Genomic DNA, 63372 nt, shown 5'->3' with positions numbered 1-63372 from the left:
TATATATATATATATATATATATATATATATGTACATATACACATACACATGAGTGTATATGCTAAGTATAAAAATCAGTGTATAAATGTTATTAGTAATATACTGAGTGTTGCGTTTGGGGAACAAAAATAAAGGTTGACTGACTCAATTCTGCTGGAGCTGATGAATTGGGATTAAATGTTTGCAACAAGCCCAGAACCAAAATTCCCCCAGAAACTTTCAGATAAAATCCTTTGTCCCTCGCAGTTGGTCACCGTACTAATCTTTTGTGGAATTTCTCACATCTGTGCTAAAGCCTGCAGGGGGAATTTTTATGAGGATAATTCCCTCTTGTCGGCTTGAGAGTTGCAAGCTCCAAAGCTCACGTTATCGGCTAGTTTGCTGTGCGCAAGGATAGACGGCGTGTGTCTGTGTGGTGCGAGTCTAGACTTGTCTTTCCAGCAGTCACCTGGGAAAAGATTTCTTGCTGGGCTAATTAACTCGAATCGTGTCCTTCTCTTCCCAGTTTTGTGTTTTGACAGAAATTGGTCTGTTACAAAGGTTGGTCAGAACAAGTCTAGACTGAGACCCCTAGGCTGAACTTGGCGTGTGAGCAGACAGAGCCAGGGAAAAGGCAGCGTTGGGAGAAAAGGGAAGAGCGTGTTTCCAGTTCCCACAATTTATTCTCCCCTAACATTAGGTGGAGAATGCAACGAAGTGATTCAAGCCGAACGGAGCTTCTTGGGAGGGCTGGAGGCAAGCGTGTCACTATGCCGGGAGGGAATACGTGCAAGCTGGAGCGCGCGGCTGCTGTCACAGCATCATAATTTTGTTCCCCTTGATCACGCATCTGTAACTTTCATAAATGACGTGCCAATATGTTGCCGCTTTTATTAATACCAATTACTTACATAGTGGAAGTTTTACAGATAAGTGAATATCTCCCTCATTCTTGGAGTTCTGCCTGGGAAACTTGATAGTTCCTTTGGCCTTGTGCCATCCTTTTCTTGGACTTTTTTCGTATGCGAGAGGGGGAAATATCCCACATATCTTCATGCAACTTGCTGGTAAGAAGGCTGTCTTTCTTGAAGCAGATGGTCTTGGCATCTGTCTTGCTCAGAGTTTATAATTGTCCCCAGTAAGATGGGGCTGCTCAGTCTTTGCCCTCATTACGACGAACAAATATCTACATTACCGTACATCCAGAAAAGTCCAAGATTGTCTTGTAAAAAGCCAATTTTTAGCAGCAGGCAGATGTTTAATATACTGTTTAACACTGTGGTCTTTAAAGGCTGATTTAAACAGCCTTGGAGCTCTGACAGCCCAGTAACTCGTTGTACTTCCCTTCTTTCTACCAGCTGGTCATTACAAAATCCTGCTCCCATGTGCTTGGAAGACTCCATATGACGAGCAGCCTGCACGAGGGGGAACACGCGGAGAGCAGAGGAGGGAGGGGATTTTTGCTTGGAAGATTTTAAACAGTTGAACCTATACACCAGAAAAATCAGTTGCCAAGGAGGTTGTTCCTCTGGAGACTTGCTACTGTAGGTTGACTTCACTAGCATACACTCAACCTTTAAGTCATATCTTGCAATAAAATATGTCTTTTCTTCAGGCTTGATAAAAACAAAAAAAAAACAGACCATGGCTGTTTTGCATCACTCAGAGAAAACTGCTTGTGGCAGGGTTATGTTTACAGAAGCTCCTTGCAGAGTTTAAAGCTTTTAGAAACAAGTTGCAATGACTTTCAATGGGGCGTGGACCTCTAAATTCGCCAGGTACACTGGAAGTTTGACCTCAGACCTGTTTGCTTTCATGTTGTACGCCAGAACATTTAAAATGTGTTAAATGCTATAGCACTGAGCCTTTCTGAGTCTCCTTTTAACCTGCTGCACTTCATGCCACTGAGAGACTGCTAAAAGGGAACGTTACTGCGGGTGTGTTGGGTTTGTCGTTCAGCATAAGAGGTTCTCATTAGGCCTTGGGGTTTTTTGGTTAGTTTGAAAGGTGTCAAGAGTAACTAAGCCTGCTTCTCCTCTGATTTGGGAAAGGAAGACAAGACCACAAATCCTCTAGGGAGTAATTTCAGTAATAGGAACTTTATAGAGCTTCAAGACCACTGGCAGTTACCTGGACGTGGTTCTGGGAGCTGCAAATCTTTCCAGTTCTCCCAGCATAATTGCCCCACAGTTGGTGTCTTGCTCTAACTGCCCAGCTAATTCTTCAATTGTGAAATAAGTCTTTTTTTTCAGTGGAGTTTAAATTTGCAAAGCAAAAAAAAAAAAATGCAAAAATGCCCTGTCCTAGAAGAGCTGTAACAATTTCACTTGGTACCTCAGCTTGCACCAGGCTAATCTCCCCACGCAGCTGTGACTTTGCTCGCCCAGGCTACTTGATTATATTTTGCTTCCACATCCTTACACAGTCTTGCTCGTTCAGCTCCTCCATATATACTCTGTAAACTGTAATCCCTTCCAATATTCCTTGCTCAGGAGATGAAGAGGGAAGTCTGGCTCCGAATGAAGTCAGTTGTCAGGCTAGACATCTACAGGGAAAAGAAGTAAGGCCCATTTCACGGAGTTTTCAAAACCACATTCAGTGTTGTTAGAACAGCTTCTCTGCAGCAAGCTCCTCTTTCTCTGTCCTGGTGCTGACCCTTTGGGAGTACCTTGGGACAGGGGGGCGACTTGGTTTTGTTTGCTTTTAGTCATTATTTCTCCAATATTGAAAGAGTGGAATGACATTATGGAATATTTCTTCAGCTGCTGAATTCTCCTATTTCTTGGAGCAATTTTCCTTCCCTTCATGAAGAAGTTAGAAGACATTTCAGGGCCTTTCCTGCCTGGCAAGTCAGTTTGGGAGGTCAGCGTGGGGTTGTCTGGCAAAGTCTCAGCCCCTGCATTGCGGCTGCTCCTGGCTGGTGTCAGTGGGGAGACGCGGGTGCACAGCGGCTGCTGCTGCATTGGAGGCCTGACACCGGTTGGGTGGCCGTCCCCACCTCCCTGCGAGGGTGGTGACACCCAGGGTGGTGGCTCCACTCTAAATATCTGAAAGTGGATGCAAGGGTGGGAATCACATTGTTTGGGTTTGATTCAGAAATGGAGTTTCAAATAAAGGGGGGGAAAATCCAGCTGAGGCACAGGAGCATTTTAATTACTTGCAGAAGTTTTGTACTGTGTACACCACTGCACTTCTTTCAGGAAACTGCTGAAAACCGAGCACGTATGGTGGTAATCCACCAAGAAGAGCAAGGACATCGCATTGGTGTTCACATTTGAGTCATGGTTTCTAAGCAGCGCAGAGCGGGCTCCTCTTTTCCCCTTGTGTAAGGTCCTGCCCGTCAGTATAAAGATGTAGCATGGGCTATCTCTGCAAAGGTCTCTTTCTGAACCAGCTGAAACGCTTTACAACAGGCAGGTCAAACTGCACTGTGAACAGTGAGTTCTGTGTAAGGGCAGGGATCCATTCATTATTACAGGCAGTTCCCTTCAAGTGCCAGGCTTGCTCTGCAGATGCTGCCCCTGAAAGTCAGTGGAGGGAGGAAAGTATAAATATGTCTCTGAATGTGGGTCAGCTCTGAACTTCCACCAGCACTAAACCAGGTCTCTACTGACTGCAATTAAATGTCACACTGTGTTAATGAGCAGGAAGAAATCAAGAGTGATTTCCTACTGAATAGCCCTGAGGATCGTTCCAAGGACAAGGGAGCGGCTAATGAAGCTCATGAAATCAAAGTTTTTGAATGAACCAGATGGTCTCAGCTGTTGAATAATTCACCGGAGAGAATGACTGGTATTTCTTCAGGTGTGCTACTGAGTGATACGTCTTCTTGGCATCTGCCAAGAAAGGCCAGACATATGTTCCCTTTACGCTTTCTTTGATCTTTCACAGTTGAGAGGCACTCATGAAGAAGAACCCTTCACAAGTCACCGATGGGATCAAAGGCTGGGGCCAGAAGTGCATGTGATAAACATCAGGTTTTGGAGTGCAGCAGGAGGCCAGACCTTTCTTTGGTCGAATTTTGGAACCTCCAAGGAAGCCAGTGTGGCATTTAGAAAGGGACTGGTTTCCCTGAAGAATTGTGTTAGTGCCCTAACACACCCCCCTCTGTGCTGCCGTGGGCTCCCTGTGGAAAGCACGTTACAGTATTAACTGTGATAGTTTGGGGGATTCACATCTGTTGCTCCTCTTCATCTTCACCAGGTCATAGGCAGCACCTGTAAATTCTGATTCACAAATGTGTGTGATTTACAAATCACTGTGGGCCTCTCTGAAAGGGAAACACCCTCACCCCCCAAAAAAAACCCTGCCAGTACACACAGGTTATCTCTGCAAACATCTGTTTTAGACTGAGCTGAAGCATCTCCTGGTGGAAGTGTCCAACTAATGCAATAATGACTCCACTTCAGGCATGAGACCTTGTCATTATGTCCTTGTTAGTTGGGGTTGTCACTGGCAGTGGCCACCATGAATGACCTGAGGTGTGGGCAGTAAGGAGGCTCCTGGGCTGGATTTCACCTGGCGCCAGGCTGGGGGCCATGGGCTGGCTGCTCTGGAGAGCTGATGCAGGCGCCTTCAGGGAGTGTGGGGAGATGCCCAATGCACCTGGAGACTGAGGGCCAGAAGCCTGGGGGGAGAACAGAGCTGGGCAATACCTGTAACGGTGATGGCTGGGCAGATCTAGGGCAGCTGAAGGTGCTTGTAGATGTCATTTTATGGATATATGGCTTAGGAAAGGGGACGTGCCACTCTCTTGCCATCAACTCCTGTGCAAGTGCATTGCTGAGCATGTTGCCGGAAGGTCAGTCTGGAGACACACATTTGCCAGCTGCACCTCACCCGCTTTGCGATCTCTCCAACAGTCTGCCCTCCTCCTCTCCTCCAGAGCTGCTCCTGGGCAGTCCAGTGCTCCCCACAAGGAGCCATCCTGCAGGAGCAAGGCAGGTTCAAACACCGGTGCCAGGTATATGCAGATGTCCCTGAGGTAGCTGTTACAGTTGAGAGCCAGCACGCAGCAGTAAATCTGGAGGGGTGGCTGGTGGATCTTCAGCCCTGGCTGAAGCACCATGAGCCTGTGGATGCCAGCAGTCCCAGATCCCTGCCTTTCTCTCTCAGCACAGTTCCTAATGGGCTGGAGATACCGCCTGAGCAGGGTGTACGGCTCGGGCCCTGCAAGCAGGTAGGGGCCGATTGTGCCTGGGTATGGCAGTGGGTGGACACAGACTTATCCACGCAGCGTCCCTCAGTGCCAGCCTGTCCGCTGGGGCAGAGTCAGCCAGCGCTGGCTTGTGCACCTGTCCAGCAGCTCAGTCGTTAGGCAATGGGAACAAAATTAATTGAAGAGTCTCTGTTCTTTAGGTAAAACCGATCAATAAAAGAGAAGGAGTAAGGGCACAAAAGCAAGACCTCAGAAAGGAAGGCTGTAACTCTGCTTTAAGAGATGCGAAGTAGAAAGGCACACACAGTGCATAAAATAAGAGCTGTTTGTTTTCTCCCATAATACCACACAACTGCCTCCAGAATGATAAATGGCTTTTATCTATCCTGTATCTGAGATAAGGTTTCCTTAAAAATTACCATAGTTATTGGAATCTTTTCTTGCAGAAGATGTATTTGCTACAGCCTGAACTGCTCCTGACACTACCTGGCAATCCTGAGCAAGAGATTAGCTGAGGGTTTACTAAACTCTTAACCAAAGATGAACCAGGACGGACCTCGACTCCATCTCTGTAATTTGGATATCTCACCATTATTTTCTTCAGGGCAATGATGGAAGATGTGCACGCCTTTGGAATTTTAACATCTGAGAGGTGTCACATAATTTGTTTTTTAACCTCTATCTATTGGTTTCTTAAACAAACGATACTAAGTTACTAGGCTAGTTACTCTAATCAGGAAGAAAAACCTGCACAGTGCTGGAGCCCACATTTATATGCTTTATTAATAAATCAGGACTTGCAGCTGGGCTTTTGCCACCCCATTATTTGAAAAATGGGAGTTGAGCCATTCTGTGGTGCAGCAAGCATAATTGTTCCAACAAGCTAGATATGGGTTTAGGAAATCCTGGCAGCCTTCCACATTTTAATGAAGCTCTTCATGGCTCTACATTGTTAAACAACCTCAGTACTTAATGTACAAGGGTTGCCACAAGCATGGACATCACAGAGGAGGCATTTCGTACTCATTTTCAGAGGATGTGGATCTCTTGGGTTGTGTATTACCTGGTTCAGGGACAGCAATATGTAGCTTGGCCCTGAGGAAAGTGTTTTGCCCAGCGTCTTGGACACGAGGAATCCAACACATCTGCAACAGGTCATCTTGGTTTTGAGCACTGCACAGACAAGGACATGGTGCCCCACCCCCCCACACCCCCCGCAGCGCCCTGCCATTGGTGACTGCAAAGCCCCTTGCTCCCTGGTCCAGGTGGATGTGCAGGATCAGAAACGGGAGCTCCATTTATAAACTCATACAATATCTCAAGTTGGAAGGGATCCAATAAGGATCATCGAGTCCAACTCTCTGCTTCTCACAGGACTACCTAACACTAAGCCATATGACTAGGAGCATGGTCCAGATGCTCCCTGAACTCTGACAGGCTTGGTGCCATGACCTGAGGAGCCTGTTCCAGCGACTGACCACCCTTCTCAGTGAAGAACCTCTTCCTAATGTCCAAGCAGAACTTCTGACACAGCTTCATCCACTTCCCTTGTGTCCTGTCGTTGCTCACCAGAGAGAGATCAGCATCTCCTCCTCTGCTGCCCCCCTTGAGGAAGTTGCAGACCGCAACAAGGGACTTCAGCCACTCCTTGTAAGTCTTGTCCTCGAGACCTTGCACCATCTTGGTCACCCTCCTCTGCACACACTCTAATAGTTTGATGTCCACCTTATATTGAGGCACCCAAAACTGCACACAGCACACGAGGTGGGGCTGCACCGGTGCAGTGTAGAGTGGGACAATCACCTCCCTTGTCCAGCTAGCTATGCTGTGCTTGATGCACCCCAGGACACAGTTGACCCTTTTGGCTGCCAGGGCATGCTGTTGACTCATACTCAACTTGCCATCAACTCAAACCCCCACATATCTTTCTGCAGGGCTGCTCTCCAGCCTCTCATCCCCCAATTTGTATGTATAACCAGGATCACCCCGTCCCAGGCAGAGAATCTGACACTTGCTTGTGTTCAATTATATCAGAAAACAAAACGGTACCAGGAGGCATTCCCCAGCCTTGAGGCAACCTGGCAAAGATGGCCTGGCCATTTACTCTTTCAACTTCCCAAACAAGGTAGCTGCATCCAAGCTGTCCTCGGCTTGGGCTAACTCCACGGCTGTGCCTAGGAATCATCTGGGAGAGTCCTAGATGGCCTGAGCCAAAACTGTACCAGGGATCTCATTAGTTAACCAGACAGCCATTTCTGTGCATGCTGCCTGCCACTGCCTCATTTACTAGCACAGGCATAGCTGGGGTCATCACCTGGTCAGTAGCTGCAGTCCAGCTGCACTGTCCTTCTTCCCTAAATGAGGCGTTTGATGTGCAGAAGCCTGTGTTAAGTCCCCTTAGAATTAAAATGTACTTCAGCAAATCCTAGTGTAACTAAAAACGTAGATGGATTTCTATTTAAAAAGAATAAAAATGGGGAGGCAGTAAACCAGAGACTCCATACAATGCCAGGCACTGTCAGCGTGACTGAAAGGCAGCAGATTGAAAACCAGCGTGCGTGTGTTATAAAAGAAAGGGTTTGACATTTAGCCGCGAGTTAAAATTTCAAATGTGATTAGGAAGAGAGGGCACAGAGCTCGCTTTCACTGAAGAGATTAAAATCCCCTCCATTTCCACTAGCCATTCACCACCCTGGTCCTTCACCATTGAATCAGGAGGTGGTTTTTCTGCGTCTTCCAAAGCAACCCGAGGTCTGAGGCCTCTGTGACCAACACGGATGGTCAAAGTGGGATTTGCTGCAGCAGTTTCAAGCCCCATGATGGGCTCTGCAGGTCCAGGTGGGAGGCAGACGCTGGGGCCAGGGCAGGCTGCTCCCCACAGCCCCAGAGCAAGGGTGGTGGAGGAAGGCTGTCACCCTAGCAGGGTCACCCGCCTGTTCTGAGAGAAATGGAGCTGAGGGAGAGCAGTCCCTGCCCGCTCTGGGGCAGCAGAAGCCCTCAGAGAGGTGGAAGAGGAGGAAAGCAGATGCCTGGCTTGGGGCAAAGCCTGGGGAAGGCGAGGGGAATGGCTGGATCCACTGGTGAGGCAAAGCAGTGGCTCTGGGAGAAAGCTGACTCACCTGCCTGGAAGGAAGAGCTCCTACACCCACTTTCCCCACCTCTGGCTGCTTGCTGAGATCCTGTGGGCATGCTGGGTCCAGTGCAGAGCCCTGCTCTGGGAAGGAGGAGATGAAGGAGCTGAGGCAGTGGAGAGGGAGAAAAAGGAAAGGAGGGTAATAAAGGGAGAGAAGGAAATGCCAGGACTGTAACAGAAGGAACAACACGGGGACAGAGAAAGACAGACTTGTTAAAAACACAACACTGGGCTGAAACACATCAAGGGGAGGAACACTGAGCCCTGCAGGAGTCAGAAACCAAAGGCAGTTACAAAGGCCGTATATCAAAGACATGGAAGTGGTGTCACCTTATATTTTAATGCAAAGTTTAATGTCAAAATTCTTCTAAAGAAAAGAAAAAACCCAAGCTGCTATGTATTTTTTAGCCCTCCCCCCCCAACTCCATAGCTCCTCAGTGAACAGCCAAGGCTGGCTCCTGGGAGTACACTGCAGACAACCCACATGGCAGCCTGCAGAGCCCCAGCACAGCCGCAAACCGGGGCACCTGCCTGCACCACCACCTTTGCCAGCACCAGTGCAGACCCAGGGGTTGGCCTTCGTGTGTCAGGGAGAGGTGGCCGGGCCAGGTAGGTGGTGAGGAGGCAGCAGGCACCTAGGCGCAGTGCTGGGAAAGGCACACAGCTAAACAGTCAACTAAACCCCAAAACAAACAAATGAAAAGACCAGGTTTCACTTTCAGCTCTTTTAAATAAGTATCTCGCTAGACGAAAAACCATTTCAGGCACTACAAGAGTAATTTAAATAAGAGTAATTTAAAACAAGACATCCTTTGAGCAGATGAACTAGGGAAGCCCTGTCTTCTGTGGCTGAAGCTTCTGGAGGGTGAGGAGGGTGACCTCTGGCAGCAGCTTTTCCAGCAGCTGAGTCTCTCTGCCCCACCATCTCCTGTGTCAGAAGCGCTGAACTCCCTTCCTGCAGCCAGACTGCCTTGAGCCAAAGAGCCAAAGTCAGAGCACTCAAAAGCTGCTGAACGGAACAGGTAGGAATTTAGTTTGGTGGCGACTTTGCCTCTGACAAATTCAGCTGCAATCTGCCAGCGGGTTCAAGAACACACTGTTCTTGCCTAAAATTTGTTCACAGGAAACAAGGCCAAAGTAAAGAAGGTGCAAATCAAAGACGATTGCTTTACTTACAGAGAAGTAACACCTGACCCTTCCTGAGAAAGGCACCTCCTCACAAGCACTCCCCTGCCCGAGGGCCGGCACAGCTCAGCGAGCAGAGCCTCCCGGGGCAGCCCCAGAGGGATGCCCTCAGTGCCAGCACACTCAGGCATGGATCAGCCTGGGAAAGCCGTGCTTTTAGATCCTCCCCCCCACCCCCACCCCCACCCCCCCAAGACAAACCTTTACAGAAATTGTCCTCTGAGACAGTGTACCTGCTAGCAAATATACTGCTATACAAATTTGCACCATGTATTTTCTCCTAGTGCCAGTTCCTTTCACGACATAGAAAAATAAAAGCCAGTCCATTTTGTTAGCAGTCACTGCGTGCGTATTTAGCAACTTTAGCCAGTGACACCAAAGTCCTCTTCAATAACGCTATGGGGCCAGATGGCTCGCAGTCACACATCATAAATTCCTTTCTGCTATTTCCATCTTGTATTTACCCAGCTCAGTGTGTAACAGCTACTGGCGTTGAAGGCTTCCTTTTTCAGAAACATCTGTGGTTTTGATAAGTCTTTGTAGGTATGGAAAAGCCTGAAGTCCTTCAGCTCCAGCTCTCGGAGCAGACTGTACCAGTACCGCACCACGGTGCTGTCATTGCCGCTGACCTCAAACCCAGGCCAGTGGATGTGCACCTCAAACACCAGCTGTCCTATCTGCTCAACAACATCTTCCAGGATCAGGTTTTCCAAAATTTTCCACTCAGCGCTCTCCACGTCTGCCTTGAGGACATCGATCTGCAACAAAAACACCATTACTATGTGAAAATGAGAGGCTTTGCAATTATTGTCATAACATCTGAGGCCAGCCTTGTCCATTTTATAATATACATAATTGTTCTTATGTACAATTCCTGTTGTATTGAAAAAAAAATTTAAAAAGCTCTGAGCACCCTAGGGCTAACACAGGCAGTACGTGAACTTTCATACTTGCCTGTTCACCACCCTTCTCCTCCTGCCTCCATCTCCCAGTCTGAAAAGCTTTTCACCCCTAGGTGTCCGATGCAGCTCGTCCTACAACCATAGTGTGTTCCTGTTCCTTCACAAATCTTGTGGTGGCATCAAAGCTATGGAAAAAAGAAACCCACCTAACTAAACAAAGACACTAAGGCATTACTGTTCCTTATTTCTCCATCACACAATCCTGTGACAGAACAAAACACACTAACAGAGATTACATGCACCACAGTAGAGCGGGGTCTTCATGTGCCAGATGCTACAGGCACCACACAAGTGCAAGAGAAGGCCAAAGTGAAATGAACCCTATGAGCACCTCAGGTCACCAGCTCCCCATGGCCCAGCTGCTGTCTGAAGCTTTTGCAGGCATCACTATGGATGCTGAGTGAGGAGGACAAAATCAAAAGAGAATTATGCAAAGAGTCCACAGGGTTTTAAGTGCAGCTCCTCCAGAGAAAAAGGGATAGCTGGAAAGAAGCTGTGAAGCCGTCTGAAGGGGAAAATACCTCCAACAGAAAAGCACCCTGGTTTAGTTTTAGACCATTATTTAATTTTGTAGCAAGATATTCAGCAATCAAACTTCTCACAGCCCAACACAACTGTCGGTTGTCTTTGCTTGGAGATTAGCTGGGGGAGGGGAGTTGTATGCTTTAAGAAAAAGAGCATCTCATCACAGTTTCACACCTGGTAGAAAACGATGACTGTAGTAGTGGTCACAAGCTGCACAGCTCAAGGGCCTGTGTTTCACAGAGCCAAACAAGGGGAACCCCCCCACCTCATGAGAGCAGGGGTTTGCCTGTGCTGGTTCCACCTGAGCTGCTGCTTCTGCCCATCTGCTCATGCTCAAGATGTGTTCGAAGCTAAAAACTTCAGACTTCAATATTTAGAGTCCAGAATAGTAAAAAAAAAAACAAAAACCAAATCCCCAGATTCTCTCTGGAAGCCTACCCTCACTGTCACAGCCGTGTCAGAAAAGGCACCTGTGCAGGTATAGGACAGAAATTTGGGTGAGTGATGTAAAAGCATTGCCAAGGCAACCGCTTTCCTAAGCCACGCCACCCCAGGACACCTTGCTAGCATCAGGCCATGCCCTGACCATCCCCGGCTTGCAGACCCCTCTGCCCAGGGGCATGGGGCAGGGGTTGTGCTGTGAGCATCTCTCCCGTACAACCAGAGCTCTGCTTCACACAGGCCATCGCCAGAAACCACGGGGCCACAGCAAGAAGTGGCCACATCTCCCTTTCCTTGTTCTCTGGGTGGCTGACTGGAGGAACCAGGGCCTGATCTGCTGAGGTGCAGAGCGCTCACAACCACGCCAGCCCTCCTCAGGGGCTGTGCTCCAGCACTACAGATGGCCATGGGATGGCAAGAGTCAGTAGGTGTTAAACGCTTGCCCTTTCTGGTCTCCATCTGTAAAACGAGGGTATTAACTGCTGAACACCCTCTGCAGGGTGCAAGGGTTGTGCCCGTGAAGGGCTGCGAGACTTTTGTGGGACAAGCTGTAAAACAGCTGAAAACAAACCACTACGTTTTCAGAGCAGGACTTGGAGAGTGGGACTTGAATGAAGTCCACGGTCACAGACCAAAGAACAACAAGCCAAGCCACTGCTTGTCTGCTCATTAAGATGGCATTGTGCCTCCTCCACACTGAGGGAGGCAGGGGGCCAGCGGAAAATGACCTAGGGATTATGGAATTAAAGGCCGTATTGTGGCATGTTCACATGGGGAGCAGAGGAAGGTTGCACAGACAACCTTAGCTCTGGTATTTCCTAACTTGACTCTGCAACAAAGAGCCTGTCAGTCTGTCCATCCGTGGGTCAGTGAAACAGTTCAACATAGTGCTCCTTTGGGTTCAAAGGGAGGCTGAATGTAAATGATGCTACTTACGACATTTCAGCTGAGAACTACTTCATGGTTGAGCTCACTTGATCTCCTTTATACATTTAAATACGTTATTTTTCAGATACCAGCTCGCAGCTCTACCTATAATGCAATTTTGTAGGTAGTCGATTGCACCCACATGAGTGCAATTGCCATAGGACTGTGATGCTGCACTTCAGAAATCACTGATTTTTATCTTTGGAAGACTTCTGTAACTTTGAAAGGAGAAAAATTATTCAAAATCTCTTTTTTTTTTTTGAGGGGGTAGGGAGGATAAATGTTTCTGTTTGCTTTTGTTTTCCCATGATCTTGCTTTCTGCCAACAGTAGGACATCTTTTTCCCATCGTACTGTTTCCAGTCATCATCCAGGTTTGTTTGTTTTTCTCTTGTGACACTAACTGCTGCTCTGGCTGCTCAGCAGGCACTCTGCATGCTCAGCACTGCATTTGCAAAATTGATCTGAAAAGTATCTGCTAACCAATGCCTCAGTAGGATAAAACAAGTTAGCACAATAACTACTTAAACACATACTGAAATGATCAGAAAAGAAACATAAGATTAGTGGGGATATGCTGCACACACAAACCAGAGGTTCTTCTGCACTCCTCAGAGACCTGGAAAAAGGTACCTGTCTCTATCCACCAACTTTAGTGACTGTCTTCCAGGCAAGGCATCCATCTCAGCCCAGAGTATCCATTTTATGCTATGGATAGGGCAAAATAAACGGCAGAATAGCTTTGTGTCAGAGCATCTGAGCGAGTAACAAGCATCCTGCTAACACTGAACCCAAGTTTTGTGATGATTAGACCGCTCAGGAGATGTTTACCATCAGTGACAAGCAGTGCACTACTGATAAGAAATGCACTATCACCTCCCAGATGCCTTGATTCAAAGTACCAGTGAAAGGATTAGTGGACAAATCTGTAAATGCAGAGCTCTAATTCACCTGGGAGCACAGCTGGAGTCTGCCACTGGGAGTAAATCCTGGAGGGCAAAGATCTACAGCACCTCAAGGTAAAGGATGGCAGTTGATTACTCACCAGTTTCAAGCACTCACAACTGAGGCTGGTTCCTCTTATCTTCCACAAATCCTCTTATCTTCCACAAACTAACCAGGTTATCACAGAAAAGTAAAAAATGTGGATTTTTTTAATGTTTTCTCAGTTTAGCTCCCTTGAAAAAGCACTGCAGCATGGTACCAGTTACACTTGGAGGAAAAAAAAGGCCTTTCCTCATGCACAACCAAGCATATAAAACAGCTAAAAAAGAATGTTCTAGTTAGTGAAGGTTAACACATCTGTATGATGGCTCATTTCTTCTTTTTAGGGTAATGACTTGTTACAACTGTGCATCATTTCCTAAAGCAGAGATCAGAGCTCTGTTGCCTTGATCGTTTTTGAAATACCAGGGTTAACGGGGATTTCAGGCTCTGCGCTGCCTCGTGGGCACCATTTAAAGCTCCCTGTGGAGAAGAGTCAATTGAGAGTGAGTAGCTGCAGGAAGCAATTTAGCTGTATTACTTCCAGCACAAACTCAGCATGTGGAAGCGGCAGCCAGGGAAGGCAAAACCAGCACACAAGGCAGAGGCCAGGTAAGGAGGACCCCTCCCTTTCAGGGAGCAGCTCTGAGGCGTAAGCTGGGTGCAGGGAGGGGAGAGCTGGTTACGGCTTTCAAGCAGAAGAGCGGAGCTCAGAACCACCCTGCCCTCCTGAACCACGGTGCTGCACTTAGGATAGGAGGCTGTGAGAACTGACCCTCTGCACCGGCTTCCTGAGACCCGGTTACCATTTTGATGTCAGCTGTACAGCAAGATGAACTCTGCTTGCTTATGCATCAGCTTTTCCCCTCTCCGCCTAAGTACAATTCTCTATTTTCAGAAAACAAAACTCTAGGAAAAAAACCTGTTCATATTTTGATAGCACAGGACTTTGCAGGTAACACCTACAACCTTTCGGCGTGACACTTCCCTCGCTTTCTTTCCTTTCAAAATGCATCCACGGCCCCTCCTCACCAGCAGGCGATGGCTTGGATCTTAAGTCCCTTTCATTCCCTTTTATTCTGAGCCGAGGCTGTAATTGATGGCAGACAGGATGCCACGTAGTCCAATAGCAAATTACGCTCCCAGCAGCTTGCGACTGCCTCTCCCTGTGATCGGTGGGAGAGGGAACCATTCCGGCGCTCTCTGAGCCATCCGGCGGGGAGACTGGGACTGCTGTGGGCACAGTCTGAGCAACAAGAGTAAAGTCAATCACTACTGATCAGTGATGTACGGGTCCAAACAGCAGCACGTCTCCTTCAAATTACCTCCCTTCCTTCCTACTCATGTTTACACCCCCGTCTGTGATGGTCCGTATGGCCGACTTCAAAATGACTCTGGGACAAATGTGTCATTTGAGATTATTCGCTCCCAACGTGACAGATCGGGCACATCATCAAGTATCTGCTTCAGGCATCAAAGCCACAAAGCTGGTTTGTGCAGTTGGGTGCTTACATGGTCTTTGGTCCTTTTTTACAGTAAAGGGCAACTATCCAGTTGAAGTCACTCATACAATATACACACCACTAAACCAGAAAACCAGCAGTGCGTGCAGACGAGCTTTGTTCCTCTGCTCTCACTACTGATCCTCTGCAGCCTTGCAAGTGACAGAGAAGTCTTTTTTTTCTTCCAGTTTTGGTGATGTGCTTCCATGAAAGTGTTACACAGCAGGGGCACGATATTAAGTCATTTTATGTTTAACACAAGCTGGAGAAAATGTTTCAAAATCATATTAAGAAACCTTATTTAACTTTCTCTGACGGCCAACTATCAGTATAGCAACAGCTTGCCAGAAGTGGTAATGGCCCCAGACAGACAAACGTACCCATCCGGAAAGCCCACCCGGTGCATGCAGGAGGCATCAATCTCAGCTGAGTGCTCAGGAGCACTATGAGCACTTCACCCATATCGTCCCACAGGGGACTGCTCCCAGCAAGGACCCACATGGGCACCCCAAGTGACTCCCTCCCACAGCTGAAGAGCCCAGGCATGGGGCGACCTGGCACTTTTATTCCCCACTTCTTCCCTTGATCTCTGATGCCGGGACATTTCCCACATACTCTATCCGGAAGCAATTTCTCTCTGAAGACTCATTACAGAAAAAGAGACACCCTCCACCTCCTCCAGTTCAGCCCAGTTAAGCAACGCCACTTACGCCAGCGGACAGGCAGAGAAGAAGAGGCCTTTTAGCTGGCAGGAGGTTTTTTCCAATGCCGCTCTACCAGTGGACAAAATAATCTCTGGACAAACAACCAGCACTTGACCTAGGAGATCAGCATGGCCTAAAACCCTTTCTCCCTGGCTGCATTTCGTCAGGAAGCTGCAGGGTTTCACCTATGGCCTTCCTGTCATCACGAACATCCTTCTTCACCGTAGGATTAGTTCTTGGCATCTTCCCATCTTGACTCACGCTGGGCACTGGACCAGCCAGAGACGGCAGCTCACTCGTTAATCATCTTCTGATCATAAAACAATACATGTCCCCAAGCCTGAATTGATTTTCAGACAGGTTTGATGGGTTTAGCTAGCATCACGCTATAATGACCATAAAGCTAGGGGTATTGTGCTTAACTTCTTGACCAGCTTGCTACTCAGCAAGACCAAGATTCCTGTACAGCAATGCAGAGAACAGGATCTACAAGCCCTCAGCACGGGGCAGGCCAGGACTACATATCGACAATGCCGAGGGAGAGGACCTTCCCCTCACAAAAATCCTGAGCATCAAAGATCTTGGTTCCCCATCTCTTTAAATGGAGACCAGCCTCCAGAGCAACAGGAACCTCACCACTAGCTGAGGACTCAAAGCAATGCTTTCTCAGAGGAAACAGGGTGAAGAACCACCGTGAGGACATGAGTCCCCAAACAGTGAACCTCCTCGCTTGCTCTGCGTGGCAGCAGCTCACAAGCACACATTCCTGCTCAGAAACACTATGTCCCAGCTCCCACTTGCACAGTGTTACCTTTCTCAGTTTGCATGGCTCCTCTGTTGTACAGAACAAGATGAAAACAACATACCCTCACCAAGTCCCTCAATTCAATGGCTAGATTGCCCAAGCGGGAAAAAAAATCCCACAAGGGAGCTGCAGAAACCTTGATCTTAAATTATTTATCAGCCTGATCATCGGCAAGAGCTCTGCTCGCCAAAGCCCATGCTGCAAACAGGCATTTTAAATATTGCATTTATTCCACCAGCAGCCAACAGCTCAGGCTGGAAGCGCCGTCGCTCTGTGCAGCAGCCCTGGCCGAGCGCACAAGTTGCTTTGCAAAGAGCGCATTCAGCCATCTAATCTCACAGGAGATGTCCCGCTGCCCGCTCCCCCTGCAAAGGGGGGAAAATCCTTTCATTTCTGTTCTTTTGATCTCCTCTGCCAGACGCTGCTGGATGCCTGTGGGAACGGATGTTTACTCAAAAGAATAAACGCTGTACGCTGGACCCTCAAGTTTCTTCATTAAAGGGGAACAAACATTTGCAGTCTGTTTGTGTGGCCCCAGCACCAAGCAAGGACAGTGGGACCCAGCTTCGTGTTTACATAAAGCCATGTTCTCCCAGTCTTGCTAAAGGTGAAAGCCAGCAGCAACAGGAGAAACCCATTATGAGGGGACGAGGGGGCAGTCAGCGCAGGAGGTTTGCATTAGAAGGCAAATAGTTAAGAGGCAATTATTCCCAAAGCCCTGAGGAGCAAGACCTGCAAAGTGTGTGCATGTATGCAAGGGACAGAGGGTTTGGGCTACTGTAAAATGGTTCTACATAGTAAACAGCATTTTGGCTGCAAGACCTGCGATTGTTTATTAATACAGTGCCCACGGGGGCCTTTAAATGTAAGTAATTGAAGAAAGGGCTCAGAGTTCCATCTTCAAAAAATGTTCACCACGCTTTAAAGAACATCTCTTGCAGGATGAGAACGTGCAGCCCCGGTAAAACTGAGTAGCTTCAATTGAATCTGGTGGAGGACCTGGTTCTCATCCACACTAGCCAGTGCAATAAAGTCCTTTAAGACTACACCCCTTCATGGGGATCTATTTGTTTCACTCCATTTCTCGTCCAAGGTGCCAACCTGCCTCTCTTCTGCTTCACCGTTTGTCTGTCCACCCTGCTGTTTGTTTGCAATCGTAGTAGGAAGAAAGCTGCACGTTCCTGAAAACAAGAATAAGGAACACCCTGAACTGCTTGCATGACTACCAATACTCATCTGGGACCGGCAGTGAGGAGGGGAAAGGAGAGCTGCTGTGGCTTTGACCTCTAGATTTGAAATTTTTGAGAATGGAGGGATACTTTATAAACTGCTGTTGGATCAAAAAACGAGACCAGAAAGGATCCAGACACTAAGGTGAAAGTATTCAAACAAGAGACGGCCAATTCCAATGACATGAATTTGTAAACAATAACAAGAAGACGATGAGCTACTAGGGACAAAGGTGGGGGGAAGGGATTAAAATTTTTTAGAGAGCTCCTAAGTGCTCTGGATAGGGCATTTATCTAAAGAACTTGTTAATGTCAATTACTCCTTGGAAACTGTGAGAAAGACGGGTAGCAGAGAAAGACCAGGATGCTTATGGAAAGGGGCTTGCTCTCAGTTCTCATAAAACCAGTGTCATGTCATGGACCACCGCCCTGAGCAGACATTCAGCACCTTGAATTAAATTCAGCACATTGAATTCAGCTGAATTAAAACCATACAGATTCACATTACTGTGCTTAAACTGGTGCTAATGGCTTCAGCAGGAGCTGGGGAGCATGAACGCAGGTCTGAGCTCAGCTGGTACCCTGCATCTGGTACCACCTTGTGAAACAGGGCAGGTTCCCCAGGCTCCTGCCAAACTCCGCTTTTGGTGGGAGAAGGGACCCAGGAGTGACTGGCTTCTTACGGCAGCTGCATACCAACGATGACTCCACAGTGCCTGTAGCAAGTGCCCTGACACTGAAATAGTGCTACACTGCTGCCGCTGTCGAAAATAAGGTGGAATGGCATATTAGTGCACCGAACTGTGCTGGGAATTGAACACAGCTTGTGCAGCCCTCTAGTAAAGCTGGGGGAAAGCAGGTTTTTAATACCTGATTTTTTCTGAAGGGTCTTAACAACCACAACAAAGGCAACAAAAAAAAAGAAAAGAAAATGCTAAAAAAAATCCTCCTTCCTTTCTAATTTTTAGCAGACAATAATACGCTTTGAAAGTGCTTTTTTTTTTTCCCAAAGATGACCTGCATAAGTTCTGTTTCAACAGCGAAATACTTTCATTACAATTCAGGCATTGCACTAGCCCTTCTCCTAGGGGAAGAAAAGGCTATGGATTGCACCACATTCAGCCAACGGTATCATTAAAAAGCTCTTCGCTCCGTGCCTGACAATTGCATACTAAACAGCACCTTCAGGTCACTCCCTAGAAACACTACTACTCTTAACAATATCTTGAGAACTGCTCCTGCTGGAGAGAATTTAAATGAGGCAAAAGGAGATGTAAAGGACCAAGAGAAACCCTGTAAAGGAATGAATGTGTATGAGGCATTCCTTGAACGACACAGAGAGTTAGAGAGGTGCTGAGCAGTAAATCACTGTCCAAAGATCTTTGCTTCCAGAAACTTGAGGTTGTCAAGCCTATTTCTCTTTGCAGCTAAACTCTTCAACCTAGGTACAATTAAAATACTTTACACAGCAGCAGCTGCAGCTGACTTAAGTAAATACAGAGCAATTACCACCTTGATTTCATTATCACTAAAATTAAAACATATATACATCCAGGAAAGAAATACTGTGTATCAGGAGCTTGTAGATTACTCAGGGGCAACCACTACAAGGTGACAGAAGGCAGCATTTCCAGCTGCACCTGGAAACATCTGCACCAGTTCGGTTGTCCCTTTCAGCAAATGGAGTAAAATTCACCAGCTCACTGACGCACCCCCAAACAAAACGTTCACACAGAGCAATGGTTAGTGCTCAAACTGCAGCTCTGCTGTAACTCCAAGGAAATCAGTCGTGTTACACAGAGAATGAATTTGACCCAGCATGTACCAACATAACCTCAAAGGGACTGAACGCGTGTGTTACGGGCAATAAGTCTCACAAGAACTCATAAACCAAATTACAGGGCTAGAGGCAGATGCTCATTGTAGAATAACATACTCTCCATCACTCTGAGCTTTTGCTTTAATGGGATGACTTAAAAAAAAATTTACTTTACATTTTCTGGCTAGCTTGCCCAATGTTATCTCTAGTGCTCTCCCTTTCAGTGCAGCCAGCATGGGAATCAGGCATGAGACAGGTTTGTGGGACTTATCAGACAAATGCGGAGCACGGACAGCATCTCAGACAGACAGATGCTGAGCACAGAGCTGAGTCTGTGGGCAAGTCACTCAGGATGGGATGCACCTCACCCAGCCTTAGACATTTCAACCCAAACCAGTTGTCCAAGCTCCCTTTATAGACCACAAAGAAGAACAGGAACTCCTGAGGGGCAATTTGAGATGCGCAGGTCACATTATCCAGCCTGTTTTAAACATCTGCCCTCAAATGAGAAGAACTGCACTTTAACGGTTTCCCTTGAGTTTATAAGGACCTCAACAGCTATCTCAAATGTAGAAATTCAAGTTAATGGAGGCGAGATCCACACTCCTCCATTCCCTGGCAGCTCATTTATTTAGAGTTTCAGATCTTACAGCTACCGTATTACATCTGCCTGGTGCAAAAGGGTCCAGTGCTAACGTGGGACTTTACTGTGCAGAGTTACTCCTACTACAAATAGGCCAGGACACGTCATTTACACTTTAAAAAATCACTGCTCTGGGACAAAACTCTTTCTACTGTGCCACGCAGAAACTGATGTAACAGAGACAGTCTGATGTGTCCACATAAAAGCAAATGAGACAACAAGCAGTAGCAGTGCAGACATTTCCAGGGGAGGAAGGGGAATAAGTCAGTCACAGCCTGAGCCTTAGCAGAGACCCCACTGGGACTTCTGAATAGTACTGATTGCTGATGCTCCAGCTGCTGGATGAGCAGCAAAACGCTAATAAGATGTTATGGGAAGCACAGGATCTCTCATGTCAGAGAAGACTTAGAGACACCAGTATGATAACCCTACCCAAGCAAAGGCTGTTCTTCACAACTATATCTGGATGGTACAAATATATCTGGATGGTAAATAACAGCTGCAGAAAAAGGGCCACTTAAGCCTAAAGACCACCGATTGAACAAGAAAACACGGATGTGAAAATAGTGAGGCTAAAAATCTGACGAAGGGTGTTTTTTTTCCTTCTAGAACTGAGATTCTGGAAAAGCCCCAAATAAGCATAATAAAGCAAAGAAAAAATTAAGCCCTTTCAGGACAGAACTCCAAACATTTACGTAAGGATTTGTATGATGCAGCAATTCAAGAGATCTGGTCTCATTTGGTCTTTCTGACACTAAGCCAAACGTAGCAGAGTGCAGATCTGAACTTGTGTCTCCTGCTCCAGCAAGGTGAAGGGGGCTGTTCCCCAGCTGCAGCAGCAACAGCGACAAGGACTCACCTCCCTGTAAGAGCTCAGGGGCTTCTGAGCTCCTGGCTTCTCATCCCAAGCTGAGGCTTCCACATCAGGGCATAGACCAGTCTGCAGGTGCTGATCAGCCAGTACCGAGGAACTTCTGTGAGTTAAGATGGCAGCCGAGCTGTGTTTATGAACACCAGTGGCATCCACACACTGAACTTGGGCACGGCAGCCTCTCAGTGAACGTAACTCACACTAACGAATCCCCAACCTCCCTGTGCAATACCTAAGTCTACCCTTGCAAGGCCTTATAATAATTAAATGATTTTTGTCTGGGCAGGGTCAAGAATTCAAAAGACTATTCTGGCCCCTGCAGTCTCAAGGTGTGCATAGTAAGGAGTAATTGCAAGGATTTGGTTGCTCCAAAACTTAACATGGACTTTTCCCAACCTGGAGGGTTATTTTTTTTGTTTTGTTACTCAAATCTGCATGCATGACTAATTTGTTACAGTTTTCCTAGGGCTTTTATTTTATATTCATTTGTGTGCTGCCAAAGAGATGATTTTAAAGCAAAATGGTAAATCCATTTTCTTTAATCTTTGCTCTTTTACACCAGTCTTCACTAAACTGAAAGTGCAGCACGAAACAGACTCTATAGTATCTGCTTTAGGAGAGGAGCAACCAATAAATTACTTGCCTAGGAGGAGACGAGGTTATTAATCAAAATGGCTTCAGGCTGTAGTGTTTTGAAGTTGTGTCAAGTATTAAATAATGGGTGATAGGGAGAAGGTTTTTCCTTTTGAAACCCTAAATCTAAGCCTGGTCAATGAAACAAAGCAGACACCTGCTAGCCAGGTTGTCACAGAAACAAATCTTCGTGAAAAGCCAGTGTAAATTAAAACCTTCAAATCAAAATCAGGACTTAAAGATTGCTTTGTTATTTCTTTTAATAATAAACAATGACACAGCTTGGTCTCTTACACAATTTATTCAAGATGACTTGAACAGCAGGAGTTGAATACAACTCTGCTGTCCCCTGAAAGTTACACTTCCTGACTAAATGAAGGTTTTACTTTGCATTCTCAGATTCTCCTTTCCAGCTTAATTTGTTTTCCAATAAACCACCTCATCCACTGCTGAGCTATAATGCCAGGGAATGCAAATTCATAGCACTTACTGATGGCATCACACAAGATTTGTCCTACAGAGCTCCAGAAAGAGGAAAACTACTACTGAAGGAAGAGTTTACATGTGTGAACATGCACGATTCACTCATGCATGCCCATTCAGGACAGAATGAACCCTTGCTTGCTTCTGCTGCTCAGGGCCTTTCCGTGAAAGTTTTTTAGTTTTCCTTTATAACATAACCTTTGGAATACAGAACACATGAAGAGCTTGGTCTGAATTTCTGGTTAAGGGTTACAACTTTTTGTAGAGAGGATAATGTTGAAGTAGGAGTAGGGAGCTCACATTTCAATACAGTCTTCCGCTTATAGTTTTATTGTGTACAAAAATCTGGCTGCATAGAATACGGCCTTCTGAGGAGGACACAGGTACCACGCACAACGCAAACTTATGCTGGGACTAGGTGAACAGTTTATTTAGACAGCTGAACTGGCCCCCTTGTAACTGAAGTTCAGACTGATAGGGGATCCCCTTGCAAGACCGTGAACCAGCTGTGACTAGTCTAGAAGAGCACTGGGATATATATTTGACACTGTTTCCCACAGTAGTCTTGTATCCAAGTCAGGATGTTACAGTCTGGATGAAGAGACAACCACGTAATTAAGAAACCAGTTCCATGGTGGGGCACAGAGGGCAGTGGTTAATGGGTTGTACTCTACCTGGATGTCAGTTAAAGCATAGTGCCACAGGGCACTCTACACTAGGATTCGTCCTGTTTAACATCTTTACCAGTTACCTGGAGGAGGTGTTTGATGACACTCTTGCCATGTTTGTCGATGACACCAAATTGGTGGGACCAGTCGATACACACACTCAAAGGCAGAGCTGCCATCTAGAGGGACCCAGACAGGCTGGAGGGATGGGCCAACAGGAACCTGATGAAATTCAACAAGGACAAACGCCAAGTCCTGCCCCTGGGGAGAAAGAAGCCCCTGCAATGATACATGCTGGGAACTGCCCATCTGGCTGGGGAGCATCTCTACAGAAAGGACCCGGGGGTCATGGTGCAAAGAAGGCCAAGAGCATCCCAGGATGCATTAGCAGGAGCATGGCCCGTAGACCAAGTGATGTGATTATCTCCCTGTACTCTGCACTTGTGAGGTTGTATATAGATACTACACACAATTTTGGTCCCCACAACACAAGACAGACAATGATGGACTGAGGTGAGTTCAGCTGGGAGCCACCAAGATGGCTGGGGACTGGAACACTTGCCCTACAAGGAGAGGTTGGGGAAATGGGGCTTGTTCAACCTAGGCAGGAGATGGCTTTGTGGGGGAGACTAACATCAGCCTCTAGAGCTTACAAAGAGGTCATCAAGACAACAGAGACATGCTCTTTAGCAGTGCATAGAAGGAGGACAAGAGAAAACTGGCATAAATTGAGACTGAGGGCTTTTTGACTGGACATAAGGAGAAACTTCTTTATGATGAGGACAGTCAAGCAGGACAACAGCTGGCCCAGAGAAGTTATGCAATCTTCATTTTGCAGAAAACTCAGTGATTTTCAAGACCAGAGCAGATAAAGCCTTGAACAACCTGGTCTGACTTCAGAGCTGGCCTTGCTTTGAGCAGGGGATTGAACTACAGGCCTCTCAAGACCCCTTCTGACTTGAATTGTCCAGTGACTCTGTATGAAGGAGGTCACTATCACTAATCTATGGAACACCAGCTCTGTAGCATCCTCACCCTGGTAGGCAGTCAAGAGAATACGAAAGTGAAAGCTTTCACGAAGTTGAACCCCACTGCAATAAGAAAGAAAACCTTGTGCATTCAGTGGATTTCTCCCTTTTTTCCACTGTTCATGAGCAGTGTGCTACAGAGTGTGCATATTCAGTAAAAAAATTGTGGGGCAGGGGGGAAGGGAAGATGAGCAAGATCAATTTTTACATCTTTATCCTTTCCTGTGGCAGATAAAATACTGCTCTGCTCAGAGGATACACCAGTAAACTTTCAGTTTAGATTTGTGTACCAGGAAATAGGACTCTCATGACATCCTTTGGAGATTATTCCAGGGCTTAAAAGATTTCACACTCTAACAGTTCCCCAAAATACCCTGACTACATGTTTCCTTTGTCAGTCTCATCCTAATATAGCATTAGATAAGTCCTCTACCTCCAGGCTATTTACACTCCGCAGAGAACTGAGGACTGTTATGCCATGTAGCCAATTAGAAAGATCAAGTTCTTTTAATCTTTCCTCAAATCCACTCTAACAACAAAAACCTGTTTGTATTTCTTGCCGTAATATCAGGATGGGCTTCCCTTTCTGTGGATGAGGTCCCAGTACTGACTGCAGAATAGTTAGTCAAGTTCTCACCTGAGCCAGAGTGTAAATGAGCTCATCCAAGCACTTTGATTCCCTTGCACACAAAACCCCCAAATTGCATGTTTTCTTTATAAGGCTACACGACCAGAACACCAGGAGGCCTTGTCTGTCCTCTCTTCACCAGCCAGATCCAAAGTCTCTGATGTCAGTGGAAACAGTCTCCATGACTTGGAGGGTCTTGGATCAAGTCCCAAATCTTAAAGAATAAAAGCAAGGAGAAAATGAGGCATTAACTTCAAATGCAGCTGCCTGAAATTCCTGCCTTGAAGTGGGAACGGAACAACTTTGAGGGTAGGCGGAAGGATTTTCAAAATTAAAAAGAATGGGACGAAAAGCATGTTTTAACTTTCTAATTGAAAAAAGTGCTTTGGAAAATATTCTCTGAAACTGTTTTGAATTAACTTATTTATTCAGTCAAGGGAACATTCCACTCACATTCACCGGAAGAAAGAAAACCTGAACGTCACAGTATTTACTTTGATGTTCTCTTCATAAATTGGAGCTTATTGGTGTCTTTATGCAACACACAACTTCTTAGGCTGCCTTCCAAATTAAAGAGAAACTAAACAGAACAATGTGAGGAGAGTCAGCCCATTCAGGTATTTCATGAATAGGAAGCAACAGAAGATGGCAGAGTGTATAACAGCTTTATCCTCACTGGGATAAGTCAGCTCCTGACTTCACTGATGCTATAGTTTTGCACAGGGGAGCTACCCAAATGCTAATAGAGCAAGAGGCTGTATACACTGTTCATCATGCGCCAACGCACTTAACCAAATCCTATGCCATGTGTACACAGCTAGAGGAAAGCCTAATTGCATGTGTTACATGTGCATTGTGTTCCTTGGCTGCCCTCCAGCCGGCTGCTTTCCTATCAGATAACTTTCGCCCAGAAAGTTATATACTCAGAATTCATAGCTACACCCTTCTCATTCACAGAAGGTCTTACAATCACTCTGTATTACCATGATAACCTGAGAATTGACTGTTCTAAGCAGGTCTGGTATATCACAAGACTCATACGCTTTTTCTGGATCAGGTCATTAATCATTTGCTCTGTGAGTAATTCTTCTAAAAATCAAAACAATCAACATAAGGCATATGTCAAAGGAAAGCCATCTCTCTCTCTCTCTTCCTCTCTCACCCCCCAGATGTTTCACTAATGCATGGCCTTGTATAGTTACAGTATGACTAAGAAGTAGGAAAAAGCTGCTTTTTTCTGCTCTTATCTTCAAAATGGTCCAATCAGTAGAGCTGAACCAAAAGAAAATACTAAAGAAAAGCAAGAAGTGAACTGAAAAGGACATCTTGCATTTTATAGTAACAAACCAAACAAACATGACACTGTTTTCTTTTTTAAATCTTACAGAAAAGCTCCTCCTTAGCTCAGGCTGCCTATTTCTTAAAAAACAAAGTCAAGCAGAACTAGCTTCAGGCAATGAAGCACATTAGCATTTGAATTCATGCTTGTATATCCTCTGAAGGAAAAACTCAAAAGCAACCGAAGAAACTTCCTCAAATGCATTCTGGCAACAGTTATTTGAGACTTGAAGATTTCTGATGTCTTTACAGTTCCTTAAAAACAAACTGGGAAATGTTAAGAAAAACACAGATTGCTGCCAATTTCAAAACAGGATGTTTTTGTTGTTGATGACTGTAATTAGGACCAGTGACCTTGAAAATGTAAACAACCCATCCATTACCTCTTCTCTTCTAATTATTGTTGCAAATATTATTTTTCACTTTATAAACTTGGCTGTATGAGTAGTTCAGCGCTCATACTCAGGCAAAGACCAGAACTTCCACAGGACTGAGAATACTAGCATCCAATGTTACCAGCTAGTTGAAGGGAAAAGGAAGAGAGAAGGAAGAAAGCATTTAGTGTATGGCTAGTCGTTTAAAATCAAGGTGGCTGCTATCAGCACACAGAAAAAAACAAGAGAGAAAAGGCACCCCTACAAGAAATGCATTACAAGCATTGCTGAAGAAAGACCCACTGTCAGGAGTTAACCTTGGAATGTGCCCCAACACCTGAGACAGCAAGGAGGAAGTTCTGCAGCCTTCCCAACACCTAATCCTGCAGTCAGAAACCTGACCCCTGAGTCCTTACCTTCTGATGTCCAAATTCATTCAATATGGTGCCCAGCTTCTTCGTGTTGCTGTGAAGTTTATGAGCAGCAATGGCTGGATTGGGATCCCTCCAGTCAATGGAGAGGCGATGATACCAGAGGTGCCGACCCTCCTGAATGTGTGCTGACTTGATGCTGGGGTCAAAGCGATGCACCTCACATCCATTGTTGGCCATGCTGATCTCAAACTGGTTGTCATCGTTGCCGAGCCTACGAAACAAAAAAGACGTTAACTATTAATGCTGCAAAAAGAACTATTAGCGAGTAGGACATTCTAAGGATTCACAGTAAAAGAAGGTAAAATATAAACTATTTGGTTTTGAAGCGAAGCGGAGGAGCTGTTGTGCTCCTTCTCGGGATATATCAGCACTGAGCACAATCTAACCCCAACTCTTACAAGGTAACCAGAAATAAAGCTACGGGTCCACAATAATACCTGCTGAAGATTTGGAAGAAGTAGTCAGATAAAGAAAACCTAAAGGAACATGTGTTTTTTTCCCAATGTCACATTCATAATTGATCTTAAGAAACTTTTAATGACATTTTTCACTTATGGAGTGAAACTACTGGAGTGGATTGGATGAACTAACCTCATCAGAAATATACTGCATATGTTCACAATGAAGGGCTCCTTTAAAGGCAAGAACTAAATCACTTTTAGCCAGGCAGATAACCTTCCCAAAGAGCTTTTTCTTGATTCAGAAGTTGATATCATTTATAAGAAAGTAAATTAAACGCTAGAACCTTTGTGCTGTCATTATTCCTCTATTCATATTTTATATTTATATATATTCCTCTATTTTCTATTTGCTTTTTCTTGACAAGATTACAATACTTTCCTTAGTCTCCACTGCACAAACTTCCAAGAACCAAGCTATAAGCAGACAAGCAAATACATTTAAAATTCATACAATACTGTTTTGTAAAAATCAGGCATATTTCCCACCATGTCTATAATCTGGTATTACAAAAATGAGCCACAAGGGTCACCAACAGGGACAAGAGACAAGAACCATATGCCTCTCTTTCTCTGTGCACAGGAAGACTCAGATAAAAAAGCAAACTTAAAAATAACCCCTTCACAACAGTAGCAGAGGTTTTACACAGACTTAAGAGAAAGATTGCTGCTAATTTGGCAAAGACCCCAAAGAAGAAAAATTAATAGACCCATCATACAGCAGTGTTGTCTCAGTCCCCGTCCCTGCAAGGAGATGTACTTTACAAGGTTGTGCCATATTCCCACCTCCCACAGCCCATTGGTTCACAGGCTATACTAAAACTAAAAAATTCTGGTATTTACCACTGCAATCACGTCTAGACCACAGGCCTTCCCTACTGCATAAAATAGGATGTCCTCTTCATTTCTACTCCTCCAAGCTTGTTCCAAACATGGTTCAAATCATGCACTAAACCTTAAACTTAATCAAAATTATGCTGTTGGATATATGCACATGTAGCACTGGGAAGAGAATTGAGATTTTTAAATCAGTGCTTCAACCAGTTGTACCAATTGAGAATACCCACTATGTACTAACAGCATGGCATTTTTTCTATCATACACAAACCATTATAGGGCAGTACTCTTAGATGTACTGTCAGAGAACCTGGTACACCACATCACAATTATTATCCTTAGAAATGGTGTGAGTCTGAAATAACTGGCTATTTGCATCAGTATGTAAGACACAATATATTTTAAATCATGCTACACTATGGCATGACGTTAAGCCAGCACTAAATCTTTTACATAGGTGACATACTGGTAAACTAAACTGAATTCAAATCATGAAACAATGTTTGGAAAATCATATGTTTTGGAAGTTACCAATACAGTATGACACTTCCTGTAATACTGACTAAGCACAGTGTAACGATACCCTATTAGAAGGTCTTCTCCTCAACCATCTTCCCTTTCAGGCATTGTGGGATGTAGGAGGGGATAGGGTTTGCAAAAACAGCCCAACATGCTTTTAAGAACAATGGTATTTCACAGGATTCCAGCCCATACAGCCGTGTAGGAGGAAAAAGAAGAGTTTTCTTTTAATGTATTCAACACACATTAGGAAAAAAGTTCAGAAGTTAACCAAGTGAATCGACATATTTGTTTGCATGTGGCTTTCTACAGAAGGGACACTGATGAACAAAGACCAGTGTAATCCGTCAGGAATGAGAAGCTGGCTAAAAATGAACAACTCGGGAATTGTTGGGGACAGTTACAGCATTAGAGCAATGAGTACACCAGCGACGGATGGACACATGCATCCGTGACACACTTCTAACCACACCAGCTGGTAGAATCTAGAGGGACAGATGCTTTTGATGTAGACAAACCTCAGGCTCCCTCCAAACAGACTGCTACTCATGTGGACAGCAAAGGGAGGTTCACAGTGGGGCAAAACAAACAAAATAAAATATAGATGAGGGTGAAGAAGGTGCTGATATATCTCCTTGCACTCTAGCCAACAGCTCAAATTTATGCCTAAAGAGAGGTCTAACCAACAACAAATATTTAGGAGAGAAATAAAGTCATCTCCAAAAGAACTGGTTTTAAAAATTCCTGGCTCAAATGTGATCATGCTAAGGGGGTAATACAGCATGAAAACAGTAAACAAACGATGTCTCCTAAGAAAGATTTGTGTTATTTAAAAAAATTTAAAAACTGTATTTAAAAAGAAACAGGCGTGGAGGTCACAGAAGACTAGAGAGGCCCTTCCCCACCATCGGGAGAGTGCAGCTGCTGCCTCCAGCAACAGCAAAATGAAAAGTGCTAAAGCCACCGACCTATTTTTACTGTAAAGGAGAAGAGAGCTCAGTTACAGAGTCGACAGTTGCACGCAGTCCTCTGCAGCGGGGGTAGAGGTGGGCTTCCAAAGCAGCAGAAGCAGCACCTGCGGGACCAGCTCGCCTAGCCTGCGTGCGAGTGGAAAGGAAGGGCTCGCTGGCACTGCTCCCCGCCGGCAGCAGGGCAGGGATGCTGACCCAGGACAGAGCACAGCACAGCAGGGAGCAGTGTCCCTTGGCTGTCCCCTGCTCCCAGGGTTCACAGAGGGTCACAGTACACAGAGCCTCGCACTCGAAATAAACACTGGGCCGCAGCTTGCACTGAACGGAGCATCGCACCAGCCCCCACATCATCCTGGAGCACAGCAAGCATGCAGGTGGCACAAAAGCTGCTTTGTCTCCTCCAGTACGGCTCTAGCGGTCACTTGTAGCTGACAGGACAGAGCTGTAAAAACACGCGTGTTAAGGTCCAGCTTTCCCTTTCTGTGTTCCTCCTCCTTCCCTGGTTCTCAAAGGAAGATAACTGAGCTCTGCAGCTCGGGAAAAAAGAAGCATCCCCTGGTGGATCCTAAAGCCCCTACACTTTAAGATCCACCTGAAACAGCTTTTATACAGTATCGCAGCGAGATTCTTTAAACCTCAACGGGTAAGTTTCTGAAATCCTATTTATTTGTATTATCCCAGCTTGAGTGCCTGCCTGTGGTGTTTGTAATCTAAGCAGATTTAGCACTAATAACTAGAGCTCACTAATGCATATTGCAATTACGTATCATACTGGGAAATGCTGTCCCCCAAGCAAAAACATTGCTGCCTCCCATTAGTGGAAGCAACTAATACTAATCTGAAAAGATCTCCAGACATTTCAAACACTGCTCGCTCCCATTCACAAGTAACCTCTTCTACAGCATTCACGAAAGCAAAGCCTAAGCAGCATGTTTTGTTCCATTTTTAATGATACATGGATTTAATTCAGGATTCCCAGTAACACTTGCACTGAACTTTCACATTTGTCCTCCATCCATCCTCTCCACGGAGAATATTCTTCACTGGAAGCAGCTGCTCCCGCTTTGCTCTTTATGAAGTGTATGAGATAACAAAAATGTTTAAAGAGGATTTTTGTCTTACTCAGAACAAAACTACTTTTCTGCCTGTCATAAACTAAAGGAAGGGAGTCTGAGAGAACAATTATGCAGTAATGAGCTTCAAAGGCTGCAGAAGCAAACTGGAGGATTGACGACTGCTCCTCCTAAACCTCAAATACTTCCCTTTTACTTTTTAGCTATTTCATGCAATGCATCATGGTTGGGTATTTACTGCACATGTGTATCTGATGATTGATGAAGCGCCAGCATCAATTTCAACCTCTGCTAAGCCCTACTGTTCCATCATTACAGAAAATCTGTCATTTGGGCTCCCCGTACCATACCCAGAACAGCACTACATACAAAGCACTGGTATATATGCACTATCTCAGATTTGTACAAAACCATTAGCAAGTTATCTTCATGCTGGTCAGTTTTGTGCCAAATCTGCATTTCCTAGCACAGATGAAATCAACTCTGTTGTGTCTACTGGCTGATTCAACAAAAATACCATCCTCAGCCCACACTTGGTCCATAGCAAAAAGGAAGAGGGACATTAATACGGGAGGTCAAGTCTAATATTAATTATCATGTAACTTGAAGGGCAAGTTCTAGATTAATTCCACTGAACTTTGAGTACTTTCCCAAGGCATCTATATTCAGCAGCCATATTAATCCAGACTTCCTCTATAACCAAAGGAAAGCTATACCTACCTCCAGAATGTTATTCAGCTTAGCTGATTTTCCACCTGAATGTGCCTGCCTCTCCCTACTGACTACCAGAAGGAGCCTCTGGCAATGAGCCAGTGCAACAGTCAAGCAGGTAAAGTCTGGACCTGAGCATGGGATAACACAGCATCTCTCCTAACTTTCACGGGAATGTGAAAAACTGAGGAAAAAAAATCATGTAAACCTATGTTTTGCATTAAAACCAGGTAAGTATAATTTCATTGCAAAGAACATTCAGAAAATAAGCCACAGTAGTCGAGAGGAGTTTGCTCTCCATATATATGTGATCTGTCTCTAAGGAGCATGTTACTGTTGTTGTTCTGCCACAGAGCAATGCAGCTGAACAAAACCTGAAAGCCCCACACCCTCTGAATTAACAGCAAACACTCCCTTTGACTGCAGTGCACTCTGCATCCACTTTACGTTAATTGCTGGTGTTAACTGACACGCGCTAATCACCAAGAAATGCCACCCAGACACCGCTCCTTCCTACCCACCATTTGTAAACCCACAGCAGCGAAATCACAGAAACAAACCACACTGGTTCAAGGGACACAAAGCCTTTCAACACAACTCTAACATAAAGTTGGCTCCCAGGACAGCAAAGACAGTTTTATTAGGCAGCAGCCATGTGGTGATCTGTGTGAAACGAGCTCCAGATCACAGCGATCATTCTCCTAATGCACCTGTGCACTGATGTGTAATGCAAAAGGCCGCTGGCCCAACAAGCTGTGAGGACTGACCTCCCTTGTCCTCCCGGGAAGCAGAGTGTTTTATTAGCAAGCAAGCGGGCTGCATTTGTGGTTTTACTACCTGTGAAAGCACTTGTTCTGTCAAGAGTGAAAACTTCAATCTCAAGTGCTGTAAACGTTTTAAAAGAAAGCCGCAACTGCCTTTATTGTTATCACTTTGGCACATGTCACCCCTGAAGTGCTTAGCAAACACACTCTCATATGGAAATGTACTATTTTGTCCCAGGGGTAGTTAATGAAGTTTTATAAGTAATGCTGCTGAAGTATCTGCCAATTATGCAAGTCATTTCTGCTCAGGGAAGATGGTGTAGGCTTCTCAGTTTATCACGTTAATTTCCATCTTCCTCTACGGGAGCTACCACTCACTACTCACCATTACGCAATTTGTTTCCATACTGATATCAGAAAAGAAAGGGAAAAACAGAGACCCTCTTGGAGAAAGGTTTTTCCCTAAAAACGGAGTTTACAGAAGCACATCAACAAGTAACAAACACACCTGAACAAAGTCTTTATTTTAAAAGACAACCTTGTTGCAGCCTGTATTGCATTTATTGGGCTTTTTGAAGTTGTGTGTCATGAAAGAATTTGTTGTCTTTTAAAGAGAACACTTACCCAAGGGAATAGAGACGACATTGCTTGCTTCTGATTCGATGAATGAGGCTAAACCTCTCATCAAGACAGATCGACCAGGGCTTCTTTGTGGTTTCAGAGTACCCTTTCAGGCTGTTCAGGTTCATGTGTTCACATGAAATCTGTTGAAATCAAAGGATGTTTCATTTTAAGACATGAGTTTTAATTTGTTTTTAATTTGCCTTCTGGGGAAAGAGCGGAAAGAAGGAAAATGATAATTGGTTTCATTTAAATCTGATCGTCAATCTGATACACAGCTATGGAGATCTGATGATTTTTTTTTCCCTGTTCGTCTGTTTTGCTTGGTGAAATTTAAGGCTTACATAATCCCCCAGAGAAGAATGTAGTTTGAAAAGCAAATAATTAAGCATTAGTACTGTACCCAAAAATCAATTTTCCTGAGAACAAGTTATTTTGGCATTAAAATGTTTAGTTTTTTTCTTTTCAAACCTTGGAGTGGATTCTGCATCCTGAATAATGTTATGAATAAAATCACGTCATGATTCAAGATTGTAATCACAAGTTTCAGTGTCACTGCAATGTATACTGGATATCTTACCTAGAGTGTCCTGGATCTATTCCCCCCTCAGAAGGGATTTAATCATGACCCCAACACACTAGATGATCTTTCGAGGTCTCTTCCAACCCCTAACATTCTGTGATTCTGTGATTTAAGCAAGTGCTTAACTAAACAGAGGAATCATTTCACATGTGCCTATGCTGTGCTGGCTTAGACATCTAGAGTCTAAAGCCAGGATAAAAACACTGCAAAAGGAGAAGAGATAGAGACCCTGCAGGGAGGAACACTGCAAGTCAAAGTCCTTGAAAGGACCAAGAAAGCAAGGACTAAAATGTGCTGGATTCATCAGAAACCTGGAAGTGTCGAAAGTCACTTAACTGAGAGGTGAAGTCAGCTTTGCCAGCAGCTGAGCAGCAGCCTGCAACAGCCGAAACACAGCAGTGACTGAACCAACAAAGCTATGGCCCTGTGAGTGACACCCTACGGAGGAGCCCCTGCCTGCAGCACCAGCTCTGCCTGTCCCCTGGCAGCTCGGGCCACTGCCTCACCCCCAGGCTCTGCCACACCATTCAGCACCATTGTCTTCCTCCAAACCCACCCTGGAAAAGGCAAGCATGGAGCCTGGGGGGGGTGCTGCAGCCCTTCCAGTATTTGGGAGCCAAGGCATTGCAGGTGACGGAAAGCCAGTGCAATTTGCATGGCTGTCACCACAGCAGTGGTAAGGAGGAAACGGGAAGAACATGTAAGCACCAAAGCTGTGTGTACTTCTGCCCAAGAGAGGCTGTGCTGCTCTGCACCAGCATCAGCTTACATCTGCTGCTTTTCAAACCACGTGCCGCATGGCCGTCAAATTCCAGGGTTGCAGGGCACAGGCTGCTAACACGCAGACAGGAAAACAAAAACTGAGAAGAGCTGCAGCAACCCAGCTGCGCCACCGTGACAAAAAGTTGTTCTTTGGGCCCAGTACCAAACCAACCCTGGCTGCAGGGATGGGAGTTGGCACTGCCAGAAAGCCAACGATAAAAAAGGTGGAAAGAACAGTTGTAGAGACAAAACCAGGTTAAACATCAGTCCTGGACTGACTGTTCTCATCTTGTTCCTTCTTTCCTCTATAGCAGACTGCCCAGGCTCAGCTCTTGGTTTTAGCCAAACTAAAATGCACAGCTCTGGCCCCACCTAGAACTACAGAAAAGGAACAATTTTACACAGTGAAAACTGGAACCCAGCCTTTGCTGTGGTAGGCACTCTCCACCACGTGCCTTATAATAAGTAAATAAAACTCTCATTCTCTAAGAAGCTTGAGCTCTGAAAGGTCATTATCCAGAGCATTACATCCAAAGAGCTGCACGCTGCATCACCACCTTTCTGCTCCTGCTCAGCCCATGAAATTTTCCCATAGAAAATTCACAAAAGCTAATATAGCATCTCTTCATGCTGCTCTCAGGATTCACTAAGTTTTAAGCAATAATTTGCACTGCACCCATTTCCCTTCAGTTACATAATAATCAAGGAATAAATGGCATTGCAATAACAAGCACTAATTTTAAGACACAGAAGAATAACATGCTCTCTACAGAAAAGTAAGATTCTGCAGTGCTACCACTTAATTGGCTCATGGTTTTATAAGCAATTACAACACTCAGAATTCAGAGCAATTTTAATAGCTCTTGCTACTTAATAGCTGTTGCTATCAAAAATAAAAAGAACCGAACTCTGCCTTCAGCACCATCACCAGTCTGTTGCATGATTTACAGACCCTGATGCACTGAGCTCACATCCTGTTCTGGGCTTCTACTCCCTACTATCATACAAACAACATCACATGTAAGATGGTTCTTCTGATCATTAGACACCAGCATTGAAAAAGCTTTTTCTGGCCACACCTCGACCCTGCTGACAAGGCATCTTCCCCCTCCAGCAGTTCCAGCCATTCTACACTAACAGCAGGGAGCTGAACTCAGGCACAGTAATTAGTAGACACTTGCTCAGCAAACAAGGAAAATGAGATCCCATGCTCATCTACGTAAGCAAGATCCCATTTCCAGAAGTGCTTATACTAGTCATGGTATTATCCTGTCAGCTATTAATCCTATAACATCTGCCAGGTCAGGAAGAAGGATTTCTCTTCTTTTTTGTTTTCACTTATGCTTGGTCCCCCCACCAGGGTCAGTTACTCTGGGAACGAAACTTCTTGATTAGTGTGTCAGAAGCAATAAACTCTCTGCTAATTGATGTCCTTGTAGGCTTTGACCCAACTAGTGGAGTTTAGCAGCATCTGCCACTGTTTATTAAGTCATCGAGATGAAGGATGTTTTCAGCTTAATATGCTCTGCCACAGCCTAAACTTCTGTATAATGAAACAAGCAGCTCTACACATACCTCTTGCTGTCTCCACATGCATCGTCTTGCCTCCTTCCCTCTCAGTGCTGGCATGAGTGGAGGCAGAGATGTCATTTTTTTGAGCATTTAGCCAGGGGTACCCACAAGCTGGAGGATAAGTGAACACTCTGCTACCCTCCCAATTGCCACACCATCAGCACAGCAGCATATTTTTAGACATGTTTCAAATGAATCTCATCTCAGCCTTGAAAGCATTGCATGAACAAAGAATTTCATATGTGAATAACATTTCAGTGACATTAGCACCTGAGGCTTTTTGCTGGTCTCCAGTTTAAGCAATGGTGCAGTTAAATCTGCATTCAAAGGTCAATTGCTGATAGACCTGGGTACCAAAAGCAGCCGCCCTGTCAGAACTGCAGGCATCCAGTAACTTTTCCATTTTTTTATTACAGGAAATGTATGCACAAATGCTGCTGTGCAGAAATGATGCTTTCATTAACACATGAAGGCCCAATTTCCATATATGCTGAACCCTGGAAGTATCTGTCAACACAATCTGGATTTGGAAGTGTCACCTTTGAAAAAGCACATAAACCACTAATTTTCCAGGTCATCATTTTTGTCCCCTAAAGATCAGGATTCTATTGGTACCATTGAGACAACTTGTCCAAGTTAGGGACTGATGCCTTGTTCTCAATTACTGGGAACCTCAAATGCATTATTTTTAGCTAAAATGAGCCTGGTTATCGCATTATTACTGAGAGGTGGAGTGGCTGAATACACAGTTCTCTCACTATAAAATGCTCTGTATCCTTCTGTGTCTGAGAGTCAGAAAGAGAGAGGGAAAGGAACCACGTCTGGAATTTCAGTCATATTGTACTCCTGTCAGGACACGAACCCACCTGGAAATAAAAAGCAAGGAAATAATGGATTCTTTCCACCCTGTATTTTGACCTTTACATTCATGTTGACCAGCACTGCTAGGTTAAGCAAATTTAGAAATAAAGCAGTTTTGAAACCAGTTTGGTGTGAGTTTAATTCCCTATCTGGGAGGGAACAGCCTGTGCCAGGCTATCTGTTTTCTAGGTGGAGACTCAAAGGAAAAACCTACCTGAGAAGTGCTAATGTACTTCAGAAACCTCAAGGCCTCGTAGTTGAGAGAAGGAGTTGGACTTGCCCACGGTTGTAGTTCAATGTGCCATCTTACAGTCTGCAAAGCAAAGCAAAACAAAAAACACCTTAAAGGAACAGGATTCATTTTTCTGTACAAGCATAAAATGCAAGGGCTAATAAATTACGGAGATTTAATTTCAGTTTCCTAGGGGCTTGCCTACACATGAAAGTCATTTCAGGGTTTGAAGTTCAAACCCTACTATTCAAGTAGGGTTTGAACTACAGTGAAAGAGCATCTAACTATGATTTATCGTGATCAGCTTTGAAAGCAAATGTAGGTAATTCAGAAAGAAAGGGCTCTTCATCCAGGATACAAGTGTCAACACAGTTATTCTAGGACACCCAAGTAAGCTCTGGCTTGTAGAAATGCATAAGGAAAACCATGACCTGAATAACTAAAACCTCTAGCAAAACATCTGAAAATAGTGAAATAACTTTAATTTTGTATCTACCATGTATCTCTGCTTGAATGCCCACTGAAACAAGAACTTGGATTGCAAACACTAATCACCAAAGGAAACCTCGGCAAACAATGTCCTTCCTTTTTTAAAAACTAGATATGATAGAAAAGCAAGCCTCTTGCAGTCTTTGAGAAAAGTCCTCTTCCTCTCCCACGCTTGCCTGATGAGATACACCAGAATTCTTTGTTTTCCTGGAAAAAACGTCAGTGTGGCTGCCCCTAGCCCTACCACTCCTCATTTTTATAGCCCCCAGGGAAGTAGCTTTGGTGGATGCTTTCTGCTCTCCCTGCAAGGCCGCTCAGCTCTGAACCTCAGGGATCCTGTCAGCTTTTCCAGCAACACTTCCCACATAGAGTGGGATAGAAGAGGTCTTTCAGACACGTGCTTGCACAGCAATGGGGCACTGTGCTCCCATCTGCGCCACCTTCTCCAAATCCTGCCCGCTTTTGTCACGCCGGGAAGTTTAGACGTGTTATCTCTTGCCCTCAAGCTGATAAAAATACAAGCATGCTGTTAAGCTGTACTAAATTAAGATTGATTTCTCATTGCTTTTCATCTTCAGGCTCCATAACTCGCTTCTATGGCTGGGCAGGTAGTATCAAGCTTCCTTTTAATCACCCCGAATTAACTGAGCTTCCATAATGTGAACAGGATGGGGTTTTTTCCCCATAGGTTGATGTTGACTTTCAACAAAATAACAAACAAACAGAAACTCCATTTGAGATTCAAACAGGACCTTATTTCAAACAAAGCCCTGGAAAACATATAGGAAATAGCAATTAACCAGAGAGTATGGAGATGGATCAGAGAGGCAAGATGCTGAGCCCCGCCGGAGGGGACAGCCACACCATCAGGCTGGTCTGCAGTGTCAGGGAAAGAGCCAGTGCAGTGACAGCAAGGATCCTCTGATGCCAGAGAGAAATGCAGGAAAGATAAAGAGAAGGTGATGCTAGAAAAGAAAGATGATTAAAGCAGACCACCAGACCAGATGGAGTTTGCCTTGAGCTGACACCATGAATTGATGTTATTGCAGCCTAAGAAAACATAGTCCGGAGAGAGTATGAGCCAGGAGGTCTATATGAGGTTTATTGTTTTCCTTGAGGGCTTGCTCTTTGGGGTCTTTTTACTGTAAAGAGATGCTGAAAAGGACATTTGAGATCTCCTTTTTTCCCCAGAAGCAGACAAAAGTAGCATTTCCCACTCTGCAACTTGCTGCCTGCAGTAGGCATGGGCTTCTATACTCTGCACAGCGCAAGGCTGGAAGCAAGCTAGCCAGCAAGCTCTGCACCAAGCAGCATGTTCCCCACACCCGCTGACTGCGGAAGGCAGCCTGCGAACTGCTACAGCAGGAGGATAGGTGCACGCTGGGGAGGGAAATGCATGTAATCTTTCAGAATGAGTCACAGTTCACATGGCTGAATAACGTTTGCAATGACAGGAATGCTGCCATTTCAACAGGCTTGAAAGCTGAAATGAAAATGAAGACTGACAATCATTTTTCAGGCAAAAAACAACCCCAAAACCCAGGCACCTAAACATCTGTGCCCAGTTATTCTGAAATCTATTTCTGTGAGAAGCAGCTCGTTAAGTAGGGGAATTGCAGGGTGGCCATTGTGGCACCATTCAGCAAGAATTCCCTCTGCACAGAGTTGAGAAGAAGGAAAAAAAAAAAAATCCCTATAATTAACCACGTGAATGAGGTTCTTTTTCAGCAGACTGCAATATCAAAGAGCAATGGTAGCTTTTTCTCAGGTTCTTAAAATCTTAAAGATGACAAACTGCCTTTCCACTGTCTCCAAAATGTATCAGAGTAAACACACAACTACGAAGATAAAAAACCCAGTGACTTAACAATGCAGTTTCACTTAAAAAAAAAAGAAAAAATAAAGAGATCAATCTTTTATATAGTTCTTTAAATTTAGAAGTACTACACAAATGCCACTTTTGTGACAGAGATCAGACCTGAGTGCCTGTTTGACAGCAATGCTTTTGAATAGCTTCTCAACCTTCACACTTGGTCCCTGGCTCCTTACTAAGCAGCAGCCCATTTCCAGCCACTAACGAATATATCAGGGAGGTCTGTTCCTAACACCTGCTAAACACACCTATGGGGCACTTCAAGAGCTGCATTACAATGAGATTTACAGTCGATGAATGGGGTGAAAATCCAGTACCTCTCTTGGATCAGGTATGCCCTCCCAGCGGGTAACTCGCTGGTGTTGGTGATGTGGTATGGGTATGTTCAGGGCTTGCAAAATACCCTCCTGAAGGAGCCACTCCCTATGTCCATCAGTAACCTTTGTTTATAGTTTTTCAGGTACTTTTCAGCCTGTTCTGTAGCGTTTCCATGTAAGCCTTCTCAAATAAACTGTGCAGATAAAACGCACCCAGTCCATGTGAACCAACTGCTTTGTGAAAACTGGGTTTATTCCTGATAAACACGTTCCTTATTTTGAGTTTTTGCCCTCTAGACTTTGCAATTTTATTTCCTCAAAGCAAACCTGACTGTGGCATCACGATTTGGATTTTCTCACTTGTCTCACAGAAACCTCTAGAGTAAGCAACTGGGAGCAGGTCCCTGTGGCTGCTGTACAAAACAGGCTGAGGAGCAGCTTTTTTCACAGGCTACTTCTACAGCAAGTACACAAGAGGAGCAGAGGAGGTATTATGGTCCATACTATGCAGCTTTGGATATGAAATTCAGACAGACTTCCTCAGGGTCTCCCACAAGGAGCCAGAAAACCAGTTCAGACACTGCATGTGTGGCTGTCGCCATCAGTGTGCTGTCTCCCTACGGTAAGGACACATCTTACAAGACACCATGACTCTGTTGCCTGAACACCAATGTGTCTTGGTTCCACAATATAAAGAAATGGAAGTACCTGGAAAGTTACAATGCCATTTAAAAAATATCCTACTGAATATCTTGAAGTAGCCCTATATTTACATCATTTCACTTTTTGTTATCTTACCTGAAATCAGCATTGTAAGAAAAACCAGTCTTCAGCAAGAAGTCTGGCACTGGTCAGGCACTGACATCAGCTACGCTAGAAGTGTAATGGATATCTAGAAAGTGCTACCCAGAGCGATGTCTAAATTTTCACCAGATGAGATAACCACAGAGCAAAGAAAATCTTAAGGCAACGCCATTGCTTTGTTAGGAAAACTAGGACACATTTGAAGGTCTGGGTTTTTTCCAGGTACTTCACACTTAAGGACAAGGACTGATGTTTCCTTTCAGTCAGACCAATCTGACAGTAATCTGCAGTGACTTCTTTCTAGATTTTTATCCCTCGTCAGCCATTTATGATAGCCATCTGATAATCCCTTAATAATCTGTACTATACATATAGTATGATCTGAAATCATAATATAAAGTTTATACCAATGTGTGCAAAGGGCTCAGAAACTAGCAGGTGTAAAATGGCAGGTTTGCAAAATTTCTGGCTTTCCTAGCATAAACTTGGGCACAGAAGTATAAATGATTTAATTATTTCCAGATCAATCATACACTTTAAGTGCACTCATTCAAACAGCCCAATCCCTCCCTTCCCTTCTATTTACCTTTGAAACGGAATCAGTAAGTTTTCCATACTTCCATCTTTTTTTAACTCAGTAACTGTTTTTTCCCCCATTCAATCTCCTTCCTTTTTAGCAGCCTATTAAAATACAGAAACATATTACCCATGTTTTTAAACAAAAATTTGGGAATCCCATTGCCCTGCCAAGCAGTCTGTTGCTTCAAATGAAGAAATAAGACTTGTCAATACATACACAGATGTCTTAATCAAGGGGAAAATATGAAATCATCTGATCAAAGTGTGAGCAGTTATTTTTTACATTTGAGGCAGGACCAAAGGTGAGCAGAAAGCACTCATGGTAATAAACTCCATCGATAAACATAAATATTTGCTAGCCATAGACATACACATGTTCATGTCTAGCTAGTCTGGCTGTACTGTGTGTATCACCATGCTCACGCCTTTCAGAAGGGTACAGCAGAACAGAGCTTGCTCATGGGTAAAATTTTGCAGTGGTTTAATCAGTTTAAAAGGCAATGGGTGGGATTCAAATTGCAAAATTTCAGACATCTACAAGGCAACTGTGTATTTCCTGGATTGCATTCCTGAAGGCTAGGCCTTGTGAGAGTAGATTGACCCTAGATATGATTTACAGGGCTTGGCCATAATTTTCTTTGGGCTCCCTCTGGAGTTCCAGTGGCCCTAGGCATATCATTTTGTGGGTTTGGTTTGGGTTTTTTTCCCCAATTCTAATGTACCTTAGATAGTGACAGCCATGTGTGGCAGCCCACCTGAGTACTGGCTTTGCCTCACGAGGGACATGCAACAAGTGCAAAGCCTGCTGAGATGAGTGGGAGGGCTGCTGAGGGTGGAGGCAGCCAAACCTGGCACATTGCTCCTCTCGCTGACTACATAGAGCGGCTCCGGCAGCAAACAATCCCTCGTGAACGCCCACAGTTAGTTTCAGAGGCAATTAGCTGTCAACTCCAAGGGAGAGACGGGAGTAAAAAACATTCCTGCAGCGAGGACAACCAGGGACCAATCTCCCACAGTGGGCTGGAGAGCTAAGTTACATGACAGGACAGACGAGGTAGACAGGCTCCTTAAGGGAATGATTCATCTCACTACAGAGAAGACATCTAAAATAAGTAAGATGACTCATGCACTGGAAACATCCATTTCTCTCCATGACCTGCAAAGGAAGCCTGGAGGACAGGCTCAGATGCACCTACACCATAGATATTCAACATCACAGAAGAGGAACCCCAGACCAGACTATCATACATGCCACGCTGCAGAAGAACCTGTATTTTAGAGTGCTGAGCCTACTCTTTAGTCATGAGCCTGAAGCAACGCTTAATTGTACTTTACTCTTCAACAGGGTTGAGTAACTCCAAATGTTTTATGTTTGGAGCAGCAATACATGGCACAAGTAAAATAAACTCCACCTCAAAGCAGAGGTGTCAATAGGAAAGAACAAGTATACCTCAGCCTTGGCAAAGACTTGCTCAAGAAAGTTCAATTCATAGGTTCCCCTTTAGCTAAACATAATCAGCATCATACAGAGGGCTCACAAGAGATACACCCATAAAAACATGCTTCACTACATTGTTAATTTAGAAGTAATGGGGACACAGAGGCTCAGTAAGCTGTAATTTAAAATATAGGCTTACAAAGCAACTATGACTCATATTTAGAGCTCTGAGTGAATTAATTTCTAACATGAGCTCTGAGTGAATTAATTTCTAACATGGCTGGCTTTATAGGTGTCCCATCCCCACGTGCCTGAACTGTTTCCTTCCCCTTTTCCTCTATTACTATTATTTTCTGGTTTTCTTTGCAGTTTGGCTTTCTTAAACATATGGGAGTTTTGCTTAAGAAACAATATTGCAGAAACTGCAACATACACTCCTGCTCTGCCTGTGTGTGTATTGAGAGAAAAGCAGTGGGTTCCCTCTGAGGCGTCAGGCACGGGGAGTATCACAGGGGAACGCAGCTGACATCCAGTCCTGCAGCCATCTAAACTGAGAATTTCCACTCCAACAGTGGAACTTTCACGTGCTGCACAAAGTCCATAATGAACTGAAAAAAAATAATACAGGAAATCTTTCTATTTTTCCCAAGTTTGTCTAAAGCAGAGGCATCTCTGACAACACTGCAGGCAAGCACACAGCCTTCTTCGTACCCAGCCACCACAGGATTGCTCCATCCTCTGTACACACTGGGTTGGTGCAGTGGGACAAGTGGGCTACATAGGGAATCCCTCCCACAGAACTCCAGTGCTGTAAAACCATAGTGTGTGTGTTACAGAATGGTTTGGATTAGAAGGGATCTTTATAGATCACCTAGTCCAACCCCCCTGCCATGGGCAGGGATACCTTCCACTGGATCAGGCTGCTCAAACTAAACAGTATCGCTCCCAGTATGGACCCTTGAGGGACACCGCTCGTTACTGGTTTCTTCTTGGACATGGAGTCATTTACTGTAACTCTCTGGACACGTCCGTCCAGCCAATTCCTTATCCAACAGTCCATCCATCAAACCCATAGCTCTCCAATTTAGAGGTAAGAATGTTGTGGGAGACCATGTCAAAAGCCCTACAGAAGTCCATGCAGATGACATCTGTAGCTCTTTCCTTGTCCACTGATGCAGACACTCCATCATAGCAGGCCACTAGATTAGTCAGGCATGACTTGCCCTTGGTGATGCCATCCTAGCTGTCCCTAATCACCTGCTTGTCTTCCGTATGTTTTGACGTATCTTCCAGGACGATCTGCTCCATGATATTATGCAAAGATTTGATTGTAGAACATTTGGCTGAGGAACAAAAGCTTTGCGCCAAGATGAGTAAGAAACATAACGCATACAGCCAGGCTCCCCCGTGCAGCAACGCTACTTACCACAGTAAACCCTGCCTGTGGAAACCAGTCCTGCAATAAGAGTGTTTCCTGCATTAAGTGGGTGTCTTCAATTTAAATGAGTTTTCGACACAGCTTGTATATGAAGAATTTTAATAACTAGAAGTGTTTCTATGTCTGGACACGTGTTTTATTTTATTGAAGAGGGAACTTCTAGGATGCACTTAACTCTACCCTAGCTCCTTGCTCTCTGTGCATCACCTCCTCCAAGCCTCTGCAGTGCAGCACACATTTGTCTGCCTGGGAGCAGGATGTTACTGCTGTGAGAGCCAACTTACGCAGCTCTCAGCATCACCCAGAGGGCTTAGCTTGAAAGCAGTTTATCAGCACTTGCTTCCCAAGGCTGCAGTTTGCACTGTAAGTAAAACTCCTACACTTAGCTGGGGAAAGGAAAAAAACATTTCTCGAACGCAAAGTTTTACATTGAAATGAAGAAAACAATTTTCTGACTTCAATTCTCATTAGGAACCAAAAAAGTCTTTACCCTTGTAGAATCAGTCTGAACATGCATAAATAATAACCCCTAGAAAGGCAGCAATCACCAAGCATTTCACCTCTGCTCTTCTTTTGTTAATATTCATGTTTATTTTCTGCTCCTTTTGCTTCTGATTTCCCATCTGATGGTATGAAATGGAGACACGCACAAATTACAGCTGCTGCGCTCGCAGGGAACTGCTGGCCTAACCTGCAGGCAAGCCACACCAGCACCCTCAACGCAAAACACCAACAACTTCGATGCCCTGGGAGGTTCATCATTTCACAAGCAAAGCCCATGCTCAAGCTCTCTCCAACTCCACTTTCCGTTTTGTGTCTTTTCCCCCAAACAAGTGTCTCATAAGAAAAGCATAAGCAGAAAAAAAAAAAAAAAAGAAAAGGATGCTTGGCACTGACTTCAGATGACAGAATTTATATCACTTTAAGAATCAAGAAATGGCTTTGGAAAAATAAAGAGCACCTTCTAAAACTAACAAGACGTGGCCAGATCCATAGAGGAATTTAGGTGACTAATGCTCCACTGAATTCAAATCAAAACCCAGACTTCCATAGGAAATGGGTAATTGGAACCAGCTTACCAGGTTTAAATTAGCCATTGTGGACATAACCTGTAGCTAGACCTGAGCTTCAGCGACTAAGGTACGTCACCCTGGGTGCAGGTTTGTGACTTACAGGAAACAGGTGTTTCAGAACACTTGCCAAAATATTAATTTGTAGGTACTTACGAATTCAGAAATCATTGCATCTAATTTATTATTTACATAGCAAAACCACCACCCCTCACTACCTCTGAGGAATAAATTCACTGCAACCAAAGTAGCTGGGAGCTGCGGAGGTAGGAACAAGCAGCGTTGCACCAGGGAACCCCTCTTCGGACCTTCAAACATCACCAAAGACTGACAGCTCTGCCGTAGGAAATCCCATCAACATCAGGGAGAAATACACGTTTATTAAAAAAGAGATTGATTTTACTCTGCTAAGAGACACACAGCTTTAAAAATAGCCAAGTGGGATTTCTTTGCTATGGTAATAAAATAAAATAAATAAATCAGGCAGCAGCATTCCAGCACTATCCAGAGGCTGACAGCATGATAATTCATATCTGATGGAGAGAAAACCAGGAGCCAGAACAGATTGAAATTTATAGAAGCAAATTCTCCAAACTGATTAAGCAGTGTAATACTCAATCAGCTGAATTATTTTCAGTGCCTGCACGCCTTTGCCAACACTTAAGGATAACAGCAAGAAACAAATACAGCAACTACTGGTCACTGCTTGTCAAATTCAGGCTTTGGCTACACAGAGGCAAGACCATGGTTTCAACCTGTATTCATAACTGCTTTAAATGAAGTGCTTTGATTGACAAAATGTGGGACATGTCATAGTCCATATACAGGAAAAGAAAAAGCTATTTTCCTCTAGGTTGACTTCATCACAATATTCAAACCACTGCGTACAATAAACAGAATTCATCAGTAAACAATCAGCCAGCCACATAAGCCAAGTTTATTTTGTGCAAATTCCAGCATTCTAACTGTGATTTACAGATAGGGATGCCTCTGGCAGCCTATCCACTGACTTCAGCAGGCTCAGCCTGAGGCTAAGAACCGGGGAAAAAGAAGGTGCTTTAAAGTAAAACTTAATGCTTTCACACAAATAAGAGCATTTCACACTTCTGTAGCTTTCTCTCTCATCCAAGTGGAGTTCAAACGTCTAAACAGAAATGGTCCACCACACCCTCCAGCCTAAAGGGAGACCTGAAGCATCAGAAAACCCCTTCCCCTTCATCTGCCTCTTCTGGGCAAGGACCAGAAGAACCTTCTGTGGCCAGGGAGCAGGAGAGGGCAGTATTTGTCACAGGCATCTATAATATCGTAAAGTAAACATCAGGTTTTATCCATGGGTAAACCAAAAGGCTGAGTGACTTCTACAGGTATTTAGATTTCATGGCGTAAAACCTAAGGTAAGATAGAAAACATTCTCAATAGGTACCTAGGGGCTTCCATCCCTCCAACCCACCATTGGTTCACTTGATCATACTGGGTTTTACTGGACAGCGAGGGATGACTTAAAAAGACAAGCATCACTTTTTTCTTCTTCAACTCCTTATTTCATACAAATGTTAGTTAACAAAACAAGGCAATGGAGCTCCACAGAATGAACTGTATACTAGCTTTAAATGTCTACAAATACACTCCCTTTCTTGTTTTTAATATGATTATGGATTACTGCCCTCAGTCTAGAGCTATGTAAAAGTCTTCCAAGGAAAATAAAAGTGTGTTGGGCAATTAGTTCCCCGTGTCTAGCAAGGGAATGAGAGCTGGCTTACAAGTTGTTAGGATTTTAAGTACAAGATGATACATTTATTTTCGAATTTATAAAGAAGAAAATCAAGCTCCTTTCACAGCACAAAATTTTGAAAAGTTTCTTGTTCAAGACAAGTATAGACCCAAGTATCATAAGCCTGTGGAGGATGGGCTTGGGCAAATATGCACCATCCTCTTTAGTTAAGGACATTTTCCAATGTTTTATTACTAATTCTGAGCATTATACAGAATATAGCACTGAACAGCTACATGGTTTGACCCTGAAAGCCTGACGTACCCAGAATTCCCACAGATTTCATAATGAATAATAATTGCAAGATCAAACCATTAATCAAGACATCTAACTAAGAAGAAACACATCAGCTCAGCAGCAGCCAATTGACACATAATTGCTTCTTGTTTAATTTTCTCAAAAGAGCAAGGGAAAAGGAACAAGATGCCGTTGCTTTGCTCTATTCAGGATGAAACAAAGTTCACTTCTTTGAAAGTTTCAGTGCCGCAGAACAACCATGAGGAAAGCCCAAAAAGAGACACGACATCAGTACTAACAAATTTTATTGTTCCTTTGGGGTTTTTCCAGCTCCTACCCTGCAGCGTTCATCTCTGGGATAAATCTCTATCCTCCACTAGTGCCGTCAACTCTGCAGGACGCAGGAAGGATTTCAAACTGATTCTTATCATTTTTAGGCTTCTAAGTGGCAAGTATTATTTAACATTACATGCCATATCAATAGACATTACCATCTCTTTCCCCTGGCATTTCAAACACTGTCTCTTTGTAAAATATGAAAGAGGATGTTAAATAAAGCACACTGACTTTGAAGCTCCCAGTTAATTATTTGACTTAGCTAGCTGCTGGGAGAGGAATGAGGAAGAAGGGTGGGGATGGATGGGGCAAAGGGGGGAGGTTAAAGCGGTGACAGCAACTCTACAATGCTAACGTCCACTGGTTCTAACACCATTTTCAGCTGCACACATTTCCCAGCCAGGTCCAGCCCCTGACACATCACCGATATTTGCTTTTTGCCTACTTTTTGTCTAGGTTAATTTTCCCCAGCAGACCACCCTGTCACACACATAATAATATAAAAACCAGTGACTTGTTACCTCATCAAAACCAACAGCAAGAACACAGAGCATCCACTATTTTAGCAAAATCCCTAAGAGAGAGACGAGTTGCCTAATGAGTTGCGGACCTGTCCTTGCTAAGTTCTCAAGGCCCACAAAGTTGGTTTTCCACACCCTGAGGAGGGCAAAACGTTCAATTCCTTCAGTCTGCAGGAGCCACAAGGTCAGTCCTGGAAACGACCCAGAATTTTGTCACTTCCAGGAGAACCTACAGCAATGCACCTGACATCTATCAGAGAGTGGAACCCAAAGAAAACTTCAGTGGGTCACTTAAATGAGCTGTTGGTTAGCTCTTTCTGCAACAAGCATGTAAACCCAGAGGTTTTCCATGTAAAATCTAAAGCAGTTGGCTTGACCTAAAAATCCTAAGAGACTTCAGAAGCCAATGGCTCACTGAAAGACCCCCTGGTCCCATATTCCCAGAGACAAGAGAAGGCCCCATTGTGTGATGGGGAGAGGTGGCAGCAGGAAGGACATTCCTCACAAGGGTCCCCCAGATTTGGGATTTGCAAAGCCCAAACCGTTCTGTGGTACTGACTTTCAAAGAACACTGCAAAGCCATTTTGTTCCCGTCTGTGGAGAGTACAGAGGAGACTTCGGTGAGAAGCGAGATTTCTGTGTATGTGGTAACAGTTGCTGGAACTATTACATTTATCATTACACAGAAACATAATGAAAGGTTTTTTTATTGTATTTATAATGTGTCAAGGAGGACATAAATTACAGAGCTAGTTTTTAAATGCTGCAAAAACAAATGAAAAAGAAAGCAACCACCAATGGGTTCCCCCAGAGCCAGACCCAGGACCTGCGCTTTTCAAGAGGGTCAGCAGTCACATGAGGACACTCTGTCCACCCTCTCCCTGACAGTGCAGTCCATGAGCATCTCACAGCCAGCACCTTTTTTGATAGCACATGGGCCTGATGGCATATTTAAAAGCAAGACTACTGAAGACAGGACAGAAGATCAGGCAGGGGAAAACACGTGTCATTGAAGATCCAAACTCTTCCACTTAGTGCTGCATAATCAGCTGGGAATGTTTCCGCCATCTCCTGCTTAAATTGACTCAGTTGTTGCCATAGGAGCAAGTGCAAAATCATGGCTTTCATCTATCTGTTACCCAAGGCACCAGTCCATTTGCACACATGGTTTCTATTGCCCTTAGAGATTTGCTAACCCAAAATAGGACAGCCTGACGCCCTGTCACTTTTGAATACAGAAAACACTAACATAAACAACATCTATGTTATGGATTCCAGGATATACATGCTATACCACAATTAAAAGAAAAATTAAATCAAATCTCTTTTTTTTTCCCTTTTACTTTTTCCACTGAAAAGAATGCTGTTTGATCTTAGACTTAAACAGCATGGAAGGGCTCTGGACAACGTTTTATCATACACAAAAATATCTTGGTGCGTATCTGCTAGCTATGAAAACACTCAAGCTGATGAAACAACTCACATCCACTGCACACAGCTCTGGAGCACTGAACAGCCGTCCAAGACAAACACAACTCAAAGTTAATATTAGAACAAGTGATAAGAGGGCGCTGCTGCGGATGCCATCAAAGATTAGTGGTGGTTCACACAGACTTTCTCACCTATGTGTTAAGTCTCTTATCTAAGCTGTGCCATGAGTGACAGCCATCACTGCCAGGCTGCAGGAGGACAGTGTGGTCTACCACAATCAAACCAAACTTCTTGTGTGAGAACCAGAGGTCCCTCATTAACACTATCTATTCTACAACTTAGTTGTAAGAGAGATGATGCACTTGTCACATTGTCTATATGAGTCTGCAAGGCATCTGTTAGAGGGGTTTGTTCTTCACCACCAGATTTCAGTGCTGCGTCCCTTGTGATGGGCCACTGGAGTTTTGCCCTGGGTTCTATACCAAAGATGCACCAGCTGCACCTCAGTCTGAACCCTGCCCACAGTTCAGTAAAAGTGGCATGAGAGATGCCCGGCATGCTGGCACCTACCGTGCAGCCTTGAAGCAGACACACATCTCTGTTAACTGCCTGGCTGCATGGGTAAATGATGATGTGAATTGACTGAACAAACTGGGATGAAAACCTTACTAGCAACTAAGTTAAATATTTAGCTCATAAGAAGGCAGCTAAAGGTCAGAATTGTAAAGGAAAAACCCTAAGGCATTCTAGGAGATTTTTACTTGTCCCAGATCTCTCTTCCTGGCCTCTTCTCTCTCCAAAGAAGGAAGTTTGGGAAAAGAATGAAGCAAGCTTGGCCACCTTGGGAACTTCTTGAGCAAGGAAAACTGCGTGTTCAAAACTGTCCTCACTTCTATTATTTCTAGTATAAAACATGAAATGTGACAAAAGATAATTTTTGTTACTAACTGTGCTCATTGTCTTCAAGGCTGTCAATATTTCCGACTTTCAGGGACTCTTGCTCCTTTCCCATGACAAGACTGTGACTTGCTGTACAACTGACTTTCATACCAGTGCTCTCCTCCTCCCATCTCCTGCTTGACAGCTGCTTTCATGCAGAAGACATTCTTTCCTCCTCCAAGCATGTACACAGCACACAAAGGGGAATCCTGCTTGTTCGCTGCTAGTAAAGTCTGATAACCAGCAGTACACAATCCAGTGCCCCAAACACAGTGAACTGTGGAGGGGTGAAGAAAGAGGTGAGAGCAGAGGACGCGTTCATTGAATTGCTGCCTTTTAGTGGGACACAGAGGCCATGACCAGAGCTGTTCAGCCACTCTTGGAGCATCACCACATGGGCAGGAGGGCAGTGTGGGTCAACTCCCCACACAGCAGTCCCATTCAACAGTTTGAGCTGAAGGCAGCAAACGGGACTGGATCAGTATGGGTTTTTTCTGCACCTGCTACCACAGTCATAAAGGATCCATGTTTTGTACAAGGCCCGTGGACCATCTAGCCTGGTTCAAGGAAAAGATGGCACAAATGTGAAGGCCATCATGGAGCAAGGCATCTGCAGAAGAAATTACCACCTCGGTCCCTGGGTTATGTCCTTAAATAGGAAAGCTTGTATACCCTGAAAATTTTTTTTTTCTGTGCCACAGCTATCTAGAAAAAAAATATTCCCCTGTCTTTATATGCTGAAAGAAAGCCTTGAGTAGGTATTTGAAAGAAATCTATATTATTGAATATAATTAAGTCTCATAAAGCTGTAATGACTTTCTGAAGGATTATATTCCCCAGCTGCTTCTCAAAAATTCATGAAGGAAGAACCTATTTTAGGGAATAGAAAATGTGTAAGAAACAAGCTTATTCTGAGTAATCATTTACCTCACAAGATTGCAAGTGACATCATTGTCAGAAAAAACATTACCATCTCCTCTTTATGGTCTACCATAAACACATTTCATCTGCAGTTAAAATACAGTGAAAGCCCAGTATTGCCCTTGCTTGGCTACTTGGAGAAGGATTCCCATGCTTGGGTACCTTCCAGTGCCTCATCTACTTCCATTTACAGGCAGAGCTGGCTGGTGGTGCTCCCCAGATCAGTTTGTCTGCTGTCGAAAACTGCTATCAATAAAAGTTTCTTCTTTTCTTCCAAACACAATAACCTCTCTCAGTCTGTGCTATTAGCCTGAATATTTGAACAAAAACCAACCAAGGTTCTCACAGCTGTTCCCCAAGGTACTAATGGCCTGAAGCCATAAGCTCCTACCTTGTGCTGATCTCACAAGCTAAGCAACTTTGGGTCTATTTAGATTTGGTAAAAGACCTCCAAGTGCTGGAGGGAAAAAAAGTTGTCAAGTAGCGTTCCTTCCTCTGGGGTCTACTAAGTCATCACAGGACAATTATGGTGGGGTGTGGTCCCTCTAGTGAGGTATTATGCCAGGGCAAGTCTTTAAAGACCTCATTACCTCTTTTTACTACATTTAACTTTAGACCATTGTTCAGGCTAAATTCCAGTTTGGCTAATCACCTTGTACCTGCCAGACTGCTTCTCTAATTGCAGAGTGGGTAAATGTAGACAGAGGGACCTCAGGAGGTTGACTGACTCTACCTCCCTGCCCTGAAGCACAACTAAGGATACCTAGATCTTCCCTGTGTGGACACCCAAAGTTCACATTTTTCTAGGGAGTCTTTCCACTGCTTACCCAACCGCAGAGTTAAAGGTTTTCCTAGTATCTTGCCTGAAAAATAAGCCAGTTACTTCTTGTCCTATGTGCAGTGGACCTAAGGAACAATTGGTCATTATGCCCTTCAAAAAAAAAATATTATTTTTAGTTTGAAGAGTCTTGGCACATTCCTCTCAAAACTACTTTTCCCTATTCAAAACAAGTACAAGTTCTGCCAGGGTTTCCCCACAGGCCTGCCTTCCTGGTCTTCTTAATGCCTTTTTCCTCCCATTGAGACTCTCTCTAGTTTGTCTAACTATTATTAAAGGAGATGCCCAGAAGTACGCACACTATTTATTCAAAAGAATTAACAATATCCAGCTCTTCAGCACTGCTCTCCTCTGCAACACAACCACAGCTGCAACTCACGTTCATCAAGGCTAGGGTGCTATTCACTCCTCACCACAGCATTTAGAGAACAGTGCTGCACCCTGTAAAGCCTGACGTGTCTGGTACACAGGTGAGGTGACTGGAACAAACTCTAGATTTAAATTCACTAGGAGAGCCAAAAGGCTGCCTTGAGCCATGCTGCTGCCCCGGCAGCTCCCTTGTTTTGGCTCAGCCTGCGCCAACCTGCTCCTTTAAACACAGCCTGATGTGACTTGCTGTACAGCTTCCAAAGCCCTGTCATGTTAAACTTAGCTGTAATGTTAAAAGCATTGCTCCAGGCATACATAACGAATAAACCGTTATGAAAGTTAAGCGCCAATCCAAAACAGACCAGCTAGTACACCACAGGATATGGAAAGACAGACGGATATATTTGACTTCAGAATAACCAAGTTTTTTCCAAGAATCTTAGCTCCTGCTCATCAAAAGGCAGAGTAACTTCCTATTCAAGTAGTACCCAAAGTTTACCAGATTCTTAAAGATGTGAAGTCAGCTTGGAAACACCGTAAATACAAACAGGCAAAGAAAATATCTGATACTTTTTTTTACCAGATTTGTAGAAGAAGTAAAAAGGACTTACATATTGCTGACATAAACCTAAATAGCACTGTCATTTTAAAATTAAAAATCAAATGTAAAATTTAAGTAAAATCTTAGGAATAACGTTATGCTAAATTACATGAGGTTATTTTGAACCTGCCATATTATTAACTGCCAGCTATTCCACATAACTTCAAAGATATCACTCCAAATAATTTGCAGATTTCAATTACGTTAAAGACATGACTGTTATCAGTCATTACTGCAGAGAAGCGGTAACATCTCAGAAATAGTTTCTATTTAAAGAAAAGCAAAACCTGCAATCCAACAAGCAACAGCAAAAGACAACTAGTCTGTATATATAAAGAATGAAAATACAAATGTATACAAGTGTAAGTAACGCCTATAAAAATATAATCCCACAAGATTTTTTTTCTTTTAGGCAATGATACTTCCTGTTTCGAAATATGTTATAATCCCATACAAGATACAAATGGGCCCAGCAGCAAAATCGCTTAGCTTTTAATCACTGAAAGTAAATGTTTTTATACCCCTAAATATGAGATGAAAGAGCATCCAAAATAAAATGAAGTTAACTTCAGCAGGGTACCACACTCCCCACCTTCAGACGGCCACAACAAAGTGATTTCCAAGTGATACTACAATTTTCAAACTAAATTTAGTAATTTGCTTGTCTTCCAGCAGGCACACTTTCAGAAGATACACCTGTGGCTGCAGCCTAGCAGCCTCAAGCATTTCTCCAAGCCTTCCAGGAGTCCCCCACTGCACAGCCCAGCTACACCCGCGCAGAAAGCAAAACCCCGAACCTCAGTTTTTTGGAGAGACATAGTCACACCACTTGCTGTATCAGCAAGCAGAACTACAGGAACTTAAAACACCTGCCTGGACTAACATCAGCCTTTTTTCTTTCATGCATAACCATAACTTTTTTTTTTCCCTCCTCCTCCATGGAAATAAATCTGCCCAGAAGGCAAAGGACTCCAGCTTTTCTCAACCAGACTCTCGGAGAGGGCTCCTCCCCATTCCAGAGCAGGAGAGCCAACACAACCTTGTTATTGCAATCACTGTGATAAAAATTTGCTGTTCTTTCAAATTCCAAATGCAACAAATTATTTTTTTTTTCTACCATCACACCCTCATTTTAAAACTCTCCTTCCGTGTCTGCAGTACTACGCGGGTGCAGACCTCACTAATACCTACAGCAAGAGCAGGTACACGTGGCAGAATTTGAGTGTTTCCATGTAGCTGCAGTTTTTATCTGTTGCATATGTTACCAGACCAGTGCTTAACACAGCCAGAGCTTAGAATCACAGTTTATAAACATAGTTGGGCATCTTATTACCAACAACACAATTTTAAGCAGTCTCACCGCAACACAAACAGGATTACAAATTTCCATTTGCAGCACAACATTTAACTCTTCCCATTCTTCAGATGACCATCATATGCTCTCAATGCCGAACTTTGTTTATTGCCAGCAAGACCAGCAGCATCTGCTTTTTGGTAGGCTCCACCGGGAGCAAAACAGCTGGGACATAGCTCCCAAAAGCACCAGAACAGGCAGCTCTGGCAGCTCCCAGAGCTGTCACATAGCTAAATTATTTTATTCCCTGATGCTTTCAGTTAGCATTTTTTATGCATGCATCTTAAGGCACGAACAGACACTTGTAACCTCGACGGCCAAACCCTCCCATCTGCTGTGCAGTCACTCTCTCCGCTGACGGAGATTTACCAGCAGTCAGGAAAAGCGCACGACTGCCCAGGCAGTTCCCTGCAGAGGCAAGGGCCATTTATGGATGAGTCTCCGTCTTTCCCATCCTGTCTGGGTCTCTTTTTTTCCCCCTTCTGGTGCTGTTGGTTGTTTGATTGCAGTTGTGCTTGGGAAATAAACAACACAACTCTGCCTCAGGAAACTTTAAAGTGACTCAAAGTAGGCATCAAATCATTTCCTTGTGTGTTTTTGCAATTCTTTTTTTTTTATGCGGCCACGAAGTAGGATATTCAACTAGATCTATGGAAACACTCTGTTCATCGGTCTTCTGCATTAATTCAGTGATGTAAGTACGAGCAGAGTTATAACCAAGTGGCACTAGGAAAAAAGAGCAAAGTTTGGCTTTGCTGATTTTTCATTACTGCCATCCCGTAGGCTCACATATCGCAACATATTCTACCACCACCACCGTAATCAGCAGTAGGGAAAAAACCCATGCCTGAAAGACTCTGCAGGCTTCAAAAACAGACTGACAATGGTTTATGGACAGGTATAAGACACGTCGCTCTCCCCCAGCACACCAGCAGCACACACCAGCACACCACACTGGCAAAAGTTGCACACTGACACCTTTCTCCAGAACTGCTGGTAGAAGCCACAGACCACCAATTTAAGCAGCCTTTTCTGATAAGAGCTCCCATCTTGTCTTAAAGCAGTCTGGAGTGAAATACAGAAATACATTTCCTGATGAAAAAATAATATTAAAATAAACTACCCATTATTTTTTTTTAGCTAGCGTGCATGATCACCACTTCCACAAGAGAAAATGGGAGCACTCAGACCACTTCTACTTTATTTTCCCATCACTTTTCCCCCTATGTTTTTATTTAACAACTCTACCTCAAAATCAGTAATTCCCAGAATTTCAGCCCCCTATCCCCAAAGCCTTATCTTCACTCTAAGTAGATTTTTCTTAGCCTGAAGCAACATGCCTAAGTCAAATAGCTGAACATGGAAGACACCTGACGGTCTCAAATTTAACCTGGCAACTCCACCCTATATTATATTTACGAATATTTCTCACTTTACTTAATTAGTGGGATTCAAATGAGACCTCAGCAGCAACGTGCCCAACACCACAAACCACAGCAGCGATGTTTCACACACTGGAGACACACCAAAATGTGCTGTGGGCTTTCCAAGAGCCTTGAGCTCTCCCACGCCACAAGGTGCTGCCAGTTCCCTGGCACAACGAGCAGCCTCTCCTGATGCTACTTCTCCACTAGGATTTCCTCAAAAATCGTGAAAGAAATTAAGATATGCTTCACCTTTGCCTCCTGTTTTTTGATGCCATGCTTAGCATGTGTTTTCAATAAACTATCTGAACCCACATTTTTTTTCCCCTTGTGAATGCTGCATTTCTCCCATCGTTACAATCACTTAGAAGTTGGGCTTTAGAACGCCAAGTTACATGGCATTGACAATAAAAAACACAGAAACTGGTACTGCAAGATCTAGATGCCTCAACATGGTATCAATACCACAGCACATCGGGACACCCCATAGTAATTTTGACGAAGAAATGTGTGACAATATTGCCCTCATCATTGCCACAGTGGTGAAGGAAGCAAGGGATTATCTCATTCCTACTTCTAGACCTTTCAGGAAATCAGGTGCAGAAAGCAAGAGTTTTACTTTTCCATCACAGCTCCCCATGGAAGATGAGGTGAATCTAAAATTCAAACTATACACGAGTTCATTGTCCATCTCCTCCTTAAATAAAAAATAAATTACCGGGGGCACAGAGGCAAAGAAAAGAAAGCAGATTTGCAAATCAAACCCCATGATCACAGGACACCTCCTCAGATGGTGGTTTGGATGTTAGTAAGAGGTCTCTTCAGCAAGGGGGTCCAAGTAAACCCAGATAAAGCTTCGGTTTAAGGACAGGAGAAGGTTTAACTATTCCACTCATAACTGGTTTTATTCTCGTCAAGGCAAACATCAGAAACAGTTATTTACTTTGACCAAGAAGGTGGTCCCATCTCTAGCAAAGCTCCTTTTGCTCCTCTTCACAGTCATTCCAGCTTTAAGTATCTGCACATCTCTGCATCTCCTGACAGCAGGACATCAAAATTGGTGACAAGCTACTCTTTCCCAGCCTGCGAAAGCTGGCTCTTCTCCCCCTGAAAGACTGCAAAGAAAACTCTACAAAATAAACATCTGAATCCAAGTGATTCCTGAGAGAGTGGCATCTGCCAAAACCAAAGACAGCACAGAGCCTGCTGAAGAAGGCAGCGTCCCACTGCTGGTCATACATGCAGCTAACGGGTGGGGAGAAGTTCGTACTGACACTCCTCACTGCTGCTGAACTCCAGATGTTAATGACAGCCCTCACATTTCCAACAGGCTTTGCAGATGTTACCACGTCTGATCCTAACTACAGGTCCATTTACCAACTCATTAACTACCTCACTAATTCTCATGCAGACCACATCTTAGAAACATTTACTGACAGCCTTCAGCGAATGAAATGGCATTCAGATTCCAGGAATGCCAAGGGCCAAGGACTTTCCCCAAGCTTGCTCCTGCTGGGGGTGCTTCAGCCTCCTGCGCAAGCTTGGTGACTCTCCAGGTCAAGGTTACCTTTCCAGACCGAGGTCTGACCTTGTTCAGCCCCCACACCAGCCAGGTTTTCGCCAGCTGAGCAGCATCATTCAAAAACTCTCTTGACCACAAGACGCCTTCCTAGGAAGCTGCCACCACCCCACCTCACCTCACCACACCAACACCCTCCAGCCACTCTCCTCACCTCACCATACCAACAACACCCTCCAACCACTCTGCTCAGCTACAAGCAACACCTCAGCCACGGCAACAGCCCACGGGGCTCCGACGGTCGGATGTCCTTCAGCGGCCACAGAGCCCAACCCGGACCGGGGCGGCACAGAGACCCCAGAACCCTCAGCTCCGCCTTCAGGGGGAGAGGGGGCGCCGTGGTGCTGCGCCTGTCACGACTCAGAGGCGCTCCTGTCGCGACACGGCGGGCGCTTCCCCCCGCCCCAGCCCGCCCTACCTTCCTGCGGAGGCCGCCCGGGGGCTGCAGGGGGCAGCAGCCGGGCGCGGCGCTCCCCCGCCGGCCGCTCCGCACGTAGGTGACCCGCCGCCTGCCCGCCGCCGCCGCCGCCGGGTGGTGCTCCGTGCCGCGGGCCGGAGGGGGCGCCCGCCCCGCCACTGCCGCCTGCGCCCGGGGCTTCTCCTCCGGGCACCAGGATCGCCTCATGCCCAGCTGGAGGCAGAGGAAGAGCGCGGCCGAGAGCAGGCAGAGACGGAAGGCCGGTCCCCGCCACAGCGGCCGCTCCTTGGGCATGGCGGCGGGGGCTCGCCCTGCCCGGCGCTGCCGCCCCCCTGTCCCGCCGCAGGGCTCATGCCGCCGGCGGGCCGGGCCCCGCGGCCGCCGCCGAAAGTTGGGAGACCCCGCCCCGAGCGGGGCCGGCCGGGGAGGGGCCGGGATGCCCCTGCCCTTGCCCCTGTCCCGGCCCGGCGGGGGCTGCGGGGCGCCGGGGGTGCCCGCCTGCGGCCGGCCAGCGGGACGCTCCCCGCCCCGTGGGGCGTGGGTCGGTGGCCGGGCAGGAGCCTGGGGCTGGGGTCCTCACGGCCGCGGTCCTGGCCGTGTGGTGTGTGCCACACGTGCGTGTCACCCCTGCGCCCACCCGGAGCCGCGCTGCCCTCAAAGGCCGGGCGTCTGCATCAGTGTTCATCTGCTATGAACACTGCCCTCCCTAGCTGTTACATCCACCCGTCTTCACAGTATGGAAGTATATTAAGTTGTTAATATATATATGTATATGAGTTCAAATTAAACACTGTAATGTCATGAGGTAGTGGAATTTTACTGGAGACTTGCGTATTGCTCGTGCTTAAGTAAAACAAACTGAAGGACAGTCCGGCTCTGCAAGCAAGGACTTTGCTTCTTGAAAGGTTAGAGCTGTCCACGAAGGATAAAGGATACCGCAGAAAGCCAAGATAACACCAGCGTCCTAGACCTTGTGACACATCTTCGAAATCTTTGCAGTATCGTCTGGCATTACAGATAAGTAACTCTAGTGAGGCTGACTCCAGGGATGTCGAGATCAATAGACAATCAGCAAGAATGCTGCAAAAATAGAGTTGCTTTGCAAAGTTTTACTGTGATTAGTAGTCAGCAGTATGAGTGTTAGTAATTAGTCAAATCATGTTGGAGCTGAGCGTTTGAAGGGTATGAGAACCCTGCGTGAAACCACAGTTGGGGTGCCCCAGTTTGGCTGGGATACCTCGTGCATGAATAACTCTTCTAAGTCTGTACTTTGCATCCTAGCCTCTCTCCTGGGTCGGCACGAGCCAGCTGCAAATTTTCATGACACATCCTTGGTTTCACCCTTGAAGGAAAGGCTCTGGGTGAGCTGAGCGGGGCCAAGAGGCAGTGCAGAGGGCAGGTGTGCCGCTTACCTCTGCGGGAGCACACGGCGCCTTTTGTCTTGCAACACGGACACACTACACAGAAATATAACTTTACTTTATAAAGTGCACAGGCCAGCTTTGGTCTTTTGCCACAACGCTAAACTGTCGCTGAGTGATGACTGGTGGTTGGTGGGATTTTCTGAAGCAGGAACTGCAGGTGGGGAGACGTGTCGGTGGCAGGGGGCAAGCTCTGCGGGAACAGGGAGGAGGGCAATGGCAGCTGGTTTGCAGCACAGGCAGCTCAGTGAGTAATAAGTATGTTCCCAGGTGGGACGCTCGGGACATGGATGCACAGCTGTTCCCCATTTCTTTGCCAAGTAGGGGAGAGGGGTTATGACTCTTGTCCCCTGCATGCAGGACTGCTCCCAGCCTCCCCGCCTTGTCTGCTGGCAAGGGAGAGGCATTCTGCAATGAGCACCTTCTCTCTCCTTTCCATTGTCCTCTACCCCGGCAGCAGCCTGCACTGCTCCTCTCTGACCTCTCCTGTCTGTTCACAGCCTGGGGCAGAGCTGGAGCTGGCTGCTGCTAGGGAAGAAGGTCAGAGAGGAGCATTTAGGAGAAGCAGAGCCTGCCAGCAGCTGAGCAACCAGACCTGCTGTATGCAGAAGATAAGGGAGGGAGCGATGATCTGTCTGCAGAAGTGGGATTTCAAAGCATGGCTCCAAGCACAGATGCACTCACAGGCCAAGTGCGTGCTTCCTGCCATTTAAACATTGCTGTCCTGGTGGGGTTTTTTTGAGGTAAATTATTCTTTTTAATTAGGTTAAAGCAATTCCATGGTTGTTTTAAACAGCCCTAAATGCAGGCTTCTCTTGGAAGGGGGTAGGTGGCAGTCCCGCCCACCATTCCTGTAGCAGGAGGGGGGCTCCTTTGTCCTAAGCTAAGCCAAACCAGGACAATGACCCAGATGAAAACTAACTTAAGAAAAAAATCTATCTGGAGCAGTTTCCTAATAAACTTGGACACTCTTTTCAGTACCATCCTGTCTTTTGGTCAGCCTACGGCCAATGGGACAGCCTCTGGGTGGTTTCTGTCTCCGGGAAAATGCAGGGCAGATCAGAGCATTTCTCCCCCTATCCCTGCGCAGGGGTCCCTGTCCCTCCCATAAGCAGGCTCTGGTGCTTGCTGCAGGGAAGCGAGTTGGCTCTGGCGGCTGACCTGTCTGACAACCACAAGCTTTTCCTCTGTTTCCACCCCCCTTAGGGGGCTCACGAGTGGATCAGACAAGCCCTGGTGCTAGTGCAAGGGAGGAGCACATTTATGAGGGCAGAGGGAGACTGCCATGACCAGGCACCTGGCTCCAACCATGAGGATCGCCCAGAGTTCATCAACAGAATGTGAGCTGGGCAGGCACAGGACTGCCTGTGCATCACTTTGCTCCTCCATGTGAAATGGCATCGTTCATCTGGAGGACAGAAGTAATGCAGCTGCCCAGGGAAGAAAGGTTTAGACATATGTCAAGTATACTAAATTTAGGGATAAATGTGACAAGATGCAAGACTTGCAATACTGCTGGCCAAAATCATTATATCACAAAATTCTTAGCACCAAGGTGGTTTTAAACTTTCAGCATCTGGTCAATAAATAATGGCGTGTGAAGGTTCTCTTAAAAGAAAAGTTTGTGTTTGTATGGCTATGGAGAAAATGTTAAAGGCAGGAGTATAAAGCTCAAGACTCAAAAAGTATAAAGTGCCCAAATACATTTTAAAACTCTCTCTTGAAGTTTAATCCTTGAGAAATCAAAGCTTTCCTAAAATTTTGAACAATGCATATTCAAAGAAAAGAAGTCTAACTGAGCAGAATAAAAAACACAATGTCTTTCTTGGTTTTAGCATCACAGGTTCATTTGTTGTTCTTCTCTCATTGTAAAAAGTCCCTCCCTCCCCAGCCTTCTTGCAGGCCCCGTTTAAGCACTGGAAGGCCGCTGTAAGGTCTCCCCAGAGCCTTCTCTTTTCCAGGCTGAACAAGCCCAACTCTTTCAGCCTGTCCTTGTAGGAAAGGTGTTCCAGCCCTCTGACCATCTTGGTAGCCCTCCTCTGGACTCGCTCTAACAGCTCCATGTCTTTCTTGTGTTGGGGGCTCCAGAGCTGGACGCAGCACTCCAGGTGGGGTCTCACCAGAGCAGAGTAGAGGGGCAGAATCACCTCCCTTGACCTGCTGGCCACACTCCTTTTGATGCAGCCCAGGACTTGGTTGGCTTTCTGGGATGCAAGCACACACTGCCATATTCATCTTATCATCCACCAGCACCCCCAAGTCTTTCTCCCCAGGACTGCTCTTAATCCACTCATCTGTGCTTGGCGTTGCCTCGATCCAGGGGCAGGACCTTGCACTTGGCCTTGTTGAACTTCATGAGGTTTGCATGGGCCCACCTCTCCAGCCTGTCAAGGTCCCTCTGGATGGCATCCCTTCCCTCCAGTGTGTCAACCTCACCACACTTGGTGTCCCAGCAAACTTGCTGAGGGTGCACTCAATGCCACTGTCCATGTTGCCGACAAAGATGTTAAATAGCACTGGTCCCAATACCAATCCCTGAGGAACAACACTTGTCACTGGTCTCCGCTCAGACATTGATCCATTGAGCGCAACTGAGTGCAACTTTCCAGCCAATTTCTTATCCACTGAGTGGTCCATTCGTCAAATCCATGTCTTTCCAATTTGGAGACCAGGATGTCGTGCGGGACAGTGTCCAAGGCTTTGGACAAGTCCAAGTAGATGACATCAGTTGCTCTTCCCTTGTCAGTTGATGCTGTTACTATCAGACATCAGTCCTACTGTATCTACTTTTTATGTAGTTGCCACAGATTTCTACAGCTCCCTTTGTTTCTCTAGGAAAAGTCTTAGAAATGTAAAATTCCTCCCACATTTACAAATTTTTCTATCATGAGAGCACAGTGCTAAACCTCTGGAAATAAAAAGTTAAACATCAACAGAAGCTCACTGCTTTGCTGCTTATAAATTACATCTTACCTAGGATGTTGTCGGTAGTAAAATCTCTCCTTTGCAACAGCTATTTAATGTTGGTCTCCCTTATGGCCATTTTCAGTTCAAACATCTTGCCTACCACCATCCATCTTCTGCCTCCACCCACTGTCAAGGCTTCTGTTTATCTTCTGGCTAGTCAAAATGTCTGCCCAGATCTCTGTGCAAAATTAAACCCCAGGCAGGAAAAACACCACTGGGAATTCACTGGATACTCCAAAGGCTGTTAAGGGAAGTCAAACATTCCGCCTATAAAATGAGTAAATGAATAAAACTGCTCTTTTCGACTCTGCTGAACAACCCCACTGGATTTGGTATGAGCCATTTGCCAAAATCTACAGGACAGAGTGAAGGAAGACTTTTTTTCCCCTCTCCTCCTTCCTACACTCCTGGCTAATGCTTTGAAAACTGGAATGATGTTCATCCATGCACATGAAAACAGAAAGGTTTTGTGTAGAAACTTTCACTAAGTCACTTTAAAAGTGTCTGCATGAAGAGAAGCGTGGTGTGTCCTTCCCTACAGAAGGTGCGTGTGCCTCTGATCTGAGTCTGCAGGAGTCAGAGCTTTGGTCTTGCACATTTATGTTCCAAAGCTCTGCCATAGCCCTGAGGAATGTGGGATGAAATGTTTATAGCTCCCTGGGGGACTTCTCGTGATGGCTTCGGTGCAAGCCTAGTCTCACTTCCATTCCTTAAAACTGCAGCTGGAAATCCTCTAAGTATTTCTCCATGCACCAAGTGACAGACCTCCCTGGAGCCTGCACACAGCCAGCAGCTATGCAAGGGACATAGAGCTCTTACTCTTTCCCGTGCCTTAAATCCCACTGAAAACTCAGAGAAAGAATCTCTTTCTGTTATCTTTTAGATGTTAGCAACAGAGAAGTAAATTGGCCGCATTGGTCTATTACCCACTTAACTGCTGCTGAGAAATACGTGTCTGAACAGCTGTCAGGGCTAAAGCTCAGCTGCGTGGATCATTAAAACCACTTCTCGGCTCACCACTGGTAGGTTTGAAGATAACAGCTAAAAAAAACCCTGTTCATGCAGTCTTCCATTAGCTCTCCTCAAGCTCATGGGCTATTTAGGCAGCTTAACACAAGATTGATCTTGCTGTTCCGCAGCTCGGTGAGAGGCACAGGCAGAAGCTCTCTTTTCCCTCCAGCTAGAGATTCAAACACCACAGCCTAGTCGTGTGCTCTGAATTTGATGAAAGAGATAGTTGATAATTAATGGCCCGGAGATGGGATTATAGATCAAGATTTACCTCTGAGTCACGCTCTTGCGCATTTGCACACGTACACACCTGTACCTGTGCGCATACAGGTGCGCTGCAGGAATGAGAATGAGAAGAGGAATGAGACAGCCCTTCAGTAGAAGACGCTCTGCAGCTCTCTGCTATCCCTGGGCCTTACCTTTATTTATTTAACCCTAATCTTCGTGGTATCTACAAATGTGACTATTGCCTCCAGCAGCTGTATTTCACTCCTGGAGAGGAACAACAGTGACATTATGGTCTGCCTTTTACTAAATTGTCTAATCATTCTGACCAAGCAAAACTCTGCCTGCTTTTTAAAGTAAAGGCTGGCAATTTTATTGAACAGATAGTGGTATAAAAATTGAAAACGTGTATCGCCATTTTTTTAAAAAGATGCTCCAGTTTACAGGAATTAGGCAGTGATAGCTCATATGCAGTTCATGTGCTATTGCACAAAGATTTTTGCGATACTATTTTGTTGTCTGTATTTCCCCTGTATCTATACTGTAATCCCAGACAGATGTCTAGCTTTGCTTAAAAATTACCC

The 63372-nt window shown here is 45.0% G+C and overlaps 1 protein-coding gene across 1 annotated transcript; it reads right to left on the bottom strand.

Moving 5' to 3' along the window:
• Window positions 1–9899: 9899 nt before the first annotated feature.
• On the bottom strand, window positions 9900–57458 carry METTL24 (methyltransferase like 24). Its single transcript, XM_086461302.1, has 5 exons — window positions 57165–57458; window positions 36400–36498; window positions 32411–32550; window positions 26436–26664; window positions 9900–10214 (listed from the first exon to the last, which is right to left on the bottom strand). Exons 1-5 carry the CDS (start codon window positions 57456–57458, stop codon window positions 9900–9902), a joined length of 1077 nt encoding a protein of 358 aa, XP_086317428.1.
• Window positions 57459–63372: the final 5914 nt, after the last annotated feature.

This window comes from Leptosomus discolor, chromosome 2 (assembly GCF_034619465.1).
Source record: "Leptosomus discolor isolate bLepDis1 chromosome 2, bLepDis1.hap2, whole genome shotgun sequence".
Taxonomy (NCBI): Eukaryota; Metazoa; Chordata; class Aves; order Leptosomiformes; family Leptosomidae; genus Leptosomus; species Leptosomus discolor.
Note: the sequence above shows the minus strand (reverse complement) of the source record. Positions and strands in the feature narration are given on the sequence as shown.

Coding starts and splice junctions, on each gene's coding strand:
- METTL24 (XM_086461302.1), bottom strand. CDS start 57,458: ATGCCCAAGGAGCGGCCGCTGTGGCGGGGACCGGCCTTCCGTCTCTGC. Junction 36,499..57,164: donor CGGGCGGCCTCCGCAGGAAG/GTAGGGCGGGCT, acceptor TTTGCTTTGCAG/ACTGTAAGATGGCACATTGA. Junction 10,215..26,435: donor ATGAATTTGGACATCAGAAG/GTAAGGACTCAG, acceptor TTTTTGTTGCAG/ATCGATGTCCTCAAGGCAGA.